This window comes from Triplophysa rosa, linkage group LG12, assembly GCF_024868665.1.
Source record: "Triplophysa rosa linkage group LG12, Trosa_1v2, whole genome shotgun sequence".
Classification (NCBI taxonomy): Eukaryota; Metazoa; Chordata; class Actinopteri; order Cypriniformes; family Nemacheilidae; genus Triplophysa; species Triplophysa rosa.
Genome location: NC_079901.1, coordinates 13,490,818 through 13,562,906, shown reverse-complemented (window position 1 = coordinate 13,562,906; position 72,089 = coordinate 13,490,818). Strand labels below are relative to the sequence as shown.

Genomic DNA, 72,089 nt, shown 5'->3' with positions numbered 1-72,089 from the left:
CGATTTAAAGGTCTGTGTAGGACATTTTGCGGTATCTAGCAGTGAGGTTTGGGAATTGCAATCAACGGCTCACTCCACCCCTCCCTTTCGAAGCACTAGGCTGAAACAAGACAAAGACGTCATCACGTTTTCACTTCTTTGTTGAAAGAGATAACATATTTACGAAACGCGCTCTGTAGAGCAGTTTGTCCGTTTAGGGCTACTGTAGAAACAACATGGCGGATTCCATGCAAGGGGACCCGCGATGTATGTAGATAGAAATAGTTCATTCTAAGGTATTAAAAACATAACGCTTCATTATGTACGGTCTTTATACACCTCTGAAGACATAGTTATGTATATTATATTGCATTTCTGTCAATAGATCTTCCAAAAAATATAAAGAGGGACAAGCTTCAGACCACATTCAATACACTTAAGCTATTGTGATGATTGCAGCTTTATAGAAAGCATAAAACAGTGATTGTCACATTAGTGACTTGAGTTAGAACTGTGCGACAAATATAGCTTTTCTTTGGTCCAGTGTTCATCATTATATTTTCCACCTCTTTTATTTTCTTCCTTTTACCGTCTATTTTTGATGCCAATGTCTAAAATATCTGCGTCACTCCCTGTGTACTCCCACTTATAAAGCACACAAAGCCAGGAGCTCACGAATACAAATTCATACTTATGCAAACACACACACAGATGATATGCCCCATTTCCTCTTTTCCTTTCTACTCCTGTTTCTCTTTCACCCATTCCCATCATCCCTCTCTCCTTCTCTCTCCTCTGCAGAATGAATGCATGGGAAGGCGACAGCTGGAATATGATTCAGACAGGAATGGAGGAAAATTGGCAGGGAGGGAGAGAGAGGGGGTGAGAGAGATTGTCTGTAGGGCATGATGAAGAGGAAATGTAGTCTCCCAGAGACTGCTGAGGATAGGGAGGAGAAGGGGGCCAAACTCACTGATTGGTCCAAACAAGCCCCGCCCAGCTTAGTCATGGTTCTACTGATTGGTCAACAGCCATACTTGCCACCAGCACTTTTAGTCAATAACCTTTTCAGTGAAATGCTGCTTTGATGTCTGCTCATGTTACTGAGATAAATATTGTGTAGATAAGGACCCTTTCAGTCCACAAATACCATCAAATATGAATTTTTGCTTCACACTAATGCAGCAAGATACAAAGGAGTATTGTGTTTAAAATATGGTCATTTCATTATTTCTTGTTAAATGCATATGATATAATATATTTTTAACTATGTTAGAGATTGTGTGATGAGTGCAAGAATGAAACAGTACCAATTTACCTTGATGAACCCTATTGAGTGTGCACTACAAGTGGTACTGAGAGGACACCCAAAAGTTAACATTCTGTCATTATTTACTTGCCATTATTTACCACATTTCACAATTTTTTTATTGATGTTAATTTTATTGTTTCAATCCTGGAACCTGATTGGTTAATCGGTCTTTGTCAGACACGTGGGTTTATTGTGTGTGACGTCACAGACGTGCCATTTTGGAGGTATCGCTGCATTGAGCAGTGAGCTGAAAGTATAAGTAAACCGTAATTTATATAATTTGTCATTCATTAACAACACAAATCCATACTACTAATAGTCAAGTGCATTTGGATATTACTATATTCTTTACGGTGTAAAAACGTACATTTATTTATTCTTAATTTTATGTACTGTATTTGTCTACCATTGATTTGCACACAATTGTAAGCAATATACCTTATGTGAGTCTCTAACGTTACCAATAAACCTTACCCTGTTAGTTTAACATTTTCTGTAATTCATTTGGCTGTCAACTAATACTGATAACAATCAAATACACATTTATGAAAACTCCATTGTACATACTTTATTATTAAAGCAACACTGGGTTGAAAATCAGTTTTAAAATGCATAACAGAATGTGTTATTACATGCTGTCTGTAATCTTTCTTCCAAGTGGGAAACCTAAAAAAATCTTTCCTAGTCATGAAGCTTTCGTCTGTTTCTATCGTGTGTCTTAGTATTACAACATATTACACAACAAGAACGTACCATTTTATTTCTAAAATGAAGTGAAATTGAATGAAGAAGATAGAACATCTCAGCGTTGATACCTTAGAAATGGCGGCGATACCCATAATGCACTTCGATTCTCACGAGTTTGATGTCACCTGACAAAGACAGATACAGCATTTCAATTGTTTTAAATTATGTAATATAGTAACAGATTCACATCAGTTATAATGACTGCACAGCACCCACAAAGGCTAGATTTGAACTGTATTAACAGTTTATTGTTAGGAACTAAATTTTATTATGGTTAAATGCCACTTACAGTAATTAATTAGTTTAATTACAAAGTGTTTTAAAGGGGTCATATGGCGCGAATACGTGTTTTCTGTGTCTTTGGTGTGTTATAAGCTTATAAGTTATAAGCCCATGCATGTATTAGACACGTAAAATTGCAATAATTAAAGTGTCGGAACAAAAGATGCATCCTATCTAAAAGCGAATGCTCACCCAGACCTGCCTGAAATGCCTTGTGTAACCACACCCCCACAAATCTACTTCAGTTCGTGGTGTGATTTGACTTAGACCACCCAAATGTATACTCAACTCAACTTTATTTATATAGCGCTTTTACAATTTTCATTGTTACAAAGCAGCTGCACATGAGACACATTGACTACAAGCAAAACAATCAAAGTTGTACCTGCAAAAACAAGAAAAGGTTGAAAACACAGAAGACAGACACACCCACACACAAAACACTCCACACACACAACACGCACACGCACCAACACACACAGACACAGAGACACACACACACACGGACGCGCACGCACACACACACAACACACACACACACACATACGTACACAGACAAGTACGCACACACACACACGCTCAGTGAGAGCACACATTTAGGATAAAGGAGAGAGAAGCACAGGTCAAATATAACAGATAATAAATTCCTATATGCAATATTAATTAAGTAAAACTTTAAGATTCTAAAGCAGCCCCCCCGGTCAGGCAGATAGTGCAAAAACAGTATGCAAACGGTGGCGAGGAACCCAAAACTCTAATCGAGAAAAAAAACCTCAGGAGAACCCAGGCCCAACCAGGGGATTCCAGTTCCCCTCTGGCAAAAGCTGCTGCCTCTGCACAAGCTCCAGAGAACTTGCACAACAAGGCTAAATAAAATAAATAAACTTAATAATAAAATAAATTATAGTTTAAGATTATCATTAATATACGCAAGTAATGTGGGCGTACCTGTCCACATTACTTGGGCGTACCTGTCAGTACAATTGCTTTGGAACCTGATGTTCCGAATATGAAGAGGTGTTACATTTCCATCACACGCTTGCAGTATTCGACCAATCACCTCGCACTGGTTAACTGGCCAATCATAGCACACCTTGCTTTTCAGAGCGATGAGCTTTGTTAAAAATCTGCGCTTCAGAGAGGCGGGGCAAAGAGGAGATACAAACATGCACGGTATGTGGAAAATACAGCGTTTTTGAACCTTAAATCGTGTATACTGTACACATTGCATTACATCTAAAACAAACGATAATATTCGGTCATATGACCCCTTTAATATTACTCTCCTTCAAATGTGTATTATGTAGTATCTTGCAGTTGAAGGGATTGCAGACGCTCTGCTGTGTATTGTGTCTAACAGCGCCCTTGCATGACTAAATTTACAACCTCTTGTACCTTATGGCTCAATTATAAATCAGTGACTAATCAAACATTTTTTATCACCCTCTTGACTTGTAACAGCAGGGTGAAGACATCGTGATGGCTGGATTATGTGCTGTTTTCATGTGACCAATGGTTTAATCTTCGGTCATATCACTAAGGGTCAAGGGTCAAATGGCTAACTTGTAATGACAACAGTTAAACATGGTTTGCAACGTTTGACAGATGTGTGTGCCCTGACATTGTACCGCACTTTATCATTATCAGCCTTAAGTAGCTGCAGATGGAGACCTAAACAAAGGAAATGCTAAGGAAGTTGTAATTTATGTAGATGGAGATCCACAACTAGGTTAAAGTGTATAATCTGATGAAAGACAACAGTATCAACATTTCCAGTGTCATCATTATCTGATATATGTATCGTACATATTGAGACATATCGGTTTAATACATGTGGGCAAATATTATATAATTATGAATGGAAGTTATGGTTGATGTCCTGCACTTAAAGGTTTGAGGGTGTTTGACAGACTTGTGAAACCTGTGAGACTGTCCTCTCAGATATCATCCCAACACATAAACAATCTGTCACACACACACACCCTGGTTGATGTCATCATTATGAGGACTTTGCATCGGCTCTGTTGTTTTTACAATGATCTAATGATATTGTCTAACCCCTTAAATTCACAGAAACCTTTTTAACATTTTATTTTAAAAACCTTTATAACTTTATTCTCTTATTATCGCTGAAACGGAAAGACACACACAGCTAATGAGCAACAGGAGACTTTAGTAAAGAACCAAAACAACAGTTCATTGGAACAAGCACGCATGTTTGCAGTGTATACATATTTACCATCAATGACACACCCTCGCTTGTTCAGAGAATCTGCTTATTCACTCTCGTGAACTTGTTCTGTTTTTTACACATTCTCACAATTCTATATATTCTCTCTGTGTCGTTCACAATATAATCATCCTCTCACATGACTCCGGTGGCAGCTGTTCCTCAGGGTGATATGGCCATTAACACAGCACTGTAACAATGGCTTATTAACATTGGGAGCAACCATCTCCTATTCTCCTAATCCCGCCATACAGCCCAGCCAGAAACACACACACACACACACAAATACAAAGCTCAGCACAACAGACGTGACTTATTCTTAATATGGAAACAATATAGAAATATTGTATTAAAATAATTAAAACACATTCTAAAACACAATACACACACATTCTTAACCAGTAACATTTTCTTAATAGCTAACCTTTACCTTAAAATAAGGATATATTTACCTGAAAAGCAATATTTCAAGCAAGATCAGCGATTTATTTGAGTTTTTTATGAGACTGATAATCTCTCATTATATCTTAGTTGTTTTAATGGCATGAATACTTGAATGTTGAGAGCTGGAGAAATGTTGCTGAGGCGACACACAGTGCAAACACACGTGATGATAATACACAGAGGTATTTTGTAAGAAGTGGACAGAGGGAAAGAGAGAAAGGATCCACCTGTTCAACCTGAGCTTGTGATCGGTTAGTTTAACAGAAACCCTGCTCCCTTCCTCTCTCTCTCTCGCTATGTCCCTTTTGCATATGTGTGGTGATAAAGCAATAGCAGACTGCGCTCCACCCCACTCAAACCAGTCCAGCTGACTATTGACTCTCCAAACATTTCCATAGCTGCCCACACAGGGAAACACAGGGAGGAACAGCAAAACAGGGCACCACAAACTACCATCACTAGGGTGACCAGGCCTAGTTGTCAAAAAGCTGTAAGGATAACTGGGGCTAGTTGTCAGGTGTTTTATGTTATTTCATACTGTCCTTCAAAGCTTAAAGATCAAAACTCTTACTTTTTTAAGAGCTGTTGGGTAAACAGACAAACAAAACAAAACATCTACTAGCATACATTTATATACTGTAAGGATCAACAACTTGTACATTATGAAGGTTTAAAAGTTGAATTGTTTTCTCAGGATGTGTAACAGGTCTCAGGTGTAAGTGCACATTTTTTTAACTGTGGGCTGAGCAGAATGTCTTTGGTTGAACTCCTTCAAATCATTATGTCATCTAGTGAACCCATGTATTGTGACAATGAGGCTTGATCTTGATCTAACAGGTTAAAGGTGTATTGTTGATTGTGGTATTGTGTATATGCATTCTGGTAGTTCAACACAAGGCTGAATTCACGGAGAACAATGACAGGATCATTCTCTGCGCTAATGCCACTTCTGTGAAATATTGACATTGTACTCCACACGCACTCAACATTGTGTAGGGCCACTTGTGATGCAGGCGTGTAAAGCGTGGACCTTTGGTGTGTATACAGTAAATGATTACGCTCTTCTTTACCTCTGTTACCTGTTAAGAGTTGAGAGCTTGTGTGTTAAGGACCATAGCTCATGGCCGGGAGATCTTATTTCTCTCCGGGGCTCTGTGATGCCTGGACACATGCTACTGACTGATAAATATTTGATAGAGTATAGAGCTTCAGCTCCCTCCAAAAATGAAGAAGCATCCTGCTTACGTAGTCTACACAGAGATTATATTAAAGTCACTTACATGATTAATTGCATGATTCTTCAGTGCATATTATTGCAAAAGAAAAATGTTTGTTTGTTTTCATAATGTGTCATTTTTCATTTTTAGGGATAGTTCACCCAAAAATGAATATTTTGTCATCATTTTTCACCATCATGTCATTCAAAACCTGTATATGACTCTTTCTTCAGTGGAACATAAAAGAAGATATTTCGAGAAATGTCTCAGTGGTTTTGTGTCCATACAATGGAAGTCAATGGGGCGAAATTGGGGGTGTACTGTCACTTTAAAGTGTAGTCATATCTGTATCTGTAGATGTTTGCACTCTAGTGTTATCTTGAGTAAAAATCACGGAAATTGTTTTCTACCTTTGCACAAAGCTGCTGTGAGCCAAGTCATGTTATGAACATCCTATCTGGTTTGACTCCTAATCCAGTGAGTACCACTGAGACTCCTTATTGGACGTTACATGCAAAACTGAACACTGTTATGCAAATCCACAATTCATTTTTCATAAATATCTCATTTTACAATATCCTCGTTGGTTTGATTTGAAATCTGTGCCAAAATTCACTCCATTCATCTTCATTGCTTCGCATCTACTTTGGCATCTAATCTCTTTGTTTCTCATCATATTCCTCCCTCAGTTCTGATTCTGGAGCCCATAGAGAGAGACGATCTGACCGGGAAGACTCTGAAGATCACTGACTTTGGGCTTGCACGAGAATGGCATTGCACCACAAAGATGAGCGCTGCCGGCACGTATGCCTGGATGGCACCAGAGGTCATCAAACTGTCCCTGTTCTCCAAAAGTAGTGATGTGTGGAGGTGAGCTTCTGTGTTTGCGCCTGGAAAGTGACACACTATTAAAAAAATATTATTATTTAAAAATAATATACATAAAATATATAATAAATAAATAAGTGATTTATTATTATTTTTTGCACACAGTTTTGTCATTGTGGTATAATTTATATCTGATAAATCCACCCCTAAACACACATACAAACAACAAAACAAACAAACTAAGTTTGTGTTTCAGTTTTGGAGTGTTACTCTGGGAGCTGCTGACTGGTGAGGTCCCATACCGTGAAATCGATGCTTTGGCTGTGGCCTACGGTGTTGCCATGAACAAGCTGACCCTCCCCATCCCATCCACCTGCCCTGAACCCTTTGTACAACTGCTCGGAGGTACAAATAACGTTTGGGTTCAATCACATGACATTAGCAAGTTTAACTTTAACATTCTTCTGCTTACCAATCGCTTTATCTTCACGAACCCTTTACATCTCAGTCTTCTCGTTTCTCTGCAGAGTGTTGGTGTCCTGACCCACATGGTCGTCCACCTTTTGGGAGTATCCTGAAGAGACTGCAGGCCATTGAACAGTCATCCATGTTCCAGATGCCCCTGGAGTCTTTTCATTCCCTGCAGGAGGACTGGAGACTGGAGATCCAGCAGATGTTCGATGAGCTACGAGCGAAGGAGAAGGTAAGGACTGGATGTCTTAAACAGTCAAAGTCGTGCTTGTTTACATATTGAGGATTTTAGAGAAAAAATTCAAACACAGGTAAACTTTCTATTGAAGTATTGAAGTTAGAAGTACACTACTGTTGAAGTTGCAGTGTGTAATTTTTTGGAGGATCTATTGACAGAAATTTAATGTAATAAACATAACTATATACTGTATGTTTTCAGAGTTGCAACAGTTGCAATTCGCAACCTCGCCGCTAGATGCCTCTACATTTCATACACTGGACCTTTAATGTGTTCTTTTTGTATATAGACGGTTTCATCTTAACAACATAAACAAACAGTACTGCACATGTGCAATTTTCTGAGCCCACCTTAACTTCCGGTACACATTCACAAACAATAGAGTGCCTGTAGATTATTTCTGATAACAATCAAAAGAAACCGAGAAGAACCGATACTTGGCTAAACTTGTCTCTCCAATATTTTGAATTTAGACTGCGATACCAAGCTCAACCGCTAGATGTCAATGTATTATACGGTTTCTTTAAATGCGACCAAACTGCAGGACCCATTCATAATTTTATTTAATAAAATTAAAATACAACACAATTCAACAAATCGTTTATTTAATACAATTATTATACAATAAAATAAAATAATATTAATTAATATTAACATAAATTAAGTTAAATGTAAATAGTTATATTATTAGACACTAGCCAAACACAAACCGGAAGTTAACTGGGGGTCAGGCGCGCGCGCTTCCGGTGAATCGGTCTATGGTACGTCTGCAGATGCAAGCACTGTAATTGATTATAAAAAAAGTCTAGTATGTGAAAATGTAGTCATTTAGGTTTAAATCAATTACACTAGATACAAATATTATACACAATAACCTGCTGCTTTAGTGGTGTAAATTACCTTGTGTTCTGTAGGAGTTGCGTTCTTGGGAGGAAGCGTTGGCACGGGCCGCTGAGGAGCAGAGGGAGCAGGAGGAGCATCTGAGGAGGCGCGAGCAGGAACTAGCCGAGCGGGAGATTGACATCGTGGAAAGAGAGCTCAACATCATTATCCATCAAATGTACCAAGAAAAGCCTCATGTCAAAAAGCGCAAGGGCCACTTCAAAAAGAGCCGGCTCAAACTGGGCCGGGACAGCAACTGCATCAGTCTGCCCTCTGGTGGGTGGAGTGTGAATTTGTACATGTTCAGATATTTGCAAGAGGTCTTTCTTTCTTTCTTTCTTTCTTTCTTTCTTTCTTTTAAAGAATGTAGTATGCTTTTACCATGCCATGGCAATCTAGGATATTTACAGTTGTATTTTATAGTGCTTGACAGGAACATTTAGATTCAGAAGTGTCAAACAAAAGTTCAGGTTTTAAACTAAATGTTAAACCTTGGAGTACTAATGCACAACAAGTCAATGAATGTTATGAATGTCATGCAGATATAACAAACTGACTAAAGGGTTTGTAGCATGACATAATAATACATATATTTTCCTTATATCATGAAGGTTTCGAGCATAAGATCACAGTTCAAGCTTCTCCTAGCGTGGACAAGAGGAAGGGTCAGGGCACTGAAAGCACCACTCCTCCGGCTAGCCCTGGAGTCATTCCTCGTCTAAGAGCGATACGCTGTAAGTAACAAAGAGAGTCTAATGCATTGATCTGGGCTTATATAAGAGATTAAGTAAAACATGAGTAGATTGCTGAAAAACTTATTAGTTATTAATGCATGCTAGCATTGCCTTGTGCCAAGAATCAATGCCTGGACACTTAAAAAGAGTGTATTGTTTCTGTTAAGTGCCTTGAGTCTCTACTTTATGCTCATGTGTTTCTGTTTAATCATCTCTACTCTATATAGTTCTGTAACTTTATGATATATATATATACTCATTTAAATCTAAAAAAATCATTTTCGGACATATTTGTCATCACTGACGTTTAGTGACACCGAGTGATGGGAGGAAGACGTGGGGCCGTACTGCAGTGTGTAAGAAAGAAGACTTTGCAGGAACCAAGAAGAAGGGCCGAACATGGGGACCAAGCTCCACACATCAGCGCGAGAGACAAGGTGGAGAAGACAGGTAAACCATACACTGTAAAAAAACACTTTAGTTTAAATGATATTAAACGAACTTCATTTTCATTTCTTTCTTCTTTGCCAAATACAACTAGATTTTTTAAGTCAGTTTTATATTTATTTAATTTAAATTCATATGACTTAAAAGCCAGGGGTTTTATAATACATTATTTGATCTTTTTCTAAGATCAATTTAAGTTCCTTATCACTGGAATAGCATTCATTTTTTACTTTATTTTCATGCTAATCAGGCATTGACAGTGCATAAATATGGATGTTCCTATGTTAATATGTTCTGTCTAAAATTCGAAAATGGATACGAACTGCAATGTAACATGTAATTGTTTGAACTAATATTTTTGAACATTGAGGAGGATGTTTTGAAGTCAAATTTAACTATAGTACAAGTCTTTTCAAGGACATTTCTTCTTGATATGACGTCTTTAAGCTTCTATTAGGTTCATTTCTATTAGCTGACATTAACAAATCAAAAGGTCCTTTCACAGCATAATGTTCATTTTGTAAGCTGTTTTTTGGCACTTTTTTGCTCATCTGCTTACAGACTAAAGTCTCTTGGGGAGGGGAAGGTGTGGTCCTCCAGTGCTCCAAATTTAGGGAAGTCTCCAAAACATGCTCCCATGACAGCGGGATTCTCGAGCTTAAATGAAATGGGTGAGTCAGACTAAAGTTCTCAGGTCTGATGACCACCATGTCAAATCTTTAACTGAAATTATAAGTCTATATTTAATATATTTGTTTTATCCTTTATGTAGAGGAGCACAGTGAGTTTGAAGATACTTCCCCAGCTCGACTGGCGCCTGAGTTGAGCAGTAATGGAGCCATGGAGGAGATAGGCTCCGGGTCGACAGGTGTAGGGCTGGCAATAGGCTCGCAAGATTCACTTCGACGATTTAGTCAAAGAAAGAAAAGTGACTTGCTGCTTTTGAGATGTGCTTCTATACTGGCTGCTGTGGGCCTTGGTTCTGACATCTTCCAACTGGGCCGACAACAGGTACACAACCTAAGAGAGTTCATTTTCTCTTTATTCTGAAGGTTTCATACAGTATTTAAAGGGATAGTTCACCCTAAAATAAACATTCTGTCATCATTTATTCATTTTCATGTCATTCAAAACCTGCATGACTTTCATTCCTCTGTGGAACACAAAAGCAGATATTTTGAGAAATATTTGTGTACATACGATAGAAGTCAATGGGGCCAATGTTTCACCAACATTCTTCAAAATATCTTCTTTTGTGTTCTGCAGAAGAAAATCGTACAGGTTTGGAATGACATGAAAGTGAGTAAATGATGACAGAATTTCCATTTTTGGGTGAACTTTCCTTTTAAGCTCATTCATTTTCATCAGGAATCTGTCACCTGTACAATTTTTCTCATTCGAATGCAGTAATGTAGTGATACCATCTGATACCATCATTCCATGCAGATGAATCAAGATGAGCAAGACCTGCGAGAGGAACAGAGGAAAAAGAAGGAGGGCCTGTTCCAGCGCACGGGCCGATTCAGACGCAGCACTTCTCCGCCCAGCCGTACACTGTCGCTCTCCCTCTCCCAAAACCGCCATCACGACTCTACCCTGCCCACCATGGACCCGTCTCCCTCAGTAACGCTCCTTTCTCTTTCTTCCCTCTCCGACTGCAACTCCACCAAATCCCTGTTGCCCTCTGACCCTGATGACTTCACTCCCACCCCAAGCAGCGCCCTCCCGGTGGTCTCTCCCGCTCCATCATTAAACCCTCTGCTGGATCTGAAGGCGGAGAGCTTTAAACGAGAGCCCAATCAGTCTCTCACACCCACACATGTCTCTGTAACAATGGCACTGAATCGCGGGCACCGCAGGACGCCCTCTGACGGTGCCATCCGTCCACGAGCACAGACGGTCGTGGGGCATCGCCGCACCCCCTCTGACGGGAGCATGCCCTTTCTTCCTACACCTGCACCTACCATCACACCACTCACAGGTAAGAAAAAAATGTCAGTATTGGGGAACAAACGTTTAGGAAACATTAACCATTTTGCATAAACCAAATAAAATACATTTTCATCTTTTATTCATCTTTTAATTAAAGCAATCTTTTATTTCTATCTTTTTATTTTCGGGTGAAATGTGACCCATCCTCATCCTATTGCTAAAGCGTATGCTTTGGCATAGTTTTTTAAAAGCGTGAATTGTCATTCATTTAAAGAGAAATCTAGACAGTGGTTCTAGACTAAAAATGAATCTAAACAATGCATGTTTCCCCAGGTTCTCGTGAAATTCTCGACATTCCACGCCTACCCGACCCATCTATCGTCCACCCCCCTTCCCATCGACGTAAACCCCCTCCTCCTCTCCCAGTGCCGGATCCGGAGAGCCACACCGGCACGCTCGAGCGTCCCAAAACTCTCGAGTTCGCCCCCCGACCCCGGCCGACCCCAGCTCGAGCACGTCCCGACCCCTGGAAGCTGTCATCTCTGTCACGGACCCTCAGTTCATCTCCAGGTAGCAGCTGCGACAGTCCGCTGGGCTCGGGCGACAGCGGAGTGAGCACCGGGGTCGGCGTCGCCCATCAAAGCCTTCTCGACATGGACATGGAAGGCCAGAGTAAGGACGGCACAGTTCCCCTGTGTGGACAACACGAACAACCCACTCTGTGCGGTCAACATTTCTCATAGAAACAACACAAAGACCCCACATCCTAGACTAATGCACTCACAACCAGCATATTGTGGTGGTCTTAAGAATCATTCCCCACTGTTTGTCCGAAGATTCAACAAGACCACATTTTGTGGCAGGCAGCTCTCACAGAAAATCTGTCCTCTGCAGTGGCTAGACAGACGCCTTCTGAAAAGGGATCGAGTTAGGAGATAAATGACCTTGATTTGTTTATCTCAGGCTGTCTGCAGTGACTCATTGTCTCCGAGCTTAATGGCTGAGTTCGGTTGGTTAAGTGCCAGCCTATGGTGATATGCTTTAGTGAGACGTTTTATTACCCATGGAGCACGAGAGGGCAGTCAAACTACACCCCTATTTCTCTGTAGGTCTGTGACCTTCCTTGTTTGTTCATATCTCCGTTAACACTGGGCATGTCTCTGTTGTCTGCTCCTTGTCACAGTCTCTGTGGGGAAAACCTGTTTTTGGCCTGAAAGAAAAATGACATTGTTCAGCATTATTCCCTCCAGTGTGTACATTGTAATGCTTTCTTTATGTATAATCAGGAAACTTGGGTATGCAATTAATTGCAATGGCATAGGATTCTCTTTGCAAGTTGCATTGTAATACATTAACGAAGTACAGAAATAGATGTACTATAAGATTTTTTTATTTTTATTGAAAAAAAAGCATCTTAAGGACTCTCTGCAAGACCTAATCAGAATGTGAGAGAGTCCAAATGTGAAGCGATTTAAATGAAAATTCAGTCATCATTTACTCACTCTCATGTCACACTGATGTGAATAAATGTAGATATTTTTCTGCTGCTTTTAGGTCATTTTTCAAGCTTAAAACCCTCAATCCCCCAATTTATTGTAATTGCATGGAATAGCACTTCATGACTTGAGGGTGGGTAAATAAATTACAGGTGAACTGTTTCTTTAAATGTGATGTGATTGGCTGTGCTCAGAGCAGAGTCTTTCTCTCTGTGAGGGTATTAATTGTGCGTGTGTTTGAGTGCATGTCAACCTGACTGACAACTGGATGAGCAAACCGCTGCTCCGCTCATTTTTTCCTCTTCTAAAGAGTTAAAACCACATTCAACATCTCTTCTCAACAACACGATAACAGCTCCTGTGAGGAGCTTAATGAGAAAGGACAAAAATTAATTACTGTAACAACTTGCAATAAAAAGCAGACGTGTACTACCTGTTTTTTATGATCGTGTACCAAACAGTCAGACAGACACTTCCTCACCGTCCTAGGTAGTAGTAACATCTGATGTTTTTCCTCAACCTATTCATTTTTAAGAGCAAGGAGAATACACAAGATTTTACCGTGAATCACCTCAGAGAGCATTATGACGGGACATGTGGACAGAGATGTAATGACATCATACTGGTGTTACTTTTGTGCAGGAGATTCAGGATCTTCTGTTGGTGGACTGTACCGTGCTGAGATACACACACTGGAGGGTTCTTAAATTCTTTGTGCTGAACCGATAAACCTGGTAGTAGAAAGTATTTTTTTGACTGTCCACGAGTATGACTGTATATGCGTGTGAGCGTGATTGTGTGTTTGTATTGGTTATCATTTGTATGGGGTAATTCTCTGTGCAGGGGTTGAACAAACCCACCCCTTATTTCCTGTGTGAGGAACACTAAGAGTATTTATTAAAATAATTGTTACAACTAAAGTAGTGGTGTGTTTATTTTGAAACACGGTTTCTTTTAGAAAAACATGGTTTATATTTTTTTATATTTTATTCAAACAATGATTTGAAATCTTCCATTACTGAAGACATCACTAAAGTGTTGTTGTAGTCATTTATTAGGCTATATGTTTTTTAAATGTGTATTAAAGTAAGCATTTAAATTAGTGCTGTCAATCGATTAAAAAAATTAATCGGATTAATCACACATTTTTTCTGTGATTAATCATGATTAATCGCACATAACTATTATATTTTAAAATATACTTTTGCATTTTAATAATTTCACATTTAATCTTCAAATTGATGTAGAAACAACATATTTCTTTAACAGCATCATTTTATGAAAGCTAGCATTTTGATATTAGTACTGTAACTGATGTCTCTATTAAATTGATTATTTTAACATGAATTGTAGCCATTCAACAGTATAATTGAGAGCTCATGTAGGAAACATACAGGAATTGAAGGACACTTTACAGTCTTTATTAATGCTAAATTATAAATTAAATGCAGAAGAATTCTCATTAAAGCTACAAAATCACATTGATTTCTTCTTTTATTTTGTTCTTTGATTAACATTAGTGACAGGAGTCAGAGCAGCACGTTTAAGAGCGCGGCCCCTTTAAGAGCTGTCTCAGTACGCAGATCTGACCGTCACCGCACTCCCATTTTCACAACTCTTTGCATTCATTTAAGGTTTTATTTTACACTTTGAAGTCTGTGCTTAAGAAAATGCTAGACAAAACGGGCTTTCTGACATAATCTTGTGTGGTTTTATCCATTCAAGCACGAAAGAGAACTTAACACGGATGCTCTGTCTGACAGAGATTCACCGACGCAGCCTTCAGCCCGTGACTGTTTACACCAGACTGGACCTCGCGTTGCGTTTTGCCGCGTCCCACAGTTTAGAAGCTGTCTATCTCCATTGAACGCGTCAAAGCAACTGTTTCAAATCGCGCTTAAGTGGTTTAAAAGCCTGTACACGAATAAGAGCGTGATTACATAATGTAACGCTAGACAAAGGATGTCAAAACAAACGGATGCTGCGTTAATTGCGATAAATATTTTCTCACGCGTTAATTTGAAAAAATTAATCGCATGCGTTAACGCGTTAACGTTGACAGTCCTAATTTAAATATATTTAAATGACTTCAAGTAGGCCTAAAGTTTACAGTATTAGCCTATGGTAGTTACCGGCCAAAAACGTATTGATGCAAATCTATTATTTTTGGTTATAATTTATGGGTATGTGAAGATTTGTCAGCGTAATTTTTAAGAGCTATAAACAATAACAGTAAACTTAGAATGGTGTTTTTTAATAACGGCCACTAGATGTCGACAAAGTCACGCACCGTCCTTAGACATGACGCAATTCGTTCCTAGAGCGATTTTATTTGAGTTGATGGTACATAACTTAAGGGGTGTTCACAAAACAAGCAGAACCTTAAAATTGTTGTAGGGCATATAATGATTGTGATAAACTTTCGAAAAACGCACGAATTAGTCAATCATTTAGAAAGAGCTGTGGACGACAGCATGACATAAGAAGCTCAGCAGCCTCTCCAGCGAGCGCGCACACGTCTGTTTACAATAGCGAATGTTCCCTCACTGAGGACAATGGGAAGACACCACTCTGAGGTATTCCTCTCCCTGAGAGAGACGTAAAGAGAGAGAGAGATAAAAACACAAAAAAGGATAATGATATGCGTAAACCCACTTTGGATCTGACCAGTAAACCCTTACCATACGGTATGGAAGATTATAATTTATATCACCATACATTTAATGCGAATACCATGGTTATATTGTGGTTCCTTTAGTAAAACCATTAGTTGTCAGCCTCATACTAACCACTGCTCATGATACTACACATGTGCACATACAGTATACACAAACAGTAATAGCTTTGCTCTTGTCTGTGGAAGCAACAGCCACTATGAGCTTCCAGACGCCAGCCAGTTACTTAGCAACCACACTTCACTCCCATGGCAATGCTATAAAAAGCAACAACAGAGAAAAAGCGGGAAGATGGTGGACATGACAACACCATATGAAGGACTGTGTCAAAAAATTACAGCACACGGAAAGGCTATGTTTTGACATTTATTGTTTATTTTTTATGTGTTGATGTAATAATGCTGTTGCAGTATATGAAGACACATTAATGTTATAAATCTACATGTTGTCAAACTAATTTGATTGAAAATGAGAGGATATAGGCTTAGTAGCCATAATTGTTGATCATTGATCAGTAATAATTTGTCATGGATAGCTTACCTAAACAAGGTTTTAGATCTTTACTCTCTTTCACCAGCATTTTATTTCCCTTTTGACTTTTCTCATGTAATGTTGTGTGTTTCTTTAATATTTACAGCCCTGGATGCCATTAAAGCAGTCAGTGGTGACAGACCCAGCTGGCTCGAGAATTCAAACAAGTGCTTAAAATCTGTGGATGCTTAACCTGATGGTGCTTGTCACTGTGACGAGAAAGGTGACAAGAACCCACAAGCACGCACACTCATGGACACTTGCCAGAGATTTTTATTGATTTTATAATGACCCAATGTTATTTTCTATCTCCTAGCTTTAACCACACCCTTAAACCTAAACCTCACAGAAACCTTTTTGCATTTTAACATTTTCAAATAAGCATCATTTAGCCTACTATGTTGTTTATTAACCAGTTTCACAAGATCTCAGGTTTACTATCCTTGTCAAGACATTTGCTGGCTACACCTGTACACACCAATCTGTTATCTCTTTCCCAATCTCCTGTTGTCAAATCCTGTTGATTTATAGGGGTTTCAAATAAACAAAAGCATTTCATTCTCCAAATACAACATTGAGGTTTGTCTATTGAAGTGGAGACTGCAGGTTGACTGTCATCGAATAATTTCTTCTCTAAATTTTGAGTTTTGCACTAGTAATATTTTAGCATAAAAACACAAACAAAAATACTCTTACAGTTTCTCTTTTAAACTTTATTTGTAGACTTCAAATACCAATCGATAGTGCATTCTTGGACTTGCAGGTAAATGTAACCAGTTTGCATGTCTTCCGATGTCCGGTGGAAGTAAGAACTTCCCAAGGAGGCAATAAATGATTGCATTAATGCATTAACATTGTACCCGGTCCAAGTCTCTCTCTCTCCAGAATGGGCAAGAAAATATAAACAAACCAGCAGATTTTCTCTCTCTTCCGGGTCACTAGGATGCCCTCGCCCCTTCTTCCTCTCCAAGGAGTCAATATTGTCATTCAATGAACCACCCCCAGATGGCCTATCCTTCTGGAGATCAAAGGGCATCCCCTGAATCCTTGGTCTTCAGACAAAAAACAAAGCCAAGACATCACAGATAAGCCAAGGTACAAGAGGAAAACCGAACATATACACAGGTACAAAGCTGCCCCTCACAAGTCAAATATATTTTTCATAAATATCTTTTATTTATCCGTCTCGTTTGCTCTCTGACATATCCATAAAACAATTTCATAAAGTAAAGCTTTTGACAACCATTTTAAACCACACAAGTCTACTTTGACATTCAACAAACACATACCTCAATTGACATCCAAGAAAAGTAAAGTACAGTTAGTTAGTTTATTTGCTTGTCCATAAACCAGTTTGTGCTTTTGTTGTTCAGTCAGATTTGATGTTTCTGCATCTGTGCAGAGAGAGATCCAGCACATGGGGACATATGGACCACAGCTGAAAGAAGCATAGGTGATGACCGAGATATACAGAAAAGCACTGCTCTGTTATGGACAAAATGATCTTTGCCATTTACAGAAATGAAAATAACAGCAAAGATAAGGTGTAGAGAGAAATGACACGAAACTGAAGAGACGAGACAGAGCTGAAGATCTTGTCAGAACAGTACAGAAAGAGAGAACGTGATTTCTGCTTTCAGTCAGTTTAAAGGTGCACTTACTATGTTTTTGTTTTACGTTTTGCTGACAATTCTTCATCCAAGTGCTCTTAGACTTTATACTGACACCTATAGGCATGGATGCATGATGTTGTTGATAACTTGTGAATATAATATTTGTATTTGTGTTGTTCTTTTTCATATTGTTCATGAATTTGCTATTCTTCTTTAATCTTTGGTGGTCACCAGCTCCATGTAGGAATTTTCCCAAATGGGGCACCCTTCTGAAACCTAAAATGACAAATGGGATACCCTATCAATGTGGTGGCTATTGCAAATTTGCAAAATCTTTGGTGTATGTCATTAAATTCTAGAAGTAGCCTACTATTAAATATTTGTGTAAAATTACCAACTGCACCTTTAAGACACCAATGATATAACTGGATTTGTTATTTTCTCCAGTGTCACAGGAACGGCCATTGCCTTATATGGCATACATTTGCCTTCCAGCTCTGAATTCTAGATCTCTTCTCATTTGAATCCACAGCACAACATCCCCAGAGTTCCACTGACACTATTAAATCTGTTTTATAAGGTCAGATGGATAATTTCATCTGCCTGTCCTCATCTCTTCAAAGCCATTTATCTAAACCAGACTCACTGTCGAATGCTTCCGCACGTTTTAACGAATCCATGGAGATGCCCCTTTGGTGAAGAAAACATCCCCAAATTTTTGATCCATTTTATCCATCACATTGCTAAGAATATAGATTTTGATGTTTATAAAGTATACCATTAAAAGAAGGACAAACACCAATGCTATCTTAAAACATTAACGGTTGTCATTACAACCTTTTTCAAAGTGTTTTAACCGTGCCACAATTTTGTAACACTGATGATTTGGGGTAGATATGTAAATTCTTATTTGCACGCGCGTGTCAGACCTTTACCAAGTGCTTCTGATAGCGTTGATCCCATTTTTTTTATAAAACACATCAGGGAGTTTTCAATATGGCTCCATTAGTTATTAACATAACAGCAGGCTGCTTTACCATCATGACATCATCAGGTTGACGGGGAGGGGGGCTATGAGACAGTTCAATGTTACAACATATGCCAGGAGAAATGGACGACATGGTTCACGAAACACCTGCTAACATCAGTACAGAGGATTTTGTTCCTTTAAGAAAGGGAAAGATAACAACTTGCTTAAACTACTTCCATTGAACATTGATCAGCAAACCGAGAAAAACAAAATCAATACTGAAGGACGAATTACAAACACTTGAATTAGCCCTTGAATTGAAATAGTTTAGAAATTGATTCGAGATATGCCCAAATTCAAGAGAGAGAAAAAGAAGGAAGCGGAAAATAACAGGCATTGCAGGCGAATGTGAATAAAGATCTTGTTCCGATACATTGACCTCTCACTTTCTCATGTGTAACGAGAGAAGTGTCTCTTCAAAGTGAGTTCAGTGGTCACGATCCTAATCATTGAACTTTATCATCTGCATTTCAGTAGCAATGTTTGATACATGTGCTTTCACTCTTTTCTCTTCCAAACAGATTCAAAACTAACAGGACCACATCTCATTTCAACCATCCCACATTATTTTTCATTCTATAAAATACATTATGCACATTTTGATATCCGTACTTGATCATTTAACTGTTATATCAGACCCCCCCATGGTTTATATAATTATTATACAGCATTTCCGCCCTTTTGTTTTCTTGCGTGTTGTTCATTCGTCAGTCAGATTCGCCATACCTGGGAAATGAAAAGCACCGGGGAAGTTTGATTTAAAGGGACAGAGATACCTCAAAGCGAGAGAAGACAGTTGTGGGATCTGTGCTGTAGCTGTGCCCTGCTTTTTGAGTCTGCTTTCTGAGAGGGATACAGCACATGTATCCTGGTTGTCCAAAAGGATGAGAGGCATTGTGGGAAAGGGGAGAGACTCAGAAAGAGAGCTTTTCTATAAGGATTAGGGCGTGGCATAAGGGGGCGGATCAGGGGGCGGTCGGAGTTAACCCAAAGACTCTTTCCCGCTCTCGCGCACCTGCTGACCGGTCTTGCTCATCTTCATCTCCGTCAGTTGGATGTATCGCAGTACGTTTGTGTCTGGAAGGAGAAAAATGAAGCAAAGAAAAAAGGATCAAACATCTTTAATTGAATTCAGTTGAATAAATGTCCTTCCAAAACCTCGGATGTCCTAGTTCGCTGTTCTCCAGGAAATATAAAAAACACTGTACTTTTTTGTTAAAGTTGGCAACCACTACTTTTTATTGGTTAGATATTGGCAAAACCCAGTGACTAACATCAACGGTGACTAATAATAATGATTTATGGAGATACAAGGTTTCAGAAGGAAAGCAGCGATATGATATAGAAGCATATAAAAAGCACCTGTGGGTTCACGGCACTTAGCGTCGCGTAGGTAACGCAGGGCACACTCGTAGTCTCCCAGGTGGTAGAAGGCAATCCCAGCACGGTACATGGCCTTGAAGTGATCCTGCTGGTGTCCCAGTACCTTCAAACAGTATTCCTTAACTCGCTCATAATTCACCAGTTCTGACTGCAGCAAGCAAGCTATAAAGAGAAAGAGGGGGGATTTAGTACAAAGAAAAGGACAAAACAATAAACCAGGTATATTCGAGAAATCAAAGAACAGCTAGGTAGAAGGGAATAAAAATGGGCAGGAAAATAGCCATAGAACACGCTCTAGAAAACCCTGGGCAGGGAGATAAAGCAGGAGACAGTGTGTTTTCTCATAGTCATCAGTTATATTAAAGGTCTGAGGGCAGCAGTTTTTTATTGCTGTTGGTCTCAGTTAGGCTCCAGAAAACCACATTAGCACAAAGTAAAGGTCTAATTGCATCTTTTAGCCACTGTAGGCTCAGGGACAATAATGAAGTAATTGTTTTGTCGGCTAGTCTAAGCTGTTGCTTACTGTATACTCAATACAGTAAGCAACAGCATAGACTAGCAGAAAATGTTTACATTTGTGCTAGAATTAAACTATCACTAAACAGAGCAAAACAATAATGAATAAATAAAACATAAGGCGTGTCCCAAATCGCCCACATAGGCACTATTCTACGCCATTTTGTTCATATTCAACTGAAAATATAAAGTGTGGAACTCCGAACACCTTACGCACTTAACAGTCGTAGTTTCGCTTACGTTAGCGGAAGGAAGGCGGGGCTATCAGACGCTGCTCTACCAAAGTTTAAATCCGATGGCAAAACAGATATAAATTACATTCAATGTACAATCTACAAATTGATTTGATTGACACACATTGTGTTGTCATCTGGGAAACCGCATATACTTCCGGTTAGTATAAAAAGTATTCCCTTTGACGATACTATCCTTCTTAATTTCGCACACTAGATAGTTGAGTGCATAGGTTAAGTGCATAGTGTATAGCATGTCATTTGGAACACAACTATAGAAAATAAAGCTGCAATTTTTCAAAAACAGTTATTGACCAAGAATATAAACAAGCAGTTCCAATCAACATTCCAACAACAGTAAGTCTATAATAATAATATATATTATTAATATTAATAATATAATATATATTATATATAATAGTATATATTATATATATCATTTGGGTCAGATTTCACAGGAAATTACAATTATTTTAAAACTAAATTAAAGCAATACGTCACAAGGAGCCATGGTTTACAATGATTCTATAACAACGTGTTAGCCTAAAACCTATTAGCCGTTATAAAATCACTGTAAACCATGGCTTCTTGTGACTTTTTGCTTTTATAGAACGGTTACTCCATATACATAGCAGGGTTTCATCAACTTAAACAGTAAATAAAATGCAATGATATTAATAAAAATAATATTGCTTCGCCAAACAATGTAGTTCCTCAGACACAGAAACGACAAACTAACCAGAACTAACCGTTTTATAACAATACATCAAGTAACCTGCAATTTTATGTTTCAAACAGAGATGGCCATAGACAGACAAAACTACGAATTGCCGCTTTAAAACACAATGACTGGCAGCTCTGGTATACCTGACAACAGCATGCAAATTTTCCACTCTCATTGCCAGTGCTTATTGCAAGAACGACTTAAACATCGACGGTCCTTGGTTTAAAAAAGCAGTAGCTAATTAGATGCATTGGCCCTGAAAGATCATCTGCACAGCAGTAATTCATTACTGTTGTGCCTGCTGGGCAGCTGGTCTGTGTTGTCAAGCACTTGTCCAATCAGTGTTATTTATTCCAACAGCAGATGACATGGCTGGACGCTGATGGCAGGGGCTGGGAAACCTAATTTCATACTTCACTATGATCTCACTGATTGTGGTGTGCGTGGCATATAGGCGGTTAGGACACCTCCTGCAGTTTACACAGATTGCTTTTGTTATCAAAACTGGAAGATAAACAGTTATGATTGAGAATGAAGATTTTGTTGACTGGAACATTAGTCACTAGCAAATTTGTTGACTCGATTGAATAAAAGGTCAGATTTTCTGGCCTCGGTGGAAGCACACAAAATGTTCTTTGGAACAATCTCAAGTCATACTGGGATAACATGGATCATCGGGTTGTGGAAAAACGAACAGTTCATGCCATGTATGCTGTCATTTAAAGGAATAGTTGGCCTAAAAAATGAACATTTTCTCATAATTTACTCACCTTCATGCCATCCCAGATGTACATGACTCCCTTCTTCAGTCAAACACGAATTAAGATTTTTTTATAAAAATATTTGTCACTTTATGTACACTGAAGCAAGAAGAAAATATTCATCTGGAACGGCATGAAGGTGAGTAAACTGAGAGAGAATTTTCAATTTTGGTTGAACCGTTCCTTTTAGGGTTGGCAAAATGGGTGCATACTATTTCAAATCCTCTGATGTACATAACATTACAATTGTGTAATTTAAAAACATGTTTTGCAGGTAGTACAGTACCATTTGTAGAGATTAATGTAATACGGAAATTAAACAAATGATTCCTTGTTCGAAAGTCTCGGATCATTTTTGTCAAGACGGCCATCAAAATCAATACCGGTTTACGTGTCAGCTCAGCATCAACCTGACTGACTAGCAGATGTATGACCCCTGCCAAGGTTAATGTGTATCTGTGCAGCTGAGAGCCCGCTGACCACCGAATACACTGTGCACAACTGCTGCTTCATCCTGACAACCTCCCTCTGTCCTTTCAATCCTCTAACCTTCACTCGGCCTGCTGCTGACACCTCTGTGTCCAGTCACGAGTAACAGCAGGGAGTCAGCAGAGACAGAGCACAGAAAGATGAGAATGTATATATACTTCATTAGAGAAAAACAGTTGCTGAAAACAAAAACAGGGCAGGAATAATGGAAGCACATGACGGGATCAATATTTTGCAAACTATCACATATCAGGCATCAAAGACAACCACCTTTGGATTCTCTGAACAAAATCAAAGCCCATAGGTTTGATGGTGCTGGCTGGATAGATGATGATGTAAGAGAACACAGATCGCTGATGAAATAAAGACTCTTAAACTAAACCTAACTTCAGCTGACTGCTCATAGTTAGACATTCACATACAGTCAGTGCAGAGAAAAACATGATGTGCCCAACCTAATAAAGCTTATGAAGGCTGAAGGACCTAACAAGAGCAACGGTGAGATTAATTATCATTATATGACAAATGAAAAGTTAAGAAGAAACATCTTAACCTCAGTTTTGCTTGTCAAGGCTTCCCTGCTCTCCCACTCAATCTCGTTCCGCCTTTTCAGTTGTTTTAGCCTCTGGTTCTTCTCTTTTTTTTCTCTACTCTCCTTTTTTCGCAATAAATTGCTCTCAAGATAACACGGTCTGAAATTTCATGACACAAAACTGCCTCTCGTACAGAAATGGGTGAGAGAGTGAGAAAGTTCTACTCCTGTTTCAAAAGAACATGCTGTACAACAATATTTAGTGTTATGTTGTATTGAGTTTCCCTCTCTCTGTCCATAGGAAAACAGTTTTCCCTGAGGAGTGTGCTCAAACTGTGAATTTCTATTTGGTCCATATTACCTGGGGTGAATTCGGGTAACCTGGGACAATTTTTGCAATTTTGACTTCTGCGATTTATTTCGATATCTATCTAACACATTAGACTTTTCTGAAATCCCGTAGATGTTTTCTAACCACACCAGAAGAAAGAATTTAGATATGTCTCCTCTGGGTATAGTGTTAGTGTTTTTGTGCGCCAAAAAAATTCTGCCTAAATTTGATAATCTGGGACAGGTCACTTTGTAATCTGGGACATATGTATTTTATTTGGCCTAAAAAAGCCTTTTCACTTTACTTTATGCATGCCAATCACAATATCACCAATTTTTAAAAAGCATTATGAAAAAAATGACAAGTACAGAAATCTCCAAAAGAAAATGTATATTCCAATGTTTCTATCTTTACACAGGATTAACAATCTACTGTGTTAATTCATTTAAAACTCTATTAAAATTGTTTTACATTTGTTTAACATTGTATTAACATTTAAAAAAAATCTAAAACTAAAATTTAAAATTTAAATTGAACAGCAAGCAACAATTTGATTAACAGATTATTCCTTCGGTTCTCCAAATTCTCCATTAAAATTGGGGCTACTCGGGGAACAAACACTCTTTGCAGGTGAGAGAGACCCATCGTCATCTATCTAATGTTTTAACCTCCAGAAGTCTACAATAACACCCATTTCTCATTATGGCATACTGTATATTAGCCATTGTCACTAGACTTATAAAGTCCCTAAATGCATATTTCCCCCATTTGAAGACTGTCCCACATTCTCAATCATATTTGATAATGTGGGACAGCAAAAAAATGTTTGAAAGAAAAAAAAGCTAAAACACATTTTCAAGACTTTAATACATATTTTGTTGCTAGAATAGATAACAAACATAATTAGACAAAAATAAGGAACATTGTCTTATTTTTGACAGATTTATGTCCTCAACATTAATTCAGTCAGATGCCACTGACCTTTGTCATGCAATTCCCATGGGAGCTTCTTGATTGAGAAGTGCCCCGCCCCTTTCTGTGCAATTGCCACATGAAGTCATGTGATTTCAGTCACATGACATCCATGCTAAAATTACAGTTAAATTCCTATTCACTAAAATTTGATAGAACAGGAAATAAACACACTGGAGTTTAGGTGTCCCAGATTAACCCATGTCCAAGATTACCCGAATTCACCCGACTGTTTTTTATTCCTGAGAAAACCATCTCTGTCTTTATAAAACACCACAACTAAAGCTAAATTCTTGCAATGCTGCATGATGCATCTTCATTGCATATAGCCATGGAAAAAAATAAGAGACAATTCCAAATTTTCATTTAATGAGCATTTCTAGATTGTGGCCATTCCAGTCCAGTGTCTGGCAAATTTCAATAAAATCAAACCTCATAAGTGATAAAGTCATCCAACAGCAATGTGAAAGACTGACAGCATGACAAGACACATGAAAACTGAGATAAAAATCCAGGTTATCACATAAAATGGTTGAACCTAAATACATGTACAAATATTACTGTTGTTTTGCTTAAAAATTGTTAAAAGAAACTATATGTTTTCTTTGCAGTATTTGAGGTCTGAGAAAATACAAAGCATTGTTTCTGTTATTTTTACCTATCTCTCCAATTTTCATTTTCTGCAAATAAATACAAATAGAAGCGATATTTTTTTTTGAAATTTTGGAGAAATATTGTTAGTAGTTTACAGAATGAAACAAAAACGGTAATTTTACCTAAACACATACCTATAGTAAAATTGGCTGTATTTGGGACATTTTACCACCTTTCTGGGTAAAAAAAAGCTAAATAAAATGCCTTCTGGCATCCCATCCAATATAAAAATAAAATGAAAATTAAATAAAGAAAGGCAGATCTCTAAAACGTCTCTGAATGGCCACTGCATACTAATGCAAAACTTTAAAAAAATCAGCACACAAAACATTTTGTCCCCTCCATTCCATGCATCATAACGGTGACCTCTGACTTCTGCAATACTCATATTTGCTGGGCCGGTGTGTCTCATTAGGCTGGCACCAAAATGTCCTGCTTTAACCTGGTCTTCTTTTCCAAGGCAGCTTGAAGAGAAAAAACTGCCTTTCAGCACATCGAGTGTCCTGTGACTGTCCATCTTCATTCTGGGCAACTGGAACCCTGGCAAGCTCTCAGTGTATTCGGTTTCAGGCAATAATGGACTAATGGGTCCTAACTCTCGATATCCTGATCTTTTTCTTTCTAGAACACACCTACAGGCACACATACACACGCGCGCACACACGCACACACGCGCACACACGCGCACACACACACACACACACACACACGCACGCACACACACGCACACACACACACACACACACACACGAAGTCTACAGGCTAATTTATAACACAAATGGATAAGGCGTGGCAGTATGGATACTGTGGACTGTACTTAAGTGTCTGTTGAGTGGTTCTATCTGTGTAATAATGACGGCATCACATATTAATGGACACGATGCACTTTATGCTACATCAAAGTTATGTGAGAACATAACGGCAAAGAGTACAGCAGAGCCTGAAAACCAGAGCTGGTCATCTGAGAGGGACAGACTGTAACAGTCCATCTTAACATAATTCAGCATCGGGCATATGGGTGTTTGATAAATATGTCATGCATGATAAAGCAAAAAATAACACAAATCTGCTCTGCTGTACTTCGATGTAAAGATGAGTCAGTTCTCTTTAATGGTTCATTAGTTTTCTATGGAGGTTGGTTTCCTGTGCCAAGAATCCAGTTATAGGAATCGTTCCCCTAACAATTCTGTCATTTCAATATTTTTATTTCCAACAATCAGATTCTTTCCTTTAAAAGCACAGTGTATGAAATTTTGCGGCATCTAGTGGTGAGGTTGTGAATTGCAACCAACGGCTCAGTCCACCCCTCCCCTCACCTCACCCTTTCGAAGCACTACGGCAGCTGACACAGGACTAAGATGTTGTCACATTTTCGCTTCTTTGTCAAAGGAGCTTATGCGCTCTGTAGTGTAGTTTGTCCATTTAGGACTTCTGTAGAAACAACATGGCGAACTGCATGTAATGGTATACCTGCGGTGTATGTAAATAGAAAATCTCATTCTAAGGTAATAAAATCATAACACCTCATTATGTAAGATCTTTATACACCTCTGAAGACATAGTTATGTATTTTAAATTGTATTTCTGTCAACAGATCTTCAAAAAAAAAAAATACATGTTGGACCTTTAAAGGACCCATTGTATGAAAGTCACATTTTTTCTGTGTTTAAGTGCTATAATCGGGTGCCCGGTGCATCTAGCAACCCAGAAAACGTGAAAAACAAGATCCCAGTAACTTTGTTTTGGTAAGCCTTTCTCTGCAAGCATGTGAGAAATCGAGCCGTTCAGATTTCGCTCCTGATGCGACGTAGACGCAGGCTTTATTATAATATTACCGCCCCTTAATCTACACAATTCCACCCACGGCGCTGCCGCCATTGTTGTGTTCACAAGCGACAGAGGTGTACGTGACGCCATGGCTAAAGTTCGTGGACAACATGCAATGTAGTCGCTGCACAGAGTCCCAACCTCGGAAGACACAGGAGTGGATTTATTTTATTTTTTGTGGAAATCCCATAAGTAAAAACCTGCTTGTTTGCGCGAATCACTTCAAGCCGAAGTGCTTTTTCAACCTGGGACAGTACAAGCAGGATTAGCTTCAAAGTTGTTCCTCAAGAGGGATCGAGACCGACTGAACGAGACAAAACTGACGATGTAAGTAATATTTATCAACAGTCTGAATTGACGTACATGTACCGTATATATAGGAGGATAACGTTAGCATACGACAGCGAAGGGAACTAAGTCAGTCACGAGCTAAATAGAACATTCAAAGCCAGTGTTAAACTTACTGTATATTTATATGTTATTTGGCAAATGGGCACTTGGAGTTTAGCTGTATGTATGTTAATACATTATGTGCGTTAATATGTTCAGCTGCAGCAAGCTGTTTGTTTTGCTAGTGAACAGGGGCGAACACTGGGGTTAGTTTCGTTTTAAACGTCTCAAATCATTCGTCCTTAGCCTGAAAAATCTGTCACAGCATACTAGTGTGTAACGTTATAACTTGTCAAAGACGAGCACTAAAATCCACGTAATTCCGCGGAGATCTGTAGGTGCGCATTCCGTGGATTTTAGGCAAGTATACACGCACAGCGTGAGCTCTGTTTGCTGTGACGGATTTTTTAGTCTCCGGACAAATGACTTGAGACGTTTAAAATGAAACTAACCGCAGAGGAGTTCAGGAAATATCATTTAGCTAAACCATTGCCATGGCAGTACAACACGTGTGTTGTGTTGACACGCCGGACAGAAGGGGGTGGGGTTCGCTGTAACTCATTATCATTTAAAGAGACATGCACCAAAACAGATTGCTGTGAGCATAGCTGTTTTTGACGAGGCAAAAAGGGTTTTGTTTACACAGCCATTGAGTGTTTTTAAGCAAAATATGTTCCAGACATTTCATGAAGACCCTAATAAATCATACCAACTTGTTGAAAGTGCTCATTTTATGAGTCCTTTAAATGGATCGAAATTAACATTAGAATTGCCACGTCCTATTTGCATATTCAAATATGTCACTTGCATTCAGTTACATGACATGCTACAATAGCATTTGAAGCATTTAAATATAATAAATACAGAGAAAAAGGATGTCTTACGCTTTCACCATGACATGAAGGTGAATTTAAGATTAAGTTGATTTGGACATCATACGCGCCAGTTTTTCTACAATCGGAACAGGTGCAGGGACAGCCGTTGAGTATGTGTGTGTGTGTGTGTGTGTGTGTGTGTGTGTGCGTGCGTGCGTGCGTGCGTGCGCGTGCAGAAGAGAGAGATAGACATGCAATAGGTGGGAGTGGTTAGCAAATGTTCAGGATTCCCTTCATATTTGCATTTCAGGCATTTTGAGCAAACACCAGAGACAAAAATTAAACAACCAGCCATTTTGAAAAAGGTACTAGTGTACTACACATAAAAACCACACAGTCAGAAAAAAGTACAAAACGGTACTTTTTAAGGTACAATAGCCATCACTGAGATGGTACCTAAAGGGTTACTTTTTGTTCCTCTACAGGCACAAAATATAAAATGATATACCTTGTGGGTACATAATTGTACCCTTAGGACATATTGTGTACCTTTAAGTGTACAGTTAAATGTTTAGTTACCATAGGAACAAAATTATACCCTCACCGTACATTTTTCTGACTGTACCAAAAGGCACCATAGTGTCAGTTTTGGACATGTATATTTTTATAAGCGCCGACAATAAAAACATCACAGTATCACCATCAGATAGCATCACAGCACCAAGGTGCCACCACATCAAGTGCTTCTAAGATACTGTAGGCAGATACAAAGGTTGGATGAGAAAAAAGATTGGGGGCGAGAATAGCAAAAAGGTGCAGCAGAGCAGAGAGTCAAGTGGGAACTCGAGGGCAATCGATTTCAAATGCCCTCCTACCGGAACATCCATCTCCACTAGACTGGATCACACCCTGTCTCCTTTAGCACTCCTTATTATCTCTTTCTCTCTCTCTCTCTTTCGGGGCATTGGTCTTTTGACAGGTGCAGGGATGACAGCATTAGGTATGAGAGAGGAGCTCATTTAAAGCATTGGTTTGTAGTGATTATACAGCTGTCACTACATTGGTAATTAGTTCTCTTAATGGTTGATGAAGGTACCCATCAGTCTGGATGACATTTGCCCTCCCAAAGTGTCTTTATCCTTACTCTGTCTTAATACTGAACCACTCCTTGCATCTCTCCTCCATCTATGGAACTGATTAACACCTACTTAACTCAGTAGCAAAAGTTCTGGTTCACATTGTAGCTTATTCTGGTCATGAACTAGCCATTAAAGCTACATCTACAGATACATCTGAAATCTACATTTTATTTAAAAATGCTCTTTGTCCACACTAGCATTTTCAGGCCTTTTCCAAAAGCTGCTCATCCACACTGAAAGAATGTTGTTAACCGAATAAAAACGCCAAACACAAACCGGAAGTTAACTGGGGGTCAGGTGCGCGCGTCCAATGAAACGGTCAATAAACCTCAAAATAGTTTAATGGCAGACACGCTTGAGTTGGTTTTCAGTCTTATTTAAGATGGCTGAGGGACCGTGAGCTGACATGTATAATTCATACATTAGTTACTGCTAAGTGCTAGTTTCTCACCCCTGCACTGCAGCCTGTTGATAATGGCCCTGTCAGTCAGTGCACTGTGCCTTGAAGGACGCTAAAAGGAAGGCCGCTGTAAATCATGAAACCCGGCCTGAGCTTCTCTTTCCACTCATTTCTCCTCGCTCCCCCTCCCATACTCGGCTTCTCATCTTTTTGCTCTCTTTTTCTGATTAGGAGTAAATGATCCATTCATATTGTATGAATCTCATTTCCTCTCCAAATTTGGCAACTGCGCCTTGTCGCACATCTTCATTCATCTTACCACGTAAAAATCCGTCTTCCTCTGCACTCCTTTTGTTTTTTATTATATTCCTATTCACCATATCAATATAATAAGCTTTTCCAACAGGTTAAAAGTGCTGTGAGTGGGGGGCATACAACACAAAAAATGGCTTTCTGGCTGTCTCTGGTTGATTTTGCACTTTCAGGTTTGCTGTCTTGCTTTTGGAGGATGGGGGCTTAAAAACAGCTGAAACCGCTTACAGCACCTTTAATAACAGACTGAAGTGACACTGATAGATAAGGTGGTAGATTGTAAAGACACAGGACACTGGACTCATTACTGTCCTCTGAAGGCAGTGGTCCACTAATCATCGCCTTCACCCTTCTTTTGTCTTTCTCCTTCTCACAATCTGGAATCACAGAACGACAGTCTTGATCATGACACCACAAACATGTACACTGGAAGAGCTGACAGCAGTAATGACATTGCAGTTTTTTACTGAACTGAGGAAAAAATCATGCAAAGTTTAGGCCTTCCTTTACTAGCTAAAGGCAATAATCTAACATATTATAGTTCTAGCTAATGAAGTTATCAACAGGGTGGTAAAAACCCACTTTTCAGTAAGTGATAGCAATGCCAGCAAGAATTCAGGATTGCAGATACCAATTTGGATACCACAACTAAAGTTAACGCATTACTGAACATGCTTTATTTAAAAAGTAACACAGATTAAAGTTTAGAAAAGAACTGGTAGTTCTGACAACATTTATAGTGAACGCTGGCTAAAAATTTGACCAAAATACTGTTGCTCTAGTCCAGTGGTCACCAACCCTGTTCCTGGAGATCGACCGTCCTGCAGACTGCAGCTCCAACCCTGCTTCAGCACACCTGTCTGTAATTATCAAGCAAATCTGAACACCTTGATTAGATAATTCAGGTGTGTTTGATTGGGGTTAGAGCTGAAATCTTCAGGACGGTCGATCTCCAGGAGCAGGGTTGGTGACCACTGCTCTAGTCTGTTAATGCAATATCGCTCAAGTAGGAGTGTGATAGTGCTCTATATCAGCATGGCTGTGATTAGGCCAGAGGCATGAGGCCCAGTGTTGGGTGTAACTAGTTACTAAGTAATTAGTTACTGTAATTTATTTACTTTTACCTTGAAAAAGTAAAGTAAGGGATTACTCTTATTTTTTCTGTAATTTAATTAGTTACTTCTGATGTAATTAAACTAAATACTTTGTGTAATATATGTGTGTGTGCAATAGTGGAATTGACATCAAAATTCAAATTCTAACTTTAAAATCTGTGCTTTAATGTATAATTCTCACATTTGTAATACTTTGGTCAGTTAATAAGAGTACTTTATGTAGTTTAATATTATTTATTTGAATTAATTAAAAGAGCCATTTCATGTCTTGAATCACTTAACTAATCAAGGTTGATATAGGATATAGAAAGTAAGTAGTAATAAGTAACTAAATACTTTTTGGAGAGAGTAATTTGTACAGTAATCTAATTACACTATTGAATATGTAATTAGTAACTAGTAATTAATTACTTTTTCAGAGTAACTTACCCAACACTGATGAGGCCACAGGCCAACTGTGTACTGCCAAATGTGCGTATTTTACTTCATAAGTCCAACTGTCCAAGTGTGGTGGCGGAGTAATAGAAACGGTGAAGCGGTTTCCGTGGTGATACTGGTGGAATACTGCATGGTTCTCAGCCAATCAGATTCGAGAACCAGAAAGAACTGTTGTATATAGGGGTACACTTAAAAAATGGCTGGGTTATTTTCAACCCAGTGTTGAGTCAAAAAGGATGAACTCAATTGTACCGTTGGGTTGTGAATTAACCTGTGCTGGGTTGTTTTAACCTATTGTTGGTTCAAATATAAACCATTCTCTGGGTTAATTTAACCCAACAGCTGGGTGTGTTCGACCCAGTGCTGGGCTGAAAATAACCCAGCATTTTTTTTAGTTTATGTTCAATAAAATGCGATCTCTACATTGAGAATGTCAGTTCCCCTGTAATAAGAAATACCGTCAATTTAATGCTACAGCAATTGTACATATGTGGGTAGTTTTTAAAGGTGATGTGCAATGGTGTTTCGTGCATTCTGATTTCTTTATAATGTTAAACATGCTGGCTTCTCATGCTTGACATGGTCAGCTTGTCATAAATGAGTTGGACGTATGACGTAGTATTTCTGTGCTCGATACACTCTACCCGCCGTTTGTATAGGTTACGGAAAGTTTGTTTCGAACATGAAAATCTGTTTCGTAACAACTTTTCTTAGTCCCTTATTGGACAATTCTCCCGGAAAGGCATGCCCACGCATCAACCAGCCAGAGCGAGATGAAAGAGCATGCCCACACATCAACCAAGGAGAGCGGGAGAAGGAGCATGCGCACACGTCACTTTCACTTGTGTGCAGGAGAGAGAGAGAGCATACGTTCGCGAAGTTCAGCTGTGTTTGTTTGTTCACTGCATTTGGGTGATGAATGTGATATAAACGGTGGATATAACGCTAGATTTTGAGATTGTTTGAAACTGATAGATGGAGCAGTAAGTGAAACTGAGCTCTATGTATGTGTTTTGTTGGCAATGGGTGCGCACATGCTTTAGTTCCACATCCTAATCATGCCGCATGCTTTCCAAGGATTGTGCAATCCTACCCTATTCCAGCAAAAAACTCACAGTGATCACTGCCTATGGAAAGCATCACAGCATCACCGCATCACCTCTATTTGCATGCATTATCCACAGTAGCCTAAGCCTACAATATGCACTGCAGAGACAGGAGTAAAAAAACACCAGATTATTCGTAAACAGCACAACCCACTTCAGCCCATAAGCAAACCATAGAACACGTTTTAAGAGGAGAGAATAAAATATTAATGTGGAATCTCTCCAGCAACCTCCTTTCATGCCCCCAAACACAATGAGTACATGCTGACTGTGATCAAAACATCTCTTTATGGACACTTGATAGCATGCCTACGATTTAAAATGTGCAGAGATAGATTTTTTATATTCCTGCGCTGAACTTTGATGCTGAGGCTACAGGATGATGAGCAGACTGCGGCCGGCTGGATTCCCAGATGAAGCCCTTAAGCAATGCACTCAGCACCAAAGGTTTTAGTAAGCCATTATGATTGTATGGAAGCTCCACCAATGTAACTCCACTTAGAGACAGGCATTAACAGAGACCTGATGAATATGCATAACAACAAAAAGCGCTAAATGATATCGATCCTTTAAGGGCTAACTTAATGCCACTTTCTAAGATTTTTTATTATAAACAGTAAACTATTTGCTGTCTTAAGATTTTAAGTCCTTTCAACTTACTATTTTACATTTTTAAACGTATTTACATTACTTCAACTGATCAAAATAAGCAATAAAATAAGCAGTTTAAAACTGTAGAAACATGGCGGCGCAACATGCCACATTCCATGTAAGGGGACGGGGATCCGTGGTGTATGTAGATAGAAATAACTCATTTTAAGGTAATAAAAACATAACGCTTCATTATGTAAGGTCTTTATACACCTCTGAAAACATAGTTATGTATATTATATTACATTTCTCTCAATAGATCCTCCTAAATATTACACACAGCAGCTTTAAAGATACTTTGTCTAAGAAAAAATGTATAGATATTTAATACAGTTTTGCTTCTCAAGTAGGCCTAAATGTGTAGTCTATTTATTAAACAAGTTGTTTATTCAAATATATGACATTATAATACAAAGTGTTAATAGAAATAAAATAGCCTTTTCCCCTCCCAAAAATTCCCCTCAAACATGTCTATTGGAAATGACACTATGAGGAGGTTTAGGACAAATATGTAAAATGATTACATATTACATGTGGCACAGCAGTGGCACAAATGATACTTCAATTCCAGCTTTTTACAAATATTATATGACAGATTTAGGAACTTGTGGCAGAAACAAAGGAACGCTTTGTGCTGCCGACTCGTGCTGTTGAAGTTAATGAGGAGGGCCACCGACTGTTCCTGATCGACTCCCTGTCCTAAAAATGGCTGACGGTGCATTGGGGGAAGGGCCACCTACAGCAACCGCTCACGGATCACGCTCGGAGGACAAATACTAACAGACAGCAACAGCTTTTCTGTGTGTGTGGGTGACTAGAACCTTCACTACAGACCTTTATAAACAACTGTGCTTACAGATAACACAGGGCAAGAGTAGAGATATTTCCAGCAAGCCTAAACAGGCAAAAAATATATATATTTTTTATGAAAGCTAACATACGGCATTTAGAATATCGTATACTGTATAAGACATATGGTATACTTTTGTTTGAGCTTGACAATCTATACTCGCTGTATACTTTCAGATAGGCAAAGCAGCATATGTCTTAAAGTTTCTTTTGTTTTCCGATGAAAGTCCTATGGGATTTTCATGTTCAGGCCATGTTTTGTTTGCAAACTGTCATCTTCTGCATCTCTCCACTTGACTGTTTACAATAGAGCCAGCAGTGTTTCAGCACAGGGTGAATGTAAGGAGGTCCTCTGAGGCATTAGCTTTAGGGAGGACTAGCCTTGTGTTGACACACAGAGGTGTGCCCCGTCTCGCAAACACCCAATCAACACATGACTCAGCATCATAAGACACTGACATCGCCAGGGCACTTATAGGAGAGCTTTCAAGTGTCATATAATAGGATTAAACAGTAACATACCTTTATTACTAATGCATTATAATACATCTATAACTGCAGCAGTAAGTTCAAGACTTTATATGTCCCAATAGGCTTTCTAAAACCAAATCTACCGTGCTATAGTATCCATTACATATCTAAAATATAATATATTTCATATCTTTTTTTATTTGCTCCTGTAGTTTTTCTCCAAAGCGTGTATTTGCGCAACCAACAAGACTTTATTTATTGCAATGAAAGCAGTTCTTACATGGGTTGGCCATTTCTTATCTTCTTACAATGAAATATGAGCCAAAACTGCTGCAATAGAGTCGCGGGACCAAAACAACATGCTCAGGTTCTATAGTCCTATAGAAAATGTCATCCACCTACTCTAACACACGCACACATTCTGCCAAGCCTCCGTCATCTTGTACTTTATGATCTTTCATATTTTCTCTTCCATCCCCCAGGCCGCAACAGAGAACTATAACATAATACAGTGTGCTGTACAGTAAGTAATGCCCGTGCCCAGAGGAACCCTATCGCGACAGAATTGCCATCTGCGGACCTGGCACCAGCTGCCTCTGCTGCCCAACCACCATGATAATTAACGCAGACACGGTTCCCTCTCGCATTGCTTGTGTTCCACACCTTCATCTTCTTCTTGCGTTCATCACTGCTGTACATCAATAATTTTTCCAACAAAAAAAAGAGACAGAAAAAGATTTTGGCAGATGAAAGAAGACTTTTAATATTTCTGTCTTTTTAAGCGTTTGGCTCTTGGGACAGAGATAAGACCCCTTCCTTGAGTTGACGTATGTAATGCAAACCCTATCTGGGCTCTCCAGAGTCAGGAAGACGCAGATTGCGAGAGAGAGCGAGAGACAGGAGAGAAGTAAAGACTCTTAAATCCTGTTTAATAAGGCTGCTTCTAATTGCATATCAGAGTTGGGAAGTTCATTTACTGTCGATGTACGTTGTAATGCGAGAACAAATGGGCAGTCAAAGGTGTATAGAGAGAGGTACATTATTTCACAAACCTTTATGTGATTTACAGGTCCAGTGTATATTTTTTGGAGGATCTATTAACTGAAACGCAATATAATATACATAATTATGTCTTCAGAGGTGTATTAAGACCTTACATAATGAAGCGTTATGTTTTTATTATCTTAGAAAATGCTATTTCTATCTACATATTCATGGCGACATCTTAGTCGCATGTAAGCCTCCGTAGTGCTTCGAAAGGGAGGGTGGAGGGGTGGAGTGAGCTGTTGGTTGCAATTTGCAACCTCACCACTAGATGCCACTACATTTCGTACATTGGCCCTTTAAAAATACCTAGATAACTAGTCCTTAAAGAGACAAAGAGTTTTTACCCTAATCTCATTTCAAATCTGTATGATTTTTTTCTTTCAAGATACACAAAAAGTACTCTTTAATAAAAGTCAATAGTTCTCAGGGGTTGTCAAGCTAAAAATAAATAAAAGTCCATATGACTGCTCCACCACTTTTGAAGCCATACGATAGCTTTGTATGAGCCAAAAACAAAACAAATTTAGGTAATCTTTAATAATCTTCTCAAATCTCACGTTCTTTTATATTCAAATATAAATAATATTCGACTATACCCCAATGGTTTGATATGGCATGAGTAAACAATGACAGTGTTGCTTTAACACGAAAAAAATCCCATACACTGATCTCTGTAGTAGAAACATTAGCTTGATACTGTAATAGCAGAACAGCTGGGTGTGTTGGTAATCGTATAACAAAAGCTTATCCAAACAGTTTCTATCTATTTGCATTGGTATCACCATCAGGGCCATCCCTAATAATACAGCTTGAATTGTGCTAAAATTGAATAGTGTTGATTTTATGCAGCAACGAGAACAACACTTCTCAGCTTCAGCTCTTATATCCGGCTCTAACTCAAAGTGAACATATTAACACATGAACTAAACATGAACTTATTCCACCGTGCACTATTCAATGACAAATTCATCTACAGTTTTTGACTGTGGTCAGTAAATGATGAAAACATTGATTCCAAAAAGTTATCTACATATTACTCACTGCTCTGGGTGTGTTCACGGTGTGTGTGTTACGCACTGCTGTGTGTGTGCACTTGGATGGGTTAAATGCAGAGCACAAATTCCGAGTATGGAACGCCATACTTGGCCTCACATCACATCACTTTCACACCAAGTCATTTGATTTTAGTATTTTTGGATTGACAGTGACTTGACTGGGTGTGCAAGAATCCAACCCACATAAAAAGCAAACAACCTTTTTACCAAGGAGTGTTGTGACCAAAACTGGTTCTGCTTAGCTACACAAAGTAAAGCGTTGGCCAAATAACCCACTTAGAAATGCTGTCTTCTTCCCCTTAGGAATGCATGGCTTATGGATGGCATTTCAAAGGATGGCAAACAAGCCATTTATTTACTTGCTATTCAGACAGATTCAGGTAGCTGTACTTTTGCTCTGGGTCTTCTTGCATCTCTCTGTTATTTTTCTCATACAAAAGGTTTTTGCTACACCCTAGCTTCATCTTTCTCTCTCTCTCTCGCATTTCCTGCTCAGCTGTTTCATGTTTTGATATCTAACTCTTAGTTTCAGAAGTAACTTTTTGTTATGGTCTCTTGGTACTATCACAACTGAGTTATAACACCTTGCTGAGCCAAGACTCGGCAGAGAAGACTCAGCAGGCTTTGTTGCAGAAGTTGCTGTGGCTGGCTTTAGTTGAACAATACAGAAGGAAGGCTTGTCCTTGTCATAACAAACAGAGTTCAGAATGCCCTTTTCCTCTTACACACACACACACACGCACGCACGCACGCACGCACGCACGCACGCACGCACGCACGCACGCACGCACGCACACACACACACACACACAGCATTTATAAGGCTCTATTGAGATTGGCAGATCACACAGTAGGCTTTTCTATTAGTTCTCTCCCCCCATCACCCCTTACTTGGCAAAGCACAGTATTCTAGTACAATTGCTGAGATCAACAACAGCACACCAGCTAATAGGTTAGTGCTTGTCATGTGACTGTTGAAAACAGAATGCCCTATAGACAAAATGTAAAAAAATAAAAAAATTTAAGGGGTCATATGACACGGCTAAAACGAATATTATCGTTTGTTTTAGATGTAATGCAATGTGTATACACGATTTAAGGTTGAAAAATTGTGTATTTTCCACATACCGTGCATGTTTGTATCTCCTCTTTGCCCCGCCTCTCTGAAATGCGCAGATTTTTTACAAAGCCCATCGCTCTGAATGCGTATACTGATGGTCGAATACTGCAAGCGTGTGACGGAAATGTAACGCCTCTTACCATATTTGGAACATCAGGTTCCAAAGCAATTGTACTGACAGGTACACGCACCTTACTTGCGTATACATTTGGGCGGTCTTAGTCAAATCATACCATGAACTGATGTAGAATTGGGGGGGGGGTGGCTACACGAGGCTTTTCGGGCAGGTCTGGGTGAGCATTCGCTTTTATATCAAATTTTGTTCCGACACTTTAATTTTTGCAATTTTACGTGTCTAACACATGCATGGGCAACTTATAACACACCAAAGACACAGAAAAACACATATTCGCGCCATATGACCCCTTTAAAAATAATATAGTTAGTAGATAGGGGACCATCCCATGAAATCTGCATGACACTGCAACACTAGATATTTGAGGTAAACAGAAATTCAGACAAACACAGAATCTTTTTATCTGAATTCAGTAACGCTTTGCATTAAAATAACAGCCAGTCATCAAAATAGAAAGTTTAACATATGCATCCAAGAGAGAAATATGAGGCCATTTAAAGTATATGGTGTGATATCCAGTATCCTGCTTCTCATTTTGATGTATTATTTATAAAAGAAAAAAGATGGACAACATTAGCGCATCGTGACCTGAGCAGCCCACATGCACCTCAAAGCACCCTAAATGTAACCACTGAAGAATAACCTACTTATATGACCATGTCATAAGCATGTTTCCTATAGTATATATTCGCAACTCGCCTGGACACACGTGTGACTGTTTAGTTGCGGGAAGCCAAAACAAAGGGAAGTGACTGGAAATTTGTAGTGCTGGCTGCGCTGGTGAAATGTACCATTCTCTCTTTCACACGTTAATGCTTCCCCCACAGTGAGAGAAGCATTTGCCACAATTCAAGCCTAACCTCAAATCGGCCACCATGCGAGACCACCGGGGATATCAAGGGCCACAAACAACAGGCATCACTCTACCAGATCAAGCAGACACACGAGGGTATTAACCAAAATCCTCATGATGAGCAAACACAGTTGGGATCTGTGATCCTGTTAATGTTATTCTCGGTTTATTGACAACTAAACTAGCATGATTTCAAATGAACATTTAGGAAACAAAATGGATCAGAGAATGGGATCAAAGAACTGGGTCTGTATTATAAGGGACTGTTATGTCTGTTAAATGTAAGCTACACAAAGCCATAATAATAAGGTAGTCTAATATTGGCAGTGTGTGATACAGAAATATATCAAGTGTGCATTTGTTTGGTAGATATTGGAACTTGAAAAAGAAATCATAACAAAGAAAGGATTTGGGTGCTTATGCTTGAGTCGTCAAATATTACGTGTATGCCAATATTAAGCTTTATGCGTTAGATTTATCGAAATGAAATGATCTAAATGTAACATTAACTTTCATTATTATTAATTTGGGGAAGGCGCATCAGTCACCGAATCACTTTCGCTTGAAAACAATGGAGGCCATGGTGGTTAATTCTTTAACTCGTCTTTTACCTTTTCTTTATTCAAATAAATACGGTCGTCTAAAATCGTGAAATATATCAATATTTTTAAACCCCCCTTACTCCGCCACCTGGTTCATATGTAGCCCTTCACACATCACGTTTTGTACAGAATCTCAAAGTATCCGTAGCCTCATTCAACCCCTCGCAAACCCGTGAGCCCTCCAGAACAATGGCAGCGGCTGTTTTGACACGATTCAGCCCATAAAAAGCTCTCACCTGTCAGACTGTCATAGCATTCGATCTCGGTGCTCTCCACGGATCTCCGCTGCTCTTCCGTCAGTTTAGCCGCCGCTTGGTTCAGAAGGTTCACCTCGGATCCGGTGGTCCCGTCGACGACATGGATCCCTTTTAATTGCAGTAGCGCCCTGTGGTACTTCCCAATAGCTTCCCGGAATTTCTTCTCCTTGTAGCAACGGTGACCCTCCAGTTTAAAGTCGATCGCTTTCTGTATTTTCGCCTCCATCTCCATCTCCGCGCCGCCGACACGGTACCCTCCGCCGTCCCCACCCGCCGCCGCCGCTAGACTCCGGCCCCCAGCCTCCGGATAGCTCTTCAGGCTCTTGATCGAGTGCTGCTTCGCTTCCATCTCGTTCAGTGCGCACGACTGTACGTAGCCATGCTGTTTCGACACGGATGCCTGTGTTCTCTTTAAAGGCTGGAGCAGCGTGCTGTGCATAAAGGACGCGAGGCGAACGGAAGCCGAAAAATACAACTAGATAGTATCTTTAATAAACACAACACTAATGGCTCTCGTCTAAAAACGGAACAAAGAAAGTAAACCGCTATAGTGTTGACAGATTAAAACGATAAAGCAGGTTTGCCGATTTTTCTCGTTTACCTCGATTTAAGCCATCGAGCAGCAAGGAACGCCTTTGCATGGAGGTGATGCTGGACGCAGGCTCAGATTTCCTCTGCTGTGTCTCTTGCCGCCGGCGAGAGCAGTTTCAGCACCACAGACAGCGCCAGCGAGCCCTGACGCGAGGCATTATGGGAAATAATTAATCGTGAGATGATAATGCTACTGGATCACGATTACATTAAAGCGTAGCAAATCTCCAAAGCCAAAAAAGCAATGAATGAAAAATGCAAAAGCGTGTTTACCTCATTATTATTAAAAGATCAGAACATCCGCTGCAACATTCGGTGGATGAACGTATTTATGACATTCAAACGTAGTCATGATATGCGTAAACAGGCGTCCTTGAATGAGTTTAAATCAGTGGAAGTCTCTCTGAATGCCTGAACGAGTAATCTCAATAACATACAACATCTTAAAGGAGCTAAACATTTAGTCGACAATGTGCTATAAGGCATGAATGAAAACTGAACGTATTTTGTTTGGCTAAGTAAAATAATGACAGTATATAAACATAAATCATTTGGCTCCGTGATGAATTGTAACGCGGTGACACATCTAGGCTAAACTAATAAAACAGCTTAAATTGACACACTGACTCAGTAGTGTTGTGCGTACTGTTCTTACAAATTGCTAAGTGTGCTATATCACTAAGGGCTTATGCAGTTTTCTAAGATATAGAGACTCAGTGTACTATGTAGGCAGCTTAAAGGCTCTGCGTCGTTTCTAGCACGTCATTCTGACCTCAACTCTAATTCCTTTCTGTGTGTTTACTCTTCCCCTTAAGAATATAAAACATTACAGTTTTTTTCTGTAATGTCATATGTTTTAGGGGAACATCTTACACTTATTAAACTCATTAGGAAGTTTTGGGGGCGGTTTCCCGGACAGGGTTTAATTCTAGTCTCAGCCTAATTTAAATGGAAGCGGTGTCTTGACCGAAAACTACTTGCACTGGCATATCTTAAAATATATAAGTGCAATTGTTTTGTCTCGAGATGCACATCAGTAATGTTTCTTTGTAAAATATGTCTTTGAAAACGCCTTAAATATCCTAGTTTAACTAAGGCCTAGTCCTGGTTTAAAATAATCCCTGTCCGGGAAACCGCCCCATAATGTTTAAAATGTACGAATGCATGTAGTTTGAGTGGTAAAGAAATTTCCCTCCATTTGTGCATCATCATTGTGCATCTTCAGAACGGACTTTAACAGCGTTTTAACTATCCAAACTACCCTTAATAACAAATTCTAGAACACGACCTTAAACTTCATATATTAAAAGAGGTTAAGTCACCAAGACCTAGCAGATCAAATGTTTTACACTTCAAGACAATACAATTCATATAAAAGTTGAATACGAACAGTTGACTCCTCCGTGAAAAAAAACCGATTGAGAATGTGCGTTTTATCTTTTTATATTCAAATCCATTCCCAAAACAAATAACCTTCACAAATACTTTATAAACGTATCCAGGTAAAACCTTTTTTATCCTCTGGTATTTTTCTTAAATATACACAATGTAAGAAAGTTTTGCTTTTGAGAGGTTTCATAAAAAAATATTATAAACTAATACAACAACATAAAACAGAAATATGAGTTCCTATTGCAACATAACAATGACTTGTTTTCTACAGTGACTGTACGGGGTGAAAACTTAAAAATACACAAGGGTCCACCTACACGTGTTGCTTGAAAACAGCACGCTATTCCCAATGTTACCTCTGCGCTGTTTGTCCTGGTCACATCAGTAAGGCTGGAATTCCAAATGAGGAAATGTAAAAGCAGAGACTGTAAGATGCTGACTGTCCGAGATTGTAATTTGAAGTGATTTTGTCTTCACAAATGTAACAGTTAAGGTCATAAGGCGCATTAACGGAAATGGTTACACGTGCAGTTTCAAGTCATTGAAAGGGTTGTTCGTGATTATAAAGACCAATTAAAAATATGGAGATATGAGGATGGCTGAACAGGGGCTTACCGGTTCAACTCATGGAGGAATCTGTAACTGAGTAATCTGAGGTGTTAAACATAGCACATACTTTCATTTAGGTTTCTTGGCTACTGTAGTGAAAAATCTGATGTTTGACACCATGCATTCTAAATTCTGTATTACAAATCCGTGATTTAATCTGGAAAAATGTTTCAAAATGCTCTCAAGAGCATAGGAGAGTAGGTATAAAAGTAGAAGAGCGGATCTCAACTTCAGTCCTAGGGACCCATGCACATTGTACATGTCTGTCTTATCTGACAAATTCTGATCAATTCTTATATCACTTGGGATGTGGGCCTTTACGGACATAACAATGATTCCTATAACCAAACGTGACAATAGTTACACAATTTAAATAAGCTTTCTGTATAATTTCACAGTGCAATAACTGATTGCAACTGACCCTTTGTTTCCCCATAATATCATAATCTGCATGAAGTACAGCATATAAACTTCTAAAACCATCAACAGTGGTGCTACAGTTTCGACCACTTTACACTCTTATATGGAAACTCAGGGCACTGAGAGAGGGGCTTAGAAGGGAAAACAGGATTTAAAACAGCACCATTTTCTGGTGTTTGTGTATTAGGTTTTCCTAGCACCCAGTCTCTTAAATACACTGACCGCCCCGGCATCCATCTGAGCCACGTGACTGTCACCCGTGCTACTGCTGACCTTGGGGCTGGCCAGAGCGAAGCTTCCCTGCGCTTTGCTTTTGCTGCTCGTGACTCGACTGTCCTGGGTTTCTGCGGACTGACACACTTGAGGAGTTGAGGAGGTAGGGTTGACTGAAGGAGCCTTGCCCAATCTCTGCAGGACACCCAGTTTGGGTGCCCGTTCCTGGCTGGAGGAGGTAGAGGAGGAGATAGGTGGTGTGCCTTCAGATGGGGGAAGTTTGTACTTGGTGCCTAGCCGACGCAGAGTGAGGGTTTTAGCTTTAGGAATCACAGTGTCATTTTTCTAAGCAGTTGGGGGTCGTTTTAGGATGCCGGCGTACTGCAGTACTGAGCCCTCACCGTCGCTGTCATCATCCTCAATGATCCCAGTAACACCTCTGGTCTTCCCAACAACCTCTTTGTCTTCCTCTGCTTCGCCCAGTCGGCTAAACACACCTGTAGGCGCCTGCAAGGCAGAGAAGAAACTTTTACAACCCTAATACATTTAACAATTTTCACAATGTGGTTTTGGTTTCGCGTTTATCTGATGAACAAAATAAATATCAATCAACACAATGATTTACCTTAGTGGTTGTAGTGGTGTCTGCCCTAGATTCGGCCCCAAGTCTGTCAAACACTGAGGTACGCTTTAGAACCTTAGCTGTGGCAATGAAATGAGATGGCATGTCAATTACATCAAGCTCCAGTGCAGTTTTGTTTGTTGAGTTTGCCTGATTTCAACTCTTTACAGACTCATTTTTGTCTTTAATAGTCACGATTAATGTTGTATGAACAGAATTTATCCAAAACCAATTCCCAGCGCAATATTAAATACAACACAAATGTACCTTTTTTGTCCTGCTGTGCCAGGATGCGTCGGGTGCGAGCTGTTGTGCCTTTTGGCATATTTATGATGTATTTCCCCTCCATTTCTCTAGTGACCCGTCTGTGTTTTACTTCCAATCCATTTTCCTCTGCATGTTGGCTGGGCACTGTGAGAGGGTGAAGATACATTTTTTTTTTGTTTAACTTATCAGTTACCCATGTATGAATAATTGAAACAGTCAAATGCTATTATGTGCATTTAAACACATTTAATACAAACCGTGACATCAAGCTACCATACAATCTAATCTTATGTACCTGTTTTGGCACTGGCATTGGAGACTGTCACTGATAATCGGTTGTCAGGGTGCCGAGCAGGCGTGCTTGGTGGGGAGTCCCGGCTCAAAGCGTTGGCAATCATGCGTGTGGCAGCTGTCAGGGGAATATGAACATTGCAAGATCTACAGCTTTAGCATACTGAGACAAAGATAAATCACTTCCCATATGAGCAACCAGTTGAAGAACTGAAGGGAAACTTTGCTGCTATCCCTGTACTTACGAGTGTTAGCAGTGCGTCTCAGTTCAGCCTGTACACTGGTCTGTCCAGAAGAAATGGCTTCGGTTGTCATTTTACACAAATCCTGTAAGTAAAGGTTGAGCCAGCGTATGTCATATTTACAATAAAGCAGCAAAGGCTCTTTATCAGGTCTGAAAGAGCCAACTGACATGAAATGTTACTGAGGTGGGATTATTACTTTTTATAATAGTTCCACATTTTTCGACTTTTTACGTTTTGGTTGAGCATCTAACATAATCGCCTAATTGGTTTGGACGTGTTTTGCTTTGCCTCTCAGTAGAAATAAATACAATGGCTATAAAAAATACAATGCACCAATATAATTTAAAAAATAATAATGATAAAAATGCTTAAATTTAACAAATTACATTTACGCATTTGGCAGACACAAAGCGACTTACATTGCATTGTATTATACATTTGTTTCTGGCTATGTGCAATCCCCCGGGATCGAACCCATGACCTTGGCATTGCTAGTGCCATGCTCTAACCACTGAGTCACAGGAAAGCTTCACCGAAAAGTTTGAGATATTGTTTATCTTATATTATTCATTCTTCACCAATAAGCCTGCTAGTTAGATATAGGAACTGAAACAAGAGAGGGAAATGTTTGTGTTATGAATGCAGATAATCTCCAAATAAACCAATATTGTCTAATTAATCCGCCTTGCTGATAAAAGTTTAATGAAACATTAAAAACTCAAAATGAAACATTTGCACTTACCTGTCTATACACATACTTGGCATGTTTAAGAATGGCTATGATGTCCCCGATGACTGTAATTCCTAAGTCCATCATTATTTCTTTACTGAGGTCCATAAGCATGCTTTTCTGAATCCTGAACAACAAAAACAAGTAGTTTTAGTCTATTGCTCTTAATGTTGTTGGTACACATTTCACAGAGCAGAAAAAATCCAACAAAAAAAGCATGCCATGTAAGCATGCCATAGCCCCCTTAAAACAATCAATCTATTCTGTACAGTACAACAGTACCCCTAGTTAGGAAAGTAAATACTTTAATAGAAAGGTTACTTTACCTGTTATCAACAAATGCCACAGCGTAGTTGACTGCCAGTCCAGGAGGGATCCCAGCATCTTTGAAGAACTGGATCCACTCAGAGGTGGCTATAGAACAGACAGAAATGTGGTTGGTTTTTAAATGTGTTCAATGAAATGCTTAATAAAGTGTGCATGCTTGGTGTTACAAAATAACAGTAAAATTAAATTAAACCGTTATGTTTAATGTATTATGATGTGGGGGTCAACAGCAGCATATAAAGCTTGACTTGCATGACAAAGAGAGAACATATGGTCAGTCAGAGCAGCTGCCACCAGGATGTTATTTTAAGGCAGAGTCTTGTGTCAGTAACTGAATTCACTTGCCAAGGAATATACACTAAAGAAAATCACCATCTGAATCGAGACTACCAAGAATGTCATTATAAGAAATCATTTATAAAGGCAGACTCATTCTGGACCACTGCACGGGCATTTAAAACCGAATTAAACAATAAGACTAATATCCCGAGGACATGCAAAATGACTAAAATATGACTTAATACACAAAATCTTTTCCCAAATTGTTAGTTCACTTGTAACAAGACAAAACGGTCCACCCAATGCCCAAATGGTCCACCCAATCCACAAGGTGGAACAGAGTACAATCGTTAAAACGAAACAAAAAAAAACATTTTTGCCAGTTTTTTCTAATATTCTGTACTTAACGGAGCCAGAACGATATAAATAACATAAGCATTACTGAATAAAGAAGACACAATGGAAATACATGGCGGGGCCTGTTTTATTAAACCCGACACTGTATTGTACTAAAACGTCTTATGAAGACCAAACCTAAACCCACAACATACATTCCCCCATAAACTACCCATGACTGAGAGCTAAACACTGTTTTGAAACGTGTACATTGACCATATTCCACGAATGGGGGTCATTTCTTTCTCTTACCTGTTGTGACGGTCGCCATCTTCCCCAGGAAAAACCAGCGCGTTGCGGAAATGTTGTGACGTAACGTCCCCTCCGTCTTCGGAACAAATCGATTTACCGGAATATTCCGAAGCTTGTCGAGGACCTTCCTCGGGTCATATGCTGGCTCCAAGACGCGTCTCGTTTAATATTTTGTTCCACGTTGCTCCAATGGGTCAATATGCGTGTAATTACTAGTATCATAACAGTGTATAAGTGGAATATTCCACGACCAAAACGTATTTTACCATACATGAGTTAAAGACACTTACATTTGCTACCTCATACGTCATATGGGCAGTGGGGCCAAGAAGAGAAGCTCTTATAATGATAAAAATGTGATTTAACAGTTTTTGTTTTAATATCAGCTTAATTTCTGACTTTCATAACTTGGTGTGCTATGTCTACTCTGTCCACTAGAGTGCAGTAAAATCCCATTTATAGCCAATCAAAACATGAATGACTGAGTACAACGGCGCCAGTCAGCTTCAGTGGGCAGCCAGTGTTGGGCTACAGGGTTAACTTCTCAATAGTGTATTTGCCCAACTTTATCTCTTTAGTGTATGAACCCAGCTTTATCTTTTCACTTGGATGTTGTGAAATGACTTTATAACAAATCTTGTTCAAAAGACAGAAAGAAAATGATTCTGAATATGTTTATTTTGTAGACATTTCCATTACAAGAAAAACCAGACGTCATACAAAGATATTAAGATAGGACAGTACACCTACTTTTCACAGTCTATGTAACAATATGAAGTGTCCTTCTCCATTCATTAAAGGGCTAGAAATATAGCATAAAGTGAAATGAAATGGAGAGGAAAAGATAAAGAACGTAAAGCGGTGTTTATATCATTCACAAGGGTGGTTCAGAATGAATTAAATATGCTGTTCAAATATGAGAACTTAGAGCAGGGCCATCAGTCATGGTGAGGAAAGCACTCTTCGAGAGTGTCCAAAAGCCCATGACATCAAACCTTCCAGACACTTCTGATATCTGCTTTCTTATCAAGTATATACTGTACAAAGACAAAAAGTATTGAAAAAGCACCATATTATTTTCAGTTTACAATATTCTTTGATGTTTACGCCTAGCGTTCCTTTCCCTTCAAAAAAGGCAAAAATGTGTCTGATGTAAGTCAGCCCTCTTTACACTGTTTGAAACAAGAGGTTGTAAAATATGATCACTAACATTTCACTCTTTTATATTAAAGGCAATCTTCAAATGTGCAATAGGAAGTAAAGACAATTCATCTATCAAATGATTCCCACCGAGCTGAGAGGCACTGACGTTTTACAACCTCACAATGCATAACCATCCATTCATAGAGTACTTAGCAGAGTAAATCATACATGAGATAAACTGTAAAGACAGATTCTATTCTTCACTGTGACACTGTAGTATTCAGGATTGATTTTAATCTTACAATTAAGTTGATTTGCTACATGGTTCTCCTAGAGTATCTGATATATTGCATTCTACTGTGTGAATTTGGTAATACCTAGAATTATCGTAGCCTCCAGCGATTGTGCGGTTAAGCCTAACAAGGAGTTTTTGCAAAGTGGAAGACCACAGAGTCATATACTGTAACATTTAACCAATACTTTTCATTTCTTTATGATATCAGAGCCAGATCACATAAGTAAGGATACAGTAACATATTTTGGCGTAGAAGTAACAAAAGCAAAAACAGCTAAAAAAACAAAACAACATAAAACTGTTGTTACACACAATGTAGTCTTTTAAAGAAAATTTGGAATTGATATCAATGTAATGTTGTATCACAAAGCTGTTTGACAGCACAAACTTAATTAAATGAGAAATCTAATATTGTCCCTCTTTGTGAAATCAGAGTTTGTCCTTCATTACATTTGGTGATACTGTATCCCACCGTAACTGAGATGACATAATGAATGTTAAATTAGCACATAGAGCTTATGTTTTACCTCCGCTTTAAATTTGCACCCATAACAGGTCTAAATTCAAGACAATGGTGCACTTGTGTATATAAATGTAGCATAAAAAGGCATTTCATTTTCAACGACTGTACATATGATCTTTTCCATCCCATACAAAACTACAGATGAAGCCAAAGTCATTAAGAACAATAGATCTTCCCTGTGTTGAAATACTTGCATCTGTGTTTTAGGGCTAATTGAAAGTGGTTGTCCATCAAGCCCACACACAAAATAAGGGGCAGACAGCACACACTGGACATGATAAATACATAGGAAAATACATCACAACTGCTTGATAAACACAGTTGAATATTATAAGGTCATCTACATTGATACATTGAGACACTCGATTCATATCTTATTTTTTCTTTAGCATATTTATTTTTTTATTTATGCAGTCATAGATGTTTGTGTCCAGTGTGTTTTGTCCACAGGGGTTGATGAACAAATGCTGTGGGACCAATAATATTGACAAATCAAGCACAGCAAAAAGCAGTGGATAGCTTCCACAAATCCGTGATACACATATATGCACCACAGTTTGAATAAAATCATCATACATAGTACACATTTTGAATGAAAGGCAGTGACAATGCTTTTCATTTTAAGGGAAAGGTGAGCTGTTATTGTTTATTATAATATATATCTTTTGTTCTTTTTAGAAAAATATCTGTTTAAACCAAAACCAAGTGCATCAAGCTCTCTCTTCTGTCTTCATTGACAAAAATATCATTTTCTGAACATTCATACATTACATTACAATCATTGCAGATATATATACACACTGAATATGTATATATATGCATACATAATATATGTTTTTATATATTTTATATATAGTTTATGACATAGAGCATAGAGCACAACATGCCTTTTCAGTTGCCAACATGAGCTAACTATGAAATAATAATAACCATAATAACAATATTTGTGATAACTGCAGTACGACAACAGTAACAGAGAGAAGGAGCAGCTAAGAGCCCCACAAAATTCTTCCATTTGGCAGCAACGGCACAATCAAGAGCAAAAGAGATAAGCATAATGACAAATCTGTAACTTAAAACATCAAAAATCATCAACATTCACAGAAAAGTAGATGGTTCATATTCATAAGCACATTGCATCCTTTTGGCCACCGTTGTTTTCCTTCCTTCCTTCCGTCTATAGCTGGCTTTTGTGCTTTACTTTGTTTCGGCTTTAACAACCCCCTTAAAGAAAGAAATAAACTGGAAATGCAGTCCTCTGTGACTTCCATTCACATCAACGACTGGAGCTGTGCTAAACCAGATCCACAACTCAAGAACAACAGCGACGACTTTTAGAAGCACAGAGGCCACTCATCCAAAACCAAGAGGTTGTCTATGTTGTTGTCTTTTTTGTTGGTCTTTCATTTTCATTATAATGCTTTTCAAACTCAGACACCGATTGACACTATTGGTGTAACACACAATAAAAGCCGCCTTTGTATGCACTCATGAGAGTTAATACTATCATTGAAACACAGAATGAAACAAACCCTTCTAATTCACACAGTAAACATGAAAGGGCATAACATTACGTCAAAGCTCTGAGAAATATGAGGACCAGCAGGAGGTGACATGTGGAGCTATACCACCGAACAGACCTCATGAATAATTCCAATCCAGATTATTGGATCTCATACCTCCAGATTCCAATGGCTCTCTTAGCACCTGCCTGTTGAAGCTCCTCTGCTGGCCTTGCTAAAGTCTACCCAGTGTTTCTTCACTCATCTGAATAAATCCTCAGCGATAAGGAGGAATAAAGAGTCCCGACCCTTTGGCCTTTATAGCTTCTGAAATGGCATTTGCGGTCGTTTGATTAGCGTGCTGTGTCTGTTTTGTTAGGATGATTTGAAATGTCTGCCCATTGAGAAAGGCTCTGAGGTTCCACTGTGCAATGAAGCAGGCCGGTCCGTGCGAGGGGAGTTTGTGGTGTTGGGGTGGGCTGGCACTCACTCAAGGTTCCATGGGCTTTCAGGGTCCAACGGGCTCTCAGGGGCTGAAGACTTCGGAGAGAACCAGAGGTACATAGAGACAGGAGAGAGGAGAAACAGATGTGGACAACGGAGGGAGTAAAAAGAAATAGACAAGTAGCTAGAGATTGTGCGGTAACGTCCCCGTTTCACAGGAGAAGTCAGAAAAGGTGTGGATGAACTGCATGGGGAAAAAAGCAAGGCAATCTGGCCCAAAAAAATAAACGAAACCCACAAAAGCCACAGCAGTTCTTTGCCCCCTTTTTCCGCTTAGACAAAAACACTGGCATGGATAGAGCGAGAACGAGGGAGATGGTACACCAATGTATGCCAGAGCAAGAAGAGATAGAAGCAAGAGGGAGAGAGCTAATGTGCTTTTATTATGATCACGTGCAGCACACGCGGGCGGATTTAAACATCCATGAGAATTTAAACGTGTGCGCGTGTCTGCATTGGCTAGTGACTCTTCTTGATATTAAGCCTGAATTCATTGTGAATTAATATACACTTACATCACCTTGATGAAGTCACTTAGATGCTAAGACATCTGGGCTTTTATTTAACGAGACCTTAACGTAAGAGGTCAATGTCTGAGATCCCAGTTTATCTGCCCTACAATTACTTAATGCCAAACGTTTGAATCTGTACGTGCTTGTGTGTTTTTGTCGACAGGCAAGCAGAGGCAGAGATGCAAAGCTCTCAAAGTGCAAGAAGCGAGGGTGAGTTCAGGGAATCAGAGGACTGATCGCTGCTGCTGGTTCGCAGTGTAGCGCTGGCCCCGCAGGCTCCCTCTGGGTAGGTGAACACAAATGAAGATGTGTATGAGGGGATGTAGCTGCCGGTGTCAACGTTACCGCCACCGTCGGCAATAAGGCACGGGCCGTCCGGAGCCGGCTGGCCCTGGCCATAGAAAGAACTAGAAAAGGCTACCTCCTGCATCATCCCTTGCTGCTGTGCTGGGACCGGCTGTGTCTTGGGCTGTGAAACCGGGACGTGGTGGTGGGACGAGTAGGCGGGCGGCAGGTAGAAAGAGTCCTCCTTCACAGTCAAGCCCACCACAGAGACGGAAGGCGCCTGTGGGGAGGTCTGCTGCATCTGCGCAGGCGGCTGGTCCTGATAGGGAATTTTGCAGCCGGGCTGGTGCGCAACCAGGACGAACTCCAGGCGTTCCTTCTCCTTTTGCAACTCAGATATTTCTGCCTCTAGCTCAGCCTTCTCCTCCTCCAAAATGTCTGTCTCCTTAGGTTGGAGAGACAAGAGGAGGACACAAGGGGACAGTGATTTTATGATCATATGAAACGAGCACAGGAAGTCAGAGTTTCTTTTTTAATCTGAACAAGAATGTAGATAATTATGCAAAATAATTATGCATTTTGCATGTTTGTTGGTATCATTCTAAAAAGACTGTTATACATTTGATAGTTATAATATATGAATTCATTTTCAATATAGAGAGTATTGTAACTTGTGAAATTATATGTGAGTACAGCATCACTCACCGACTGTAACCTGTCTGTGAGCTCACGCCGTCGGTTTCTACACTTAGCGGCAGCCAGTTTATTTCTCTCTCGTCTAACTCTTCTTTTCTCCGCCTCTTCAGGGGTCAACTGGAAAAAGAGGAACAAATTAAGTGTTTGATCCTTATGTCAGATCACATTTTCTTTACATTTATTTTTTTTACTCTGGATACTTCTAACAAAATCTCCATACTTGTATTTGGAACAATCACAATGCAAACTGTAAAATATTCAAAATCAAATATCAAAATCAAACTCTAATCATCCCATCACTGCCATCATTTACCGTTTCATCGCGTGTGCGGCGACGGCTACGAGACTGACGCACTGGGCCAGGCGCATCAGAGCTCGGTGGGGTGAAGCTTCCAGCAGTAGAATAACTTGGGCCTGGCAGGTCATAAGGATCCAAGGCAACAGGCTGCGTCATGGTTCTGGAGCCCGTGGCGCTTTGCCCTGGTGCCACAGATGAGATGAGAGTAGGCTGCACCATCCACTGCAGATCCTGGCTGGTGGTGATGGCCGTCACTGTGGGCACAAATGAGCTGGGCATGTCCACCCCTGCCCCGGTGCCAGTTGAAAGTCCACCCACCCCTACCCCACCAGTGGTGGATACACACTCCTGGAAACCAAAAACATAAACAGTTTGACCTGCTTGCATTCTCAAAAGTGGGGTAAAGTAGTGCTTCCAGATAATGATCAACATCATATTCTCCATTCAGATTTATATTAGGCTACTTTATTTATTTAGACCGCTGAAAATTAGTGTCATCAAAAAACAATGAAAATAAAAACAGATGTTTGCATGATGGATTTCTATATACGTTGGATATTTTTAATAAAGGCATAAAATTGTCATGTTTATCCAAGAAATGGTATATGAGTAAACCAAGCCTCATAAATATTTTAATATTTATTTTAAATTTACTTTCGATATGTAAAGTTAAATCGAAATCTTAACGATTTTAACTTTGCTCAGTCTTGCTTAAAAAAGATTGCAAAACAGATTTAGACCTAAAAACCTATTTATATGATTTCTGTTTTTAGAAAATAAGCCCAGAGTGCCAGAATGAGTTCCACGTTTCATTAATATTCATATGAAAGCGTGTGAGACAAATGACACGCAGCTTCGAAGACGTCACCTTAGCCAATCAGCGTCCTCGTATCCCCTCCCTTCCCTGTTCCTCCGCCCCCGTCACACCCCCGGTGTTCCCCTTAGCAACCCAACGTAACTCTCCAAAATAGAACGCATTGACGTCACAGCAGAGTCTGAGAAGCGCGAGCGGTAGGACCGGGCAAAGGCGGAGCTTATTGTGCGGACGTCGGAGAGTTCCACAGCTTTGTCATATGTTTCGCAGCGTGTTGTAAACCGACCATGCTGACTTGTCAATATATTACTCCACGTTGGTGTTGAGATTGTGCATGATGATATAGTCGTGTTTTACAAAAGCGGAATTGTAATCTTCTAATCTTATTTAACACATCTTTCAAAAACATTGCTGTGTTTGCTCAAGCAAATTAAAACGGACTCTTCCGACAACATCACTCCGTTTCATACACAACTGCAGACTAAACCAGCAAATCTGAGGTGCAGTTTCATCTCACCAAAACAATGCTGTGACAAACGCCATTTCTATTAGCTTAAACGAAACGCTGCGACTTACTTGTGGTGCGCTGGTGGTGGGGGGGCTTCCGAAGGATTCCACGGACGACAGGTACTGAGATTCAAGAGAAGGAGATGAGCTTCCACGGGAGCCGGTGTCGGGGTCTCCGGGGAACCCCTGAAACATCTCCCCGGTGGAGCCGAGAGAAGCCGCAACACCTACTGTGCCCGGCGAGAACGGGATGTCACCTGTCACCCAACACATATTAAACTGAAGCGCATTTAGGATATTAACTATTCTCAGACATTTTCATCTGTGAACTGCGGTGCAGAAGACAGCATAAAGTGAACACTGAAACGTGTCTGGACACTGTACGATTGTTTGTTTTAAGACGCTAAACTTGATGTGGAAAAAATAGCAATGTATTAATATCGTAAATGACTTACCGTAACTAGTTTTAATTGGAGTCTTCGTTAAGATGCCCTTCGTCTCTTTCCAAAATAGTTGCATGAAGACATCAATCCAGATCCTTGCTGGAGAAAACTTCTAAATTCCACTCACTTCTTAGATAACACTTCCTAGTTCGCGGTACAATCCGTCAAACGTTTCCTTTGAAATGTGCATTTATAAATCCATAAAATAATCCGTAATGTGTTTATTATAAACTGGAGCCGACGTAGTGTTTCGGCAGCAGAGCTTCCTCTTCTGAATGAAGCCTGAGAACGCATTGTAAAGTAGGGAGTCCTAACTCCGCCCCATACTGATGTTCCGCTGACGTAGTTGCCCATATATGGTCCAAAAGCAGTGTTTTTGTTTTTGGTCTCTAAGCAATATGACGTGTAAGGGATTCCCTCACCCACAGAAAGCGACAGCTTGCTCGTGGTCAAGAATAGGTACGTTTACTATTACTTCCACGAGATATTTTTAATTGTTACATGATTTTTATGGACAATATTTAGAAACAACACGCTTACAAGTATTTTACCTGAGGGCTACCTTAAAAAAATAAAAAGTGCAGCTTTATGTAACTTTGTCAGATTAAAACCAATTCATCCCCAACAAAATTAAGATTTTCTCCCCTAAAATCACTCTTAATCTACACAATAAAATAATTTTTAAATTAGAAAATAAAGCGCTTTTCAGCATAAAATTATAAGTTTAGCAATAATTTACCATTACATTTAACAAAATGTATTGTTTTTCGTTGAAGGCTATGAAAACATATATATATATATATATACTTCTAACTACAAAGAGAGAGTGCCTGAACTATTTAAGAAAATCACATTTTGCTGAGGTAGCGGTTAAATTTAGGAGGGAAACCGCTTTCACTTGTTTTGACTCCACTGTAAACTTTCTCACCGACACGCCCCACGGAATCCCCGATACACAAGAGGTTCCTTCGTCGCTAACAGTCTTGAGAACCGGTCGGGTCAGAGATTAACATAACCAGTTGTCTATAGTGGGTAAGTTTTAAACTTTGCTTTTTGTTATTTTTAGACATGAAAAGTTGCTTCAGTGTTGTTGTGTTTGGAGTTATTAAAGTAGTTAAACTACGATACATAAACTACCTGACAAGTCCTAATTCGACTAATCCACATCTTTAAAATACATTACTTATCCTGAAATGCATTAAAATCCTTAAAATCATAACAATGAACGACGGCAGAGGAGTTCTACTGAATTCGCGTTATTGTTCAGCGTACAAAGCGTCCATTATGGTTTACCCTCGACATTTACAAGAAACCATGCACAAGTTCCAAGTCGGACAGTGGGCTGTAGTGACGGAAATTATGAAATTATATATTGTCATATACTGTCACAACGCATTTTATTTCATGTAGGAACAAAGGTGAGTCATTGTTCTCTGAGCAATTTGTATTGTTAGTAAGGTAAAGCTCAAGTAAACGGAGAAAGGGTTAGTAATTTAGAAACATGTGGCAAAAGATACAACACCATCTCACAGGGGTAGACAGGCTGCACACCGGTGTGTAACAACACCTCATGTTGAGGATGGGGAAGAGTGGGGATAACAACAATTAGTCAGCAGCATTTCACGTCACCGGCGGAGAACGCTCTGTCCAGTGGCAGACATTATAACGACCGAACAGCAATGACTAATACGTAGTAGCCTACTTGCAATGTGCGGCAAACATTTTACCAATATCCACCAGAACACCACCGACCCGCATTAAAAATCACGTGGTTACCTCAAAGAAATCATATGTGGGATGTTTAAAGATAAACCAGATATGCAAAAGAATCTATAGCAGGCTCGAAGACAACGCAACAGGTGCTTTAGAGGCTTCAGTCAGCCCTTTTCTCTTTTATGGTGATGTCAAATTTATGTGACTTTTTGTCATCTCTAAAATGTTGGACTATGCCTGAGCAGACAGTTGAACAGAGCTCAGTACTGTTGATCCTCTACAATCTACATAACATTGTTATTGTAGTCAGTAAATATACAGTCACTGGGGAACAATAAGACACCTACTTCTGTTTAATGTCTCAAATTCCGTGGTTAAATGAAAAGTAAACTATACAGCTTTGAAGGCAACCAAGCCCGCTACTTCTACAACCAATCCTGCATGTGTATACAACGTTTCGTCTCCGTGGAAACGCCGTTCCCGCACGTCTGACGCAAGGACGTCACGACGATTGGTACTTTTTTTGTTTTTGCTGCGTAGCAACATGTTTCCGTGGTAACCCTTAAAGGGGCAGCAGAGCGGTTGAACATTGCCCGTGGGTTTTCACATTCCAATACTTTTGACTTTTGCGAGATATTGAGAGGCAAATATTCGCATGTTTTGCCATTTGATGATTTCGATTAACCACGCAGACTTAATTCATGAATTGTTGTTGTAGTAAGTAACGTTATTCCAAGTACAGTTAACGTAGTTACCTAACGTTATGTAGCTAGCGTGCTAACGTTAATCGTTCTAGCATTGCAGAGCAACGTTGTAAATGGACATTAATGTTAGTAACAATATACAGCTGTAAGCGTTTTAGCTCCGTTTAACTTACTTAAAATTTTTGTAAGCCTATAAATTAGTTGCGTTCTGTTGTTAGCTATGGTATGCTACCGCCAAAGTAAGTAACGTTAACGTTACAACGGAATTAAAAAATTCCGCCCATACTAGGTCGTTTCACCCAGCTTCCAAATTACACAGTCAGCTAGTTTGGCTGTTTTGTATAAATGTAGGTTTGCATAAGCATCGGATGGTTGTGCCTGGTGAGCAAGTTTACCGAATGGCTCTGGAATACAAACGTCCATTTTAAAGTTAGAAACATGTTATTTCTATTGTATAAAACAACAGCCAGACGTATCAAAACAAGTTTAAGGGTTAGTGAAGTTCTGGTTTAGCTATTCATACACTCATATCGTTGATAATCTGCAGAAAGTAACTATTGTAAACTGCATTTAGAAAGTATCTGTGTTTAATAAATCGAGTGGATTTATTGTCAAAACAGTTCACACAGAAGGCAGTTTTGATCCATAAATAATTGTTTAACTTTCTCAAGCCATTGGCATGTGGACAGCTTGAACAAAATGGTTCATACAGTCGTAATATTAAATGTTTTTTAAAGATTGTCTTTACGAGGTGTTTATAACATGTTTGCATTGTTGTATTGTAGTACCTTATTTGTTATTTTGCGCTGTAGTGCTTAAAATATAAGTGTACTTTATTACATGTGTCATTTAACAGTGTATGAAGATACACATCATACAAAATTATACTTCATCAATTAACTAAAGATTTTATTTGGATTAAGGTTTAAAATTTGAACTGATATGTTAATAACAGGTTTAAACAGGGCCTAGCTGTGCCCAGGCCAGTGACCGGGGACTTACCACAAAGCCATATGGTTAGGAAGAGCCTTTTTGTACCATAATGTGTAAAACTAGTATTAATTATGAAATCACAAGATAATCATCAAAACAAGATAACATTTGTACTTTAATTCAAAGCAATTCTCAATTTGCAAATGGGTAGTTGACAAATGTGCCGTACATGTATCCTATGGTGTGACATTGCAAAAATGTATATTATTTTATATTATTATATTGTATTGTTTTATACTAACAATGAAGGTAAATCCCTCATATGCTAGTTTTTTCTACATTTTTTGCTGTCACACCATAGGACATTTATTTGTCAACTACCCTAATACAGATTTTTTGCTAAGCCATACTTATGATCTATGCAGTGTACTATTATAAAGTTTTTTGAGAGGTAGTTACACAATAAAGCTCAGTAGTTTAGTAAAAACTCAGTAAATCCCAAAATTTTACATTTACCTAAACTGAAATGTAAACTTGTTACTTCATTGAGAGAAGCTCTGCTGTGATTCTTAAAACTTTAGCTTAAAATAATAAACCTTTTCTACTAAGTTATGTTTTAAATGGTATTTATTTTGAATACCCAAGCTGTTTGAGAAGCAATGTATCAAAATTGTAATCATACAAGCGCATAATTTGGCAGGTTAATTTACCCTGTAATGCATGTAAGAGAAAATGTCCTAAAATGATAATCACACGTTTTGTTGTTTCTTTGGTTACTGCAGTGGTTGCAGTTTGTGTGTTATGGGATAACAAATAATTAGGAAAATATATTTATTTGCATTTCAGTTCAAACTGCCCCAACTGTGCTCACACATGTCTTAGGTGTCTTATGACTTCATTTGGCTTTATGTTTTACTGGCACTACTTCAGAGCCATATTGTTCGACTTGATTTGCTTTTTTGATAAACCTTTGCCATTCTGCTCCAGAAAAAGTTCAATAATGTAGGGGAGGGTCACGAAACTTCAGCGAGAACGTATGTTTTGTTTACACTACGCTTTCTGTTTTCGTCTCTCCGGTCATTTTAGAACTTGAACCCCTGCAGCAGTCACGAGAGCGTCTTGTTTCCTGGGGAGGTGGGACATGTTTGCCTGGTTCCCTGCCCAAAATATTTGTAACCAGGCAACAGCAAGGCCCGTCCCACAATAGCTCTGTGTTGTTGACACCCCTTTTGGCAGCTTACCCATACGACATTGCATAACCGCTGTCTCAGACTAACCCAGCCCCACAAATTTGCCAAAAACGTTTCTTTTTACAGCGCACATTCCAACAGAAAATTGCACAATGTGTACACTCTAGTTAGTTTAGCTTTTGTTGTATGATGTCTGTATTTTGGGACAGCTTTAGACCTAGACTTTTGGGCACGCTGGCTGTGGTGGAACAGACTGCTGTGTTTGCGCAGACACAGAGTGGCGGCGTAGAGCCGGAATATCAGCAGTTGAACTGAAACTTGCTGTCTGTCGTCATTGTATCCTCTACAGTATTAGCATGGAAGATTGTTTACAGTCTTTTGTTGTCCTACCTGCCCAAGAAACAACACTTGTTTGCAAAGTATTAAGTGGGGACAATGCTAATATTTAGGGAAATTGTAGCCTTACGTAAGAATGTCAGTTAGCAAACATTGTACCTCAACATTGAGGGAATTTTATTAACACACATTGATGAACATTTTTAACCAAGGGATCATCGCTGTTTGTAATATCATTTTAGATGTAATTATATTTTTTAATAAAGCTTGTCCAACACAAAATATTTGACTTATCCATCACATTCCATAAAGAATTTAGTCTTTTTGGCCTTCCTTAGCTGTCTACCTTTCTCATTCTTATGTCCCAGTGGTTGCCTCATAGATGAGGAAACTCTCAGTCGCGTCTGGAAACATCTGGACGCGCAGACGACATGAGGTCATTCCTCTACCTCCCTTGCTTTCTCATCGACTGGCTCGCCATGTGTGTACATCGGTCTGTTTGCCTGACCTGAAGAATGTACGAGAGAAGTTTTAAAATATACAGTTATGTAGAAGAAAGTGCCACGTGATTGGCTTGCTTTTCCTTCCCTTCCCTTCTTCGTTCCTTTTCGTGATAGCTTGTTTAGACAAACTGGATTTCAGCTTTCTCCCTTAAGTAATCCCATGTGGTTGAGAGACAAACTTTACACCTGATCTAAATTACGATGGGAAGTTTTGTTTTTACATTACCAACTGGTATGATAAACATTTTAACTAAGGAAACCCAACGAACAAGGTAACAATGTTGTCTGGTTGACCCTGACCTACAAAGTGAAGATTTTCAATGACAGGATTGCCCAATATTACACCACAAACTCGTAAGTTATGTGGCCATGGACACCTCTCCATCAAATAAATCACTTCCTGTCAGGATAGCAGCCTCTGAGTAGTCAAGGAAACAGCGAAGGAAAAGGAAGTTGCGTGCAGTCCTTTGAAAACACGCACCGTGATGGAAAGACTTTCAACTTGTTCTCCGCATTCAGCTCAATATCAGACCATTGGAATGTGTTTTAGGAAATAAACAGTTTTGAGAGCCCAAAAAGGACACATTTTATCAGTTAAATTGGCTGTTTGTTTAATCCGTGTTGAAAACGTCAGGCCGCACTTTAAATTCAAAATCGGCATTTGCCAGGGTTAATCCAGCTATCGCTGTCGCTCCATTGAACATGATGAACATGAACTGTCATTTTGTTTTATGTAAGACTTTGCAATCCGGCCAGCTGAAGCATTGCTGAAATGCAATCAGTGGGTTTAGTATTCAGCAGCGTAGTGTGACTCAGAAAGCGTAAACCTCAAGCGCGTCAAACGTAGCCTACTTTCAGCAGGCCGCATGCCAGACAGAGAGGCACAGCACTGGATCAGAAAGCGTACTCTTTCTCTGCCTTCTCTCTGCATATCCAACCGTCTCCAGCAATTCTTTTTCTCAACCCCCACATTCTCTCCTGCTCTTCGCATCCATCTCCCCCACTCCTCCAATGCTTATGCAACAGTTGCCCTATTTTCATGGGGGAGGTTGTGAGGAAAGAGAGATTGAAAGAGCAGGTGGGAGGGAAACGTAGAGGAAGGAGAAACGGAGGTCCAGGAGCGCTTTTTGTGCACACTGCACACGTCAAGGGGAAGACAAACTGTCCTTTTCTGACTCCCCCTTCGTGCCACCCTGTTGTTCGCCGTCATCATCCCCAACCCCTCACCCACGGTTGTTTCTGCATTCGCTGCTAGCAAGGTTAGGGTTGGGGAAGGTTTAGGGTAGAGTTAGGGAATCTAAATAAGCAAAAGGGCACACGCGTAAATGTACAAATTTATTTAAAGACTTTATGTTTGACTGGGTAGCATGGCCCCATTTTTCTCTATTGACAGACATTTAATATTGTATTCTGGTGAAATATTTTTTAAAGGAACATGTATGTTGCTGACATTTTGTTATAGTATAGCAGACATTTATAGAGCATGTTTTTATGAGGGCTCTTAAAAGTGTGACAATGACTATCTTCTGCCTATTACGTATAGCTGGAAGGTTTATGACTGTGCACGTTCTTGTGGTGCCATTGTCAAATCTACATTGTCATGACAATTTTCCTGCAGCATCATATAATTAGTCACATGGGATAGGTCAGGTGGTTGGCTCAGAAAATGGACCATACTTTTGTCCTGGACCCATATACATTTGACTTACTGTAAATAAAATGCTGCCATTGATGCCATTGAACTTTTCAATTTCAACTCATCAAGTTAAGCAATTTCTACTTATTTCTATTATTCTCTCTCTCTAAGAGAGTGACTTGTAAAGCCAAGTTAATTGTGCTTATTTTTAACAGTGAAATTACGATTTCAGCCACCCATTACACTACTGTATGTCTTTTACTCTGAGCTTTAGGTCAACATTGTTTTTAATTATCTTAAAGTAATCTTAAAGCATAAAGATTATTGAAGGAAGACATTTGGGCCAAAAAATGTACAAGCCTACGAGGTTTTATAGCCTGTTGCCATGTTTGTGACATTTAAAAAATGTCATGGTTGGCAATGAAAACAAACCTGAAAGACAACAGCAATACAAACAGCAAGTCATTTTAGCTCTCTAGAGCGTTTCTCCTCTGTCAAGTGCATATAGTCTGTGTAATTTAGCAATTTAAGCAACACTGCTTTCACATCATTAGACTGAACTAAAGACACTGTAGCCTGTCATTGTATATCATTAAAATACCTTTAGTGAAATTATGAGCAATCACCATATAGTCGTTTTTTAAACACCCACCCTCTGATTATCAACATATTACGTATCTTTTCAGGTACATGGCCAACCTGCCACCTGCTCACTAACTAACTTACAGAATCATGTACATCTTTGAAGATGAATACAAAATTATTAATGCAGAGTAATTTAACCCCAGTTCCAGTAATGCGTCAGCCTTTAATGAGCTGACGTAAAAGCGAACATATTTAACTAAATAGTCAGTGTGGGGGCAAATACTCAAATTCTGTTTAAGTGACGCATTAGTCAGTATGTGATGCACTCACACCCAAAGAGTTGACATTTTACCCATATTGTTGTTCTAGTCAGCGCTGACTCCAAACCACCCAAAAGGTTCTTTTTCAGTGCAACTTGTATTAAAGTCTGAAATATTCTCGGCATAATGAAAACTTTGGCAAACCAAAGTATGCTGCAAAACATTACATATTTGTAAAAATAATAAACACTTTGTGTAATGTGATCTTTAAATAAACCCTATGACATCAAACTCAGTAGTATCAAATCCTCCAGCCAGGTCTATAAATGCATCTTGGCAGTGTTCTTAAGGAAGACCGCTCTTTCCCGAAGGAGGACTCTGGAAACTTGCACACACACATGTAGCACTACAACTCTGGAGCTATTCCTGAAGCCACCCCCATATAACTACCAAATTACCAATCGACAGCAAGAAATAGACGCACAGTATGTCACTGCGGCGTATCAGTGGGATCAATGGGGAAATAAAGTGAGGGCTGATGAGAGGCAGAAAAGAGTGATAACATGCACACAGATGGAGGGAGGTGGAGAAAAGGTTGGAGGAATTTATTCATTCAACCCTGCAATTCTGAATCAGTGCATGTCACACAAACACATGTTCTGCAAGCTGCTGCGCCCGTTTCCTTCTTAGTAATTAGATTCAATGAAAGTGAATGTGCTATCTGCCAGATACCCAATTCTAATACTGTGGTTATTCTGGTCCTTTTTTTCTCAGAAAAAGGAAACCCTGCACGTTGTTTTCTTCACAATTTTGATATTTCTGACCATCTGTTAGCTTGGCGTGTGTACTTATTTAGACAGGCAAACTTTTTCATCTCTTGCTCAGTTGTAGTTACTGATAGGCCTATTATCTAACTGGAGATCTGATTTAAAGAAAACATCTGATAGAAAGACATTGATTACAGTAAAAATATAAATATAATTGGCTTTAAGAGTTAAATCAAAGTGAAAGGCGGAACAGCAGCTTTAAAATAAAAATCGGTCAAAATATTATTGGCTATTCTTAACCTTCAGTATTTTCCAGGAAGCTAGTGTCTGTGTGAGAATAACCTTGCCTTGTTCTTGGCAGACAGTTACAGTGAAGAGTTTTTTCCAAAATGAGATACTCCGTTTTGAAAAATTTTCAAAAACAATGTTTTTTATTATGTTATAATGTTTTTATTGTGTTAGTTAGCTGTATTTTTTTAGTTATTATGCAGCTTAAATCAAAACAAACCAACTGCAGTTTGATTGATATTAATTGGAACGCACAATAAAAAACATGATTTTTGAAAATTTCTATAAACGGAGTTCTCTCATTTTGTAACCAAACTCTTCAGAACAATGCTTAACTTCTTTTTTTATTCCTTTTTTTACTCTCTTATTTCAAAATTCACTCTTTTCAAACTGTATGAAATGCAAAGGCTTAGGGATGGCATGCAAGTAAACATTTTAAGTGTGGTATTTCTTGATAATGTTCTTACACTGAGAAAAAAGTCATCTCTATTGGTTTCATTTGAATCATAGTGTGGTTTTAATTTGGTTACTTTTTTGTGTATATTAAATTTGGCTGACCCACTTATGCATAACACCGTGTCTACACCGGACGCGGCGCCATGCGACACACGGCTTGTTCTAATGGGATTGTTGTCCCACGCCGCATCCAGTGTGGATAAAATTTAAAATTATATTGGGTTCTAATACGTTCTATTGTCTTTTGTCTTGTTGCATCGCGCCGCGTTCGGTGTAGACATGGTGTAAGCATTTATTTAATGCTGTGCCTAATGAGGAACCAGAGTCTACACACGTTGTTTATATTATATATATATAAATATACTATATATATATATATATATTATAGGCCTATTAGATACAACCAAGGGGTCAGTGTTTGGTAAATGCCAAAACTACACTATCTGGGCACAGAATTTTTTTTCTCTAGTGAAGGCCATTTAAAAGTACCTGTGTTTTCTGCCTAAAACAAAATTTTCAACAACTTAAAAACAGAAATATTTGCCCAAACATTTAGGTTTCAGCATAGTCGCTATAGAGATGCACCGATACTGGCCAATAATCAGTATTGGAAGATAAAAGCAATGTTTCAATATTGGCTATTGGCTGATAGATTGAAAACAGCCGATGATCAGAGCCGATATTTCTTGTCATTCAAAAGAGGACAGGAAAATGCAATGAATTTGTGCCCTGTGTATAGAAAATGTAAAGAAACATAACTAATTTGACTTTCAATATTATTAGTCATATGAATTAATAACATTCATAAAGTTAAGAAATATTAATTTTAATCTTCATAATCAGTATCGGCATAGACAGATATCACTCTGAATAATCGTTTCGGTGGAGAAATTTAGTATCTGTGAATCTCTAGTCGCTAGGGAAAGGTTTTGGACTGTGCACGTTGATGTGGTGGCACCCAATCCGCACGTTGGGACGTTCTTTTCCTGAGGCTTTAAAGATACAGCATTTATGTCCTTAGCTTGAAAAGTTGTGCTTACAGGAACAAAAATGGCAGTGCCTCCAGGAGGTGCACAAAACTGACAAAACTGTTTTTGGGATGAATGGGAAATGTTAGCTCCTCTATCCAGGAATGACAGACCTCCTTGGATACAGGCTTACCTGCCAGCCAAACAGCATGGAAAACGGGTTAAAGATGAAAAAAGAGCCAAGATGTCTTTTTAGATGAAGCAATATGCAAAGGGATTACGAAGTATGAAAAGTACAAGATGTGACTAGGAAAGCATGGAACAGGAAGTGATTGAGAGAGCATTGACGGCGGTTTCCAGAGGCGCTTGGGCTGTTGCTGGGGGCAACCTCTGTTCGGTCACCTTATGGCAGGGAGGAAGCATTGTGCGAGCAAAGGTTTCTATTAATAGGAATAGCGGGAGAGAGGACGAGAGCCTACGAGCGAGCGAGAGGAACACGAAGAGGAGGAAGCAGATTGTGAGAATGAGACAGTTACTAGAGAGAGCTGGAGGGAGGGATGGAGAGCGAGCGTCGCGGAGGAGGGAGCGATGGCGTGATGACGCTGTGCATGGCGTCAGAGCGATAAGAATAGAGCCGGTGCGTGCAGGGCTGCTGAGACATCGCTTTTTATACCCACAGCTACTATCTCGCTCTTTGAACAATGTGTGTGTGCGAGGGCATGCGTGTGTGTGGAGGTGTAGGTATACGCACAGCAAAATTTAATATAGAAATGCCCCGTGATGAAAGATTATGACTTGTGCTTTTATATTTGGAAGCAACAATACGTTCCTAACTTTTAGAGACACCGAGCAGATTCGCAAATGCTCATAAGAGGAAAAAGTACAAGAGGAAGTAAGAGTCACGCCTCATGAGGGGAAAAAAGCAATTATGCCCCTTGTTATAAGTATGACAGGCATCGTGAGACCACGCTTTTAAATGCATTAAGCATTGCAGGGTTTGATTTCTAAAAGCAATTCACAGCTGTTCTAGAACTTTGTACAAAAAATAAAATTAATGACCTTTGGGTACCCGAAAGCCAAAAATGGAAATTTTGGTTTTATTACATAAAATGAAAGCGAAGGAGGTTGTCAGGCACAACCGAACATCTCATTTTGTGGCTATAGGTATGAATAAGACCACAATATCAGTAAAAGCAACACTAATAATGATGACGATTTCAAGACTAAAAGCATCATCAACTATTCAGTTACAATGAATAAATGTGTGACACTGCTTCTTTCAATCATTAACATTATATAAAATCTTTTGCTGATTATGAATGCTCCGGATAGACGTAGAGTGTTAAGAATGAAAAGTCCATTTTGTATCCTGACAGTCATGACCTACAGTACATGGTCTAAGACCCCAACTGATAGAACAATGTGTGGGTGGATGCAACTGCAGGGCAAAGGTCCGCATACAACACAAATAAGATAGAGAGAGAGTTGGGTACGCAGGCCCAGGCTGATGACGTCAGAGTGGCTTGGCCTAGCAAGTGTGTCCTGCTGAGGTGTCATGTCTGGACCGGCTCATATAGCCAACAGCTTGAGCAGCCACTGCACAAAGACCAGAGAAAACATTTAGGACACGTGCAACACACAACTGACTTACAAAGTGTATTATTTACTATACGCTTAAATTAAACATGCTTAGATGAGTATAACGTCTGTAAGGTGAATTATGTACTGTAACTGCTGGGCAAAAATTTGAGCATAGTGTAGTATTAAAAGATGACCAAATCAAAATTGACAACCTCTATCTTATTATCAGTCATTATGGACTATACGTTCGGACAATCAGCAAGGCACATTTTGCTGCTTTTTTTTATAACAGACGGACATTCAGCATGATTGAGTTTCTTATTTAGCGCTGATCAGTTTAACATCAGTAATAGAGAAAGGAAGTTAAATAAGCCTGTAAAAAATCTTAAAAGAATTGATTGACTAGTAGAGGTTGATAGTAAGAAGATCTTACAGCATTGATGCCACTGTCCTTCACCTCTGTGCTGGTCTCCCTTTCGTAGAGATCTGAGAAACAACAATCAGCCTGTTGAATCTTTCCAATTAACATGTTTACAGACACTGTGTACACACTCACATCACTGCTAATGACGTCATGGATATCTTGACAGCTTTCAGGCATGATAATAAACATCATGATTAAATGCAGCACTGCACAGTTCTATTTACCTTCACGCCGGACACAGATAGAAGAACCGTATGTAAACGGGTGTCATAATTTCAGTCCAACACAATCGCTGCACGGTTACGTACATACTAAGTGGCCAATTTTTACATACACTTTAGAATGAGATTCTACAGTATACTTACTTCATCATATACAGCCATGGAAAAAATAAATTAAGGGACCATTTCAAAGACCATTGTCAGTTTTTCTGAATCTACTATTTATAGGTATGTGTTCATTTTTGTTTAATTCTATGAACTACTAACAATATTTCTCCCAAATAAAAAATATTGTTTCTATTTATTTGCAGAAAAAGAAAACTGGAGAAACAAGTCAAAATAACAGAAAAGATGCTCTGTATTTTTTCTGACCTCAAATACTGAATACAAACTTCATATTCACTTTTAAGCAATACAACAAATGTTGTTCAAAAATTATTATTTTATGCGATAACCTCGATTTTATCATTTCATGTGTCTTGTCATGCTGTTAATCTTTCACATTGCTGTTGGATGACTTTGTTGAAATTCAACAGACACTGGACTGGAATGGCGACAATACATCTAGAAATACTGATTAAATGAAAATTTGGAATGGTCTCTTAATCTTTTCTGCTGCGGTATGTATAAATATACAGTAATATTGGCAACTCTGCTCTCATGGATTCTGGATAACAGCCCTGAGTACAATATGTTTACTAATATTTAGAACAAAACATTAAACAATAAAGACATTTTTTCACAGCCGTCTTTGCTAATATATACCAACGGTGTCAATATTAGTGGAGGGCGCTGTACATATTACATTTTCAAATTGTAATTTACACAATTTGCAATATTAAAAATATGTAGAATATGCAGTTGAGATCTGGTGACTGTGCAGGTCACTGGAATATGAATTTTTTAAACAGTTTTGCACGCTGAAAGCTGTGTCTTATTCAATAAACACCCACGATTCAGTTCACCCAGGTGCTGAGTGTCCAGAAATAGCCTGGCAATGTATTAAAATTAGGTAAATGTCATTCTTTTCAGCACAAATACGCCTCCTTTCTATGTAAATTGGGATTATTATTAAAATGTTCACAAAAATCTGCCTGACGCAGTGATATTACTGTTCAGCGTTACTGCTATCCACAAAAAGCAGACTACAAATGGAAATTTATTTTAAAGAAATGTATGCATGCATGATGTAAATGGATAATGGCAGCAGTTATTCCTCAAATTATATTCAGATGATAAAGAAAAGGATTATAAATGGCCATATAAACAGACCTACGTATGATGTAGTCGACAGCATGTTTAGCATTTTAAAGTCTATTTAGTCTAAATGAAGCCTATTGAGTCGATTTAGCTGTCTAGAGTAATGATGCACAATTCTGGTAATCTTTCACGGTAGTCTGCTGCATCCTCCACAACCTGCTATGCAGACCTGTGTAAAAACAGCTTTCAGCACTACATTTGCTCCACATCCCGATTTACGTCGTTTCATTTGTGAATCAAATGCTAAAACAACAGCACATGCAAATAAACAACGGCATCAGCGAGTGCAATTGCTTTTTAGTGTCTTGAGTTAGTATCATGGGACTAGATACTAATACGCACATAGAAAATATTTCCCGTATCATTACATAACAACTACTAGAACCTGAACCAATGACGCATGGCAGGATGGATCCGTGAAATAATGTTATTTATGACAAACTCTGACTTCTTCATCTGTATGTGTCTCAAAAGAAACAGACTACACAGACAATGTTTTTCCCCAGCCGTCTTGTGTCTGTCCACTGTTTCTATTCTTAGCTGACAGGAGTAAACCCTTGTGCTTTCAATGTCTGACATGCATTCAGAGACGTTTCTTTGCATAGCATTGTTGTATTGTGGGGTTATTTCAGTTACCGCTGCCTCCTGTCAGTTAGGAACAGGTCTGGTCATTCTTCTCTGACCTCTTGTATTAGAACTGCCACTGTATGAAATTCTACAGATGTCTCCCACGAGAGTCTGACACCAACAATTATAAAAACAGTCAAAGTCACTTAGCTCACATTTATCATTGGTTTAAACAACAACGTTTCCTCGACTGAATATTTGCAATAATAAGCAGGTGATAAAGTGATCACTTTAACTGTGTCATATCATAATTTTTGTTATTATTAAAAAAAAAATTGCTCTGCGGTCTACTTATCACTTATCAACTTATGTTACTGTTCCTTTACAACTTCTTCTATGCATCCGGGTTTGGCTGGTTATTATCATCAGTCAGTTCCCTGTAGATGCCATTACTACACCATTATGTGGGCAAAAAGCCTGTTTTTCCATTTCCGGCCATTTTAAAGTAGCGAGCAACATTGGAAATATGTCATTATATTCAAGCACGTTTGATCAGCCTCTTACCAGATTTTTAAAGGCCTCTTAAAAGCATAAAATGAAATATTTTTTTTCTCTCTGCTCATGCACTAACAGGACCATCAGGCCTTGGACTGATATCATAGGTCCAAAATAATGATGTGTTGTCGACATGCCACTGTGAGCGATCATATATTACGTTTCAGGTTTCTGACATGTTAATTTCAATACAAGCTATTTTGCACTCTTATAACAGAAAGTTCAAAGAATTTTATCCCAAGTGACATTTCCCTTCAAAGGTCCAATGTGTAACTTATTGGAGGACCTACTAACAGAAATGTCTTCAGTGGTGTATAAAGAAAGACCTTACATAATGAAGCGTTATGTTTTTATTACCTTAGAATGAGCTATTTCTATCTACATACACCACGGGTCCCCTTGCATGGATTTCACCATGTTGTTTCTATAGTAGCCCTAAATGGACAAACTTCTCTACAGAGTGCAATTCGTAAATACATGATCTCCTTCGGCAGAAACGTGACAACCTTAGTGCTTCTAAAGGGAGGGGTGGAGTAAGCCTTTAGTTGCATTTCGCAACCTCACCACTTGATGCTGTTAAATTTTACCGGAGCTTTAAATACTTAGTAAACACGAACGGCTTTACTACAGTTTGGATTCTAGGTAGCGCGCCTGATTCTCTTGTCTTACCAAAGAGCACCTGCAGCCTGGCAACACAGGACACAAAGCCATAGAAGGGCAGGTAGAGTTCACCAGCGCCAAACCTCTCCCACAACATCTGCACCACAACACTGTCACACTCCACACCTGAGGGCAAAGACAGAGGACAAACCGTGGGAGGAGAGTCTTTAACTTTGCTTTTGTGTATATATACAGGGTGTGGTGTGTGTGTGGGTGTGTGTTCACCTGCAGCATTCAGAGCCAGACTGAGTTCAAACGGGCTCATGGTTCCAGACGAGTCCTCATCAAACTGGAAAAAAATGGACTGCAGCCAAAAATAACACAAAATATCAATAAAAATGGGTTTATAAAATGGATATTCCTGCTCTTATGATTGGATGAGTCATGTTTAAACGCACACCTGTGACTGCACGTTTTATATCAATGTGCCAAGATGCCGTGTGGTTTGGCAACCGCAAACCATCCTTTTAGTTAATAATCAATCTCATAATAAACTTCATTACTTGGTGAAAGAATGTCAAAAAGAAAACTTGTGTTTAAGATTCAGATGTTATACTGGCACAATAACAACAACCGTTTCAAGGTCTTTTTTTCTGTGCAATACAAGCTCTGTGTAACCTTACAGCCTAATAATTGTCACAGCTCAGTGTCCTACACTGCTTCCTAACACGCTGCCAAAGCTGAGAGTGACCTTTTCACGCACGAGAACTGAGATACCTGCAGATTGCGTAGGGAGGTGAGCAGCTTCTCTGCTTGAGCTCTGTACAGCCGGCCTCTGCCACCCGTCTACATACAACCTTAAGAATATTAACCAGGAATGGGAAATAAAAATAAGATATTCAAAAAAATATAGAACAAAGAAGGCTGGGGCTAGTTCTCACACACCTAAGTATATACACACCTAAGTGTTTAAATACCCAAGTATTTAAATAGGTAAATACTTCTTTAGGAAGGTTTATTTTTGAAAGCCTGTATAGGCACATATCACTGGTGTCCTTCTCCATGTTCCTGAAATTTTGTGATTTTATTTTTTGCCATAAATCATTATTATAAGTCAATGTTTATGTTTGTCACAGGGTTTTGCACATATTTAACCAATGAAAAGTATTGAAAAGTGCTTGTCAATATTTACAACGCAGTATTTAATCATTTAAAAAGTACTGTTTTTTTTCTTGAAAACAGCAAATTTAGACCTTGAAGAACAGCAGCGATATGTTAGTGTTACATTTTTTTTTTAAGTTATTGCCCAGGAGTTGTTAAACACATGTTAACTATATGGGGCAAGTTGTCACCAAGAATCCTGCCATAGCATAATAGTAGCATACATAATAATATATATAACATACTGTATAAACCACTGCTAAAGAAAACACAGACTTGAACGATTGACTCGAAAGCTTACAGTTATAAAACATAACCCTTCATTGTGTGACAACTTGCCCCAGACTCCCCTAAAATAGAACTGAGAATATTGACTGATTGAAGAAGGATACATCCTCCCCAAATATGAGCTGTCTGCAGGTCTCCAGGGGAAGTTCATAGTCTTTTTCCAACACTGAAACACAGTTATAAATACTGCATAAACAGGACATATTTTTTAATACTATTTATTTCTTGAGATTTAAAGTTATTCAGTGCACATTTATATATGTGGATAAATGTATTGCCAATATACTGTTTGGTTTGAGGTCATAACCCCTTGCTAGCGAAGCTACACAATACTTCCACCTTGTGATCATTCGTGGTATAGCAACAGTGTTTCATTTATTTTTCCCATGACAGCTCAAGCAAAACTTTAAAGTCCTGACCTGAGTTGACCAGATTCATAAACTGCACAGCATTCACTCTGTCATCCTGAGAAGTTAAAAATACACAATGACGTGTTTAATTACGCATTAACATGTTTACTGCCTTCAATGATTCAACAAATGTTAAATAATATGTTTCTTTGGTCATACTAGAGGGTGTTTGGAAGAGACTGTGTTGCTTACCGATCCAGCTTTCTCATCAAACCACTTCTGGACCCTGAACTGATCCTCAGGTAAAGACGGCTTTGACAT

The 72,089-nt window shown here is 39.0% G+C and overlaps 5 protein-coding genes across 7 annotated transcripts in view; 1 reads left to right on the top strand and 4 right to left on the bottom strand.

Annotated features, from left to right (window-relative positions):
* The window catches only part of map3k10 (mitogen-activated protein kinase kinase kinase 10), a 26,304-nt gene extending 12,151 nt beyond the window's left edge, over positions 1 to 14,153 (top strand). The window contains exons 2-11 of the mRNA XM_057348263.1: positions 6,901 to 7,081; positions 7,296 to 7,444; positions 7,567 to 7,742; positions 8,663 to 8,906; positions 9,242 to 9,364; positions 9,676 to 9,814; positions 10,373 to 10,482; positions 10,584 to 10,822; positions 11,258 to 11,792; positions 12,077 to 14,153. Coding sequence (XP_057204246.1) covers positions 6,901 to 7,081; positions 7,296 to 7,444; positions 7,567 to 7,742; positions 8,663 to 8,906; positions 9,242 to 9,364; positions 9,676 to 9,814; positions 10,373 to 10,482; positions 10,584 to 10,822; positions 11,258 to 11,792; positions 12,077 to 12,486 — 2,306 coding nt within the window. The 3' untranslated portion in view covers positions 12,487 to 14,153. The remainder of the gene's footprint in view (positions 1 to 6,900; positions 7,082 to 7,295; positions 7,445 to 7,566; positions 7,743 to 8,662; positions 8,907 to 9,241; positions 9,365 to 9,675; positions 9,815 to 10,372; positions 10,483 to 10,583; positions 10,823 to 11,257; positions 11,793 to 12,076) is intronic.
* A 4,821-nt stretch (positions 14,154 to 18,974) lies between these two features.
* Positions 18,975 to 41,149, bottom strand: ttc9b (tetratricopeptide repeat domain 9B). The gene is made up of 3 exons (XM_057348707.1): positions 40,246 to 41,149; positions 20,451 to 20,633; positions 18,975 to 20,165 (listed from the first exon to the last, which is right to left on the bottom strand). The coding sequence occupies exons 1-3, from the start codon at positions 40,703 to 40,705 to the stop codon at positions 20,071 to 20,073; spliced, it is 738 nt and encodes a 245-aa protein (XP_057204690.1). The 5' UTR covers positions 40,706 to 41,149; the 3' UTR covers positions 18,975 to 20,070.
* Positions 41,150 to 42,289: 1,140 nt separating this feature from the next.
* On the bottom strand, positions 42,290 to 46,953 carry lg12h19orf47 (linkage group 12 C19orf47 homolog). Its single transcript, XM_057348031.1, has 8 exons — positions 46,901 to 46,953; positions 45,973 to 46,060; positions 45,659 to 45,773; positions 44,917 to 44,998; positions 44,676 to 44,789; positions 44,381 to 44,524; positions 44,117 to 44,193; positions 42,290 to 43,998 (listed from the first exon to the last, which is right to left on the bottom strand). The coding sequence occupies exons 1-8, from the start codon at positions 46,917 to 46,919 to the stop codon at positions 43,837 to 43,839; spliced, it is 801 nt and encodes a 266-aa protein (XP_057204014.1). The 5' UTR covers positions 46,920 to 46,953; the 3' UTR covers positions 42,290 to 43,836.
* A 613-nt stretch (positions 46,954 to 47,566) lies between these two features.
* On the bottom strand, positions 47,567 to 54,689 carry fosb (FBJ murine osteosarcoma viral oncogene homolog B). Of its 3 annotated transcripts, none has more exons than XM_057348270.1 (6): positions 54,435 to 54,689; positions 54,049 to 54,236; positions 52,674 to 53,006; positions 52,370 to 52,477; positions 51,801 to 52,109; positions 47,567 to 51,661 (listed from the first exon to the last, which is right to left on the bottom strand). In XM_057348270.1, exons 1-6 carry the CDS (start codon positions 54,496 to 54,498, stop codon positions 51,596 to 51,598), a joined length of 1,068 nt encoding a protein of 355 aa, XP_057204253.1. In that variant the 5' UTR covers positions 54,499 to 54,689; the 3' UTR covers positions 47,567 to 51,595. The 3 variants fall into 3 exon arrangements, with proteins under 3 accessions (XP_057204253.1, XP_057204254.1, XP_057204252.1); XM_057348271.1 differs by having other exon boundaries at positions 47,567 to 50,903; XM_057348269.1 differs by having other exon boundaries at positions 47,567 to 52,109.
* Positions 54,690 to 65,838: 11,149 nt separating this feature from the next.
* Positions 65,839 to 72,089, bottom strand: part of capn12 (calpain 12) — a 16,001-nt gene continuing 9,750 nt past the window's right edge. The window contains 8 exon segments of the mRNA XM_057348670.1: positions 65,839 to 66,357; positions 66,776 to 66,828; positions 70,039 to 70,155; positions 70,255 to 70,333; positions 70,747 to 70,815; positions 71,523 to 71,584; positions 71,838 to 71,883; positions 72,021 to 72,089. The exon segment at positions 72,021 to 72,089 is cut by the window's right edge and continues 6 nt beyond it. Of these exon segments, the coding sequence (XP_057204653.1) occupies positions 66,331 to 66,357; positions 66,776 to 66,828; positions 70,039 to 70,155; positions 70,255 to 70,333; positions 70,747 to 70,815; positions 71,523 to 71,584; positions 71,838 to 71,883; positions 72,021 to 72,089 (522 nt within the window). The 3' untranslated portion in view covers positions 65,839 to 66,330.

Coding starts and splice junctions, on each gene's coding strand:
- ttc9b (XM_057348707.1), bottom strand. CDS start 40,705: ATGCACAGCACGCTGCTCCAGCCTTTAAAGAGAACACAGGCATCCGTG. Junction 20,634..40,245: donor ATGCTATGACAGTCTGACAG/GTGAGAGCTTTT, acceptor TTCTCTTTATAG/CTTGCTTGCTGCAGTCAGAA. Junction 20,166..20,450: donor TAAGTGCCGTGAACCCACAG/GTGCTTTTTATA, acceptor TTCTCCTTCCAG/ACACAAACGTACTGCGATAC.
- fosb (XM_057348269.1), bottom strand. CDS start 54,498: ATGCAACTATTTTGGAAAGAGACGAAGGGCATCTTAACGAAGACTCCA. Junction 54,237..54,434: donor TCCAATTAAAACTAGTTACG/GTAAGTCATTTA, acceptor GTTGGGTGACAG/GTGACATCCCGTTCTCGCCG. Junction 52,110..52,369: donor TCACAGACAGGTTACAGTCG/GTGAGTGATGCT, acceptor CTCCAACCTAAG/GAGACAGACATTTTGGAGGA.
- lg12h19orf47 (XM_057348031.1), bottom strand. Junction 45,774..45,972: donor GTGGCATTTGTTGATAACAG/GTAAAGTAACCT, acceptor TTTGTTGTTCAG/GATTCAGAAAAGCATGCTTA. Junction 44,525..44,675: donor CAATGCCAGTGCCAAAACAG/GTACATAAGATT, acceptor ACCCTCTCACAG/TGCCCAGCCAACATGCAGAG.